This window comes from Aotus nancymaae, unplaced genomic scaffold, assembly GCF_030222135.1.
Source record: "Aotus nancymaae isolate 86718 unplaced genomic scaffold, 86718_ANA_hifiasm-v0.15.2.pri h1tg000036l, whole genome shotgun sequence".
Taxonomy (NCBI): domain Eukaryota; kingdom Metazoa; phylum Chordata; class Mammalia; order Primates; family Aotidae; genus Aotus; species Aotus nancymaae.
Genome location: NW_026988450.1, coordinates 58,042,290 through 58,114,378, shown reverse-complemented (window position 1 = coordinate 58,114,378; position 72,089 = coordinate 58,042,290). Strand labels below are relative to the sequence as shown.

General features: G+C 37.6%; 1 protein-coding gene across 1 annotated transcript; it reads right to left on the bottom strand.

Annotated features, from left to right (window-relative positions):
- Positions 1-32,484: 32,484 nt before the first annotated feature.
- Positions 32,485-67,565, bottom strand: TRHR (thyrotropin releasing hormone receptor). Its single transcript, XM_012443322.2, has 3 exons — positions 67,268-67,565; positions 65,843-66,719; positions 32,485-34,978 (listed from the first exon to the last, which is right to left on the bottom strand). The coding sequence occupies exons 2-3, from the start codon at positions 66,629-66,631 to the stop codon at positions 34,571-34,573; spliced, it is 1,197 nt and encodes a 398-aa protein (XP_012298745.2). The 5' UTR covers positions 66,632-66,719; positions 67,268-67,565; the 3' UTR covers positions 32,485-34,570.
- Between the last annotated feature and the right edge of the window lie 4,524 nt (positions 67,566-72,089).

The following is a 72,089-nucleotide window of genomic DNA, read 5'->3' as shown; positions in this document are numbered from 1 at the left end:
AGTCCTGGATATCCTTACTGATTTTCTGTCTTGTTGATCTGTCTAATATTGACAATGGTGTGTTGAAGTCTCCCACTATTAATGTGTGGGAGTCTAAGTCTCTTTGCAAGTCTTTAAAAACTTGCCTTATGTATCTGGGTGCTCCTGTATTAGGTGCATATATATTTAGGATCGTTAGCTCTTCTTGTTGCATTGATCCTTTTACCATTATGTAATTTCCTTCTTTGTCTCTTTTGATCTTTGTTGCTTTAAAGTCTATTTTATCAGAGATGAGAATTGCAACTCCTGCTTTTTTTTGTTCTCCATTTGCTTGGTAAATCTTCCTCCATCCCTTTATTTTGAGCCTTTGTGTATCCTTGCATGTGAGGTGGGTTTCCTGGATACAGCACACTGATGGGTTTTGGCTTTTTATCCAATTTACCAGTCTGTGTCTTTTGATTGGGGCATTTAGTCCATTTACATTTAGGGTTAATATTGTTATGTGTGAGTTTGATCCTGTCATTTTGATGCTAGCTGGCTGTTTTGCCCATTGGTTGATGCAGATTCTTCATTGTGTTGCTGCTCTTTACCATTTCGTGCATTTTTGGAGTGGCTGGTGCTGGTTGTTTTTTTCTGTGTGTAGTGTCTCCTTCAGGAGCTCTTGTAAAGCTGGTCTGGTGGTGATGAAATCTGTGAGTACTTGCTTGTTCACAAAGGATTTTATTTTTCCTTCACTTATGAAGCTTAGTTTGGCTGGATATGAAATTCTGGGTTGAAAGTTCTTTTCTTTAAGGATGTTGAATATCGGCCCCCACTCTCTTCTGGCCTGTAGGGTTTCTGCTGAGAGATCTGCTGTGAGTCTGATGGGTTTCCCTTTGTGGGTAACCCGACCTTTCTCTCTGGCTGCCCTTAGTATTTTCTCCTTCATTTCAACCCTGGTGAATCTGATGATTATGTGCCTTGGGGTTGCTCTTCTAGAGGAATATCTTTGTGGTGTTCTCTGTATTTCCTGGACTTGAATATTGGCCTGCCTTGCTAGGTTGGGGAAGTTTTCCTGGATAATATCCTGAAGAGTATTTTCCAGCTTGGATGCATTCTCTTCGTCACATTCAGGTACACCTATCAAACATAGTTAGGTCTTTTCACAGAGTCCCATATTTCTTGTTGACTCTGTTCATTCCTTTTTACCTTGTTTTCTCTAATCTTCCCTTCTCGTTTTATTTCATTGAGTTGATCTTCAACTTCTGATATCCTTTCTTCTGCATGGTCAATTCTGCTGTTGAAACTTGTGCATGCTTCATGAAGTTCTCGTGTTGTGTTTTTCAGCTCCATCAATTCACTCATATTCCTCTCTAAGTTGTCCATTCTCGTTAGCATTTCATCAAGTCTTTTTTCAAGGTTCTTAGTTTCTTTGCATTGGGTTAGAACATGTTCTTTTAGCTCACAGAAGTTTCTTATTGTCCCTTTTCTGAAAGCTGATTCTGTCATTTCATCACACTCATTCTCCGTCCAGTCTTGTTCCCGTGCTGGTGAGGAGTTATGCTGCCTTGTAGGGGGAGAGGTGTTCTGGTTTTGGGTGTTTTCATCCTTTTTGCACTGGTTTCTTCCCATCTTTGTGGATTTATCTGCCTATTGACTTTGTAGTTGCTGTCTTTCTGATTTTGGTAATTTTAAGTCTGCAGCAGCTGAACTCATAAACCCCCTTTTCTTCCCCCCAGGTGTTCTGGCCCAGGGGGTTAGGGCTTTATGCTTTTCAGCTGTGTTGCTACCGTTTTCCCTGCCCACAAGGTGGCAGTCTAGTCACATTCAGCCTGCAGAGGCTTCGCTGAGCTGCTGTGGGCTCTGCCCAGCTTCCGTGTGAGCTTCCCTGCCTTCCTGTTTATATGGGTGTAGTTAGAACTGCTTCTGCTATGCTGGCCCGCCCCTGTAGTGATGGAGTCTCTGTAGTGGCGGGTTGTCTTGGTTACAGAAAATTGCCCCAGGAACTGCAGGGTGTTTCCCGATGGAGGACGCCCCTCCCCCACAGAGCTGGACTGTCCTGGGTTCAGTCATGTTTCCAGTGGGGCCCTCTTTGCCCGGGAATCTCTTGGCTTGCCTCCTTGCCTCAGCTCCCCTTGCTGGCCCAGAGGGGACACAGTCTCGTTCACTTTGCTCAAGGAGCCGCTGCTCCCTACCCCTGGTGCAGGCCGAGCGGCTGCTCTGGTCCAATCAGCAGCACTGGGAACCCATGGAGCTTCTCCGCCTGTGAATCTCCTGGTCTGTGGGCAGTTAAAATCCGCTGCCCTGTGTGCCGCTGCGTCAGCCGAAGCAGCGGCTCTGAGATTCGTGGTGCGTCCTTGCCCGGGGGTCTCCTGGCTTGACTCCCTGCTTCAGCTCCCCTTGCTGGCTCAGAGGGAACTCTGTCTCTCTGGCTCTGCATAAGAAGCCACTGCCCCCCGCCCCAGGGCATAGGCTGAGCGGCCACACCGCTCAAACCAGCGGCGCTGGTGACCCGTGGGGCTTCTCCTCCTGTGAATCTCCTGGTCTGTGGGCAGTAAAAATCCGTCTGGAAATGCGGCGTCCACTCACCCTCTGTGCCTTCTCTTGGAGCTGCAATCCCGTCTTCCTCCTAAGTGGCCATCTTGGATCTTCCGACCCTTATGATATTCTTAATAACATTTTCTTTTCTCTAGCTTACTTCATTGTAAGAATATAGTATATAATACCTATAACACACAAAACATGTGTTAATTGACTCTATGTTACCAGTAAGGCTTCTAGTCAACAGGAAACTGAGCGATAACGTTTTTGGGGAGTCAAAATTTCTCTGCACATTTTCAACTGCATGTAGGGGGTGTGGGATGGGGTCAGCACCCTTAACCCCTGCATTGTTCAAGGGTCTGCTGTATAGGACTTGGGCTTATGTCAGTTGATTTCAGGAAGGTATAAAGATCAGAATTTTGCTTTGGATTGAATGCTGTCTAGAATCAGGGGTAATTCTATGATTGAGTATTTTTACAAATCTTATTTAGAGGAGGAAAAACAAAGGTTAAAGCCATGATTGGTAAAGAAGTTGAAGTTATTTATATTAACTGGGGGAAAGGATGTTTGGTATTTGTGGCTTCAATGGTGTTCATATTTTGTGTGCTCAGATATAATTATGAAATTATCCTATTTTAGTCTTGACCCTTCTTAGTCACAGAGTGGCTTTGTCCAATGCTGATGTGTGAAACTACTTATGTTCATCAGCAGAACAACAAGACCTAGCTGGGAGTACCAGGTCAGCTTCTGCATGTCAAGGACCATTTTTCTGTTTCTCACCTCTGTAGCTGACATGGAACTGATATAGAGGGCAATTGATACACATTGAGGTATGGTATGAAGAAGTTGTGTTCCTACAGAAAATTAAAGTAATGTTTTTAAAGAGGCATGTAAATTTAGAGCTTAGGAGGAATACATATACTAAAAGAGAGAATTTATAGACAAAGACATCAACAGTTGGATGAGAAAATGCAATAAAATCACACTAACATTTCCTCCTTTATTTCTATGAATGTTATTTTCTTCAATCCCAGAATCAGAATTCAATTTTGTGTCATTAATAGTTTGCAAAGTGCTTTCACACTCTGTGATTAATTTGATTCTTATTGTAACCTTGAGGCAAATATTAACCTAATTTTTTTTACAGATTAATAAACTGAGGCTCGGAGAGGTTTAACAGATTTGTTCCAGAACACAGAATCAACTTCCACCAACAAATGAGAGAGAACTTGATACCTGATACCAAATCTCATGTTCTTTCAAAAATAGCACCCAGCTTTCATTGGGAGAGACTTCTTTTATCTTGCAAATAATTTAACAAGTGGAATAACACTTTTCTTGGGTCACAATAATACCACTTACATAGCACTTCCAATGGTTCAGAGACTGTCCTAACCACTTATATATTACCTCATTTAATTCTTACTATGATTCAGACACTGTTCTAACCAATTCAAATATATTATTTCATTTAATTCTTACTGTGATTCAGAGACTGTTGTTCTAACCCTTTCACATATATTGGCTCATTTAGCTCTTACCTCCTCTGGGAGAGAGATGTTAGTATCACAGAAGATGAACTGGAAGCACAAAGGATGAGACTGAAGAACGAGGAGAAAATTTGCACAAGGTCACACAGATAATGAGGGGTGTGAAATAAAAATGAAACACTAAGTCCCTAGCTGACTGAATCAACCCCTCATGGCCAAGGAGACCCCAGAAAAACCTCAAAAACTAAGTTTTCTGCCCATGACAAGATGGGAGGTGGGTCATGCCTCATTATATCCCCTCTCTTGCTAACTGCCATTAGACTTTTTTCCTAAGGGTTAAACAGAAACCATAGAATGGAAGAATGGAACAAAAAACAAACAGTGGAAGGCTTACTCTACTGACTTCAACTGATCTCCTGGTGCTGTGACCAAATTCCCCTCCTCTTGTGAAGTTTCCACATGACAACTATGAGCATTTCTTCCTGATAAGTGATCACCAACCACTGTGGATCTGTCTGGTCCACAAAGCCTGGGCACAAGACACCTCTGTGTAGTCTGTTTCACTTTTTGTTGTATAAAAGTGAATTTTACTGCATTTTAATGTTAAGTATCCACCCCACAGTGAACATGGGATGCATGTAACATCCATGTTTGCGTACCACACAAGCACATGACTTCTCCTAATGAACGAGTCGGGCCAATCCAGCAAGCATAAAACTTCCATAACACCCTCCTTCTCTCAAAGTTCGTGCTTTTGATCTCTGCTGGAGGCTACACTTCCCAGCCTGCAGGTTGCAACTCTCCATAAGAAATAAAGTTCTCCTTTTCAATAGATTTCATGATTTTAAGTCAATGGAGAAATGCCAGAATTTAACCCCAAGTATATGGTCTTCAATGCCGTAATCTGAACTGCTGTGATTTACAGTCACTTGTCTCCTCCAGATGTTTGGCCGGTGAGTGATTAAGCTGCTCCTGGCCTGATGAAATCATGGCTCTCTGTAAAGTCTCTGATTATCCTTTGGCTATCCCCCATCTTCTAGGGTTCACTTGCATTAAAAATAGCCCCAGCTTTTATTTAGTTTCTCATACACTATTTCTGATGAGAAATATTTTCAAATTGTTCACCTCAATCCTGTCAGAAGAGGAGTAGGAGAGAGAGGGAGGGAGACAGAAAGAGAGAGATAGATATAGAGAGACCCTCAGGCCTGTTTTTGTAAACTTGAACACTTTGGCCTTTGTACAATTTTTCTGCCCAACTTCACATTCCTTGGCTGTGTCACTGCTCCAGCTCCATGCTTATCCTTGACTGTCATGACTGAACTAGCTTAGTTTAAACTAAAGCCTTCCTAGTTAAACCCCTTGTTCGCTAAGTTCTGGGCCTGGACTCACTCCTGGTTCTTGGTTTTTAAGGTTTTTCTGGGATTTCCTTTGCTATGAGGGGTTATGTACTTCTGGCTCTGCCTTTCCAGCTCCAGACTACAGGAGGCATATCCTATAAATATGATTCAGACTCTGATCCCAATGACCTGTTCATCCCATGGGGCCTCCAGTGCCCTTTGCCTCCAGCAGACTTGTCAGCTCTTACTCCCTTCTCTGCTGCTACTACCACCACAGGAAAAACCACCTTCATCTCTCACAGAAATCACAGCTGCAGAAGTTTCCTCTCTTCTTTCTCTTTTGCATCTCTGTAATGATTCTCCACACAGAAGCCAGAGTGATCACTGTTTGGCATAACTCTGCTCAAAACTCTCCAATGATGTCCTCTGAAACTAAACATAAAATCCAAAGCACATACAAGGCCTAGCAGGCCCCATGTGATCTTCACCCTGGCCTCTAGAGCCCACGGTGCTTCTGGGCTTCAGATACACTGGTCTGCTTGTTATTTGTTCACCACAGGCCAAGCATGTTCTTGCCAAAGGACCTGTACATTTCCCATTCCTCAGCTTGTAGTGCTCTTCTTCCAGATGTTTCCATGGCTCAGTGTCTCATTTCCTTTAACCCTTTGCTCAAAAGTCACCATATTTGTGAGGTCTTCCTTGGTGCCTCTAAAATAAATTTCCTGTTATAATCCCATAATCCCTTTGTCCTGCTACAAAGTTACTTTATCACTGTTACCACTACCCAGTATTACATTGTATATTTATTAATTTTTTATTGATTATCCCTCACCTCTAGTAAAATTCAGTTGCTAAATTGTCAGGAACCATTTCTCTTTCATTCCCCACTGTCTCCCCGTAGCTGTAAAAGTGTTGGCATATAGTAAGTGATAAAAATTATTTGTGGAATATATTAATGAAAAACTTAGTAAGGTTGGATTTTTTTTCTTTGTTTTCCCATTATTATAATACTCTGACACAGCACCTAGTGATCCTTTACTTCATTCAAACTACATTACCTGCAGGACTGATGTTAGAAATTCCCCTCTTCACAATTGAGAGGTCAGAAATTATTCCCCAGCATGGCAGCAGTCACCAAATCAGGCTTGGCTGTCACATGCATCTGACATGAACCCCAGTTTAGTTAACTCACTGACTGTGTGATCTGTAAACCTTGGTTTCCTCATGTTTACATGGAAATATTCACAATACCTTTTTCATTCTATTCTAAAGAAGAGTGAATGAAACTATGCATACAGGAGATTGAATGAAAAAATATATGTGCAGCCCATAGTAAAAGCTCAGTAAAGACAACTTTGTTATTAGTATCATTGACTCTTCAGGGTAACTTGGAGAGAAAGCTCTATTTTAAACTGTTTTGTAGAAATGAGTTTATGTTTCAAAGAAAAGGAGTGCTGCCTTCGTGTCAGCAGCGAATAACTTTTCTACAGTCACTTGGAAAATTAACATCAAAAGTTATTATATTGTGATGTGTATAATATGTGTGTGGGGAGGAGGGGTGGGCATGGGGGTAACTGTTGTTGGTCCCATCTTTGGTATTCTAAGCACTGGAGTGGGGTTGATCAGGCATATAAAGAGCTGCCCTGATCTTTGAACAATAGGCACAGTGAAGCTATTTCCACTGTCTGCCTAGTATAAGTTTACTGAGTCAGATTAGACAGGGCGATCTATCTTGCTCCAAAGTACATTAAGAAAGCAACAAGACTGGGCCGGGTGCAGTGGCTCATGCCTGTAATCCCAGCACTTTGGGAGGCCTAGGCGGGTGGACCACCTGAGGTCAAGAAGTTTGAGACCAGCCTGACCAACAATGGAGAAACCCTGTCTCTACTAAAAATACAAAATTAGCTGGGTGTGGTGATGCATGCCTGTAATCCCAGCTACTAGGGAGGCTGAGGCAGAAAAATCACTTGAACCCGGGAGGCAGGGGTTGCAATGAGCCGAGATCTCACCAATGCACTCCAGCCTGGGTAGCAAGAGTGAAACTCTGTCTCAAATAAAAAGAAAAAAAAAAAAAAGAGAGAAAGCAACAAGACTTAAAATCTTTCTAAGGTAATGTTTATTCTTTATTGCAGGGTTCCCCAACCCCCGGGCCATGGATCGATTATCAGTCCATGGCCTGTTAGGAATCAGGCTGCACAGCAGGAAGTGAGTGGAAGGTGAGCAAACATTACCACCAAGCTCTGCCTCTTGTCAGATCAGCGGCAGCATTAGATCCTCATAGGAGTGCAAACCCTATTGTGAATTGCACATGCAAAGTATCTAGTTTGCATGCTCCTTACAAGAATCTAACTAATGCCTTAATGATCTGAGGTGGAACAGTTTCTCCTGAAACCATCCTCTCACCATCTGTATAAAAATTGTCTTCTATGAAACTGTTACCTGGTGCCAGAAAGGTTGGGTACTGCTTCTCGTCTTCTAGGTACCGTAGTAGGAACTTGTGATAAAAAAAAATATGGGTAGGATTCAGCTTCTGCCCTCAAGGAACTTGCACTTCAGTGATTAAGACAAGCATGTGAACAAACAGACTACTATGCTAAATGAAAAAAAATAGGAATTTCATGCAATTGTAGAAACAGGATACAGTAAGAAGTTATTCTCTATATAGAAAGCATCCAATATGAGGTGATTTATTTATTTATTTATTTATTTATTGGAGACAGAGTCTCACTCTGTTGCCCAGGCTGGAGTGTAGTGGTGCGATCTCAGCTCACTGCAAACTCCACCTCCCAGGTTCAAGTGATTCTCTTGCCTCAGTTGTTTATGACATGCATGGAATTATATATCTATCCTTGTGGATTGTATATCATTTATATCTATGAAATCTGTCTCTCTCTAACCCTAAGGCCATCACTCTAGGTTAGGCTTTGAACCTCTCTCACTTGAATTATCACAAAATATCTCCTACTGATCTTCCTACCCTTAGTTTAGCTCCCCTCTAATTCATTCTTTAGTCTGTAGCTAGAACATAAGATTTTTTTTTAAGTAGATCTGATTGTGTCATTTTATTTTTGGCTTAAAACCTGTTAAAGACTTCCTATTGTTCTCAAGATAAAGTCCAAACTCTCTAATATGGCTAATATGAGTTGAATGATTGGATGGAATAATATAAATTGAATGCTTTTCCTTTCTTGCATCAAATTCTGTACTGCAGACATACTGGCACTGAGCTCTGTCTTAGCTCAGAAACTTTGCAGAGTGAAGTTTTTCCTGCTTCGTGAAGAGGTTTATTCCCTTCTCCACATTCATATGGCTGACTACTACTTCTTGCTCTCATCCCCTCTTCAAGACTGGGCTATATGCCTTGTTGAAGCACCTCCCCCAAACACACACATTACTCTGTAACCCCGTGAAGGTAAGGGTAGCATCTAGCTTGTTCTCCATTGTATCACTAGTACCGAATACAGTCCCCGGTACGTAGCAGGGATTTAGCAAATGTTTCCTGATCAACTGACTGTTGTTCACATGTAATTATTAGAGTATGTGATGCCTACGAGGGCATGCTGTGTTGTTTAAGTTTAAATACTGATGTAGTTTGGCTCTAGGTCCTAGCCCAAATCTCATCTAGAATTGCAATCCCCTCCTGTCAAGGGAGGAAAGTGATTGGATTATGGAAGTGGTTTCCCCTGTGCTGTTGTCATGATAGTGAATGAGTCTCACGAGATCTGATGGTTTTTAAAGTGGCAGTTTTTTCTATGCTTAGTCTCACTTCTCTCCTGCTGTCTTGTAAAGAAGGTGCCTTGCTCCCCTTTGCCTTCTGCCCTGATTGTAAGTTTCCTGATGCCTCCCCAGCCATGTGGAACTGTGAGTCAATTAAACCTCTTTTCTTTATAAATTACCCAGTCTCAGGCCTTTCTTGATAGCAGTGTGAGGATGGACTAATACAAAAACCTAGAGCTTAGAACAAGCCCTAAATATACATAACAGTTTGTTTCCTTATGTGGACTCTGTAGGCTGCATGCGTGTAACCCCAGGGCCTAACACTGAACCGAGCACAGTGTAAATACTTAGAAAATGTTTGTGAAATGAATGTTGTATATATTATGGCAGCACTATTTGTAAACACATTTAGCTCAGTTCTGACAGAAAGACAAAATAGTGGCAAGAATGACAGCTTATATAAAGGAAAAATTGAAATTATTTTGCTTTCTTTCATGTGGACAGCTCCTGATTATAGTAGAAATGGTTTTAGTACCTCATTTACCAAATAATCTCCGGTTTCACCAAATGTTTCTTTTCAAGATATCCTGACTGTTTTTTAAGGGACACACAATGTAAATGTGATATTCACAGGGTGACACACACACATATACACACACACACAATTATAAAGTTTTAGAAAGGTAGTATGGTATAGTGGTTAAGAGCCTGAGCCTAAGGGTCAGACAGACTTAGAATTACATGTTGCTTTTATCACTTATTAGATGTGGAAACTTAGTTAAGTTATTGAATTTCCCAAGTCTCATTTTATTAAATTGTAAGATGGCAATAATAATAACACCAAAATTTTAAAAGGATCAAAGTGCAATAAATGCTATACATAGCTCTTAGTATATTAAACACATAGTATTTCAGAAATTGCACCTCATATTATTATTTTCATTATTACTTAGAGATAGTACAGTTACCCTTCATGTAATTGAATTCCTGTTAAGCAAAGCTCATCCTTTGTTTTAATACCTCCCTGAAGCCATCTAGGCATCCATTCATTCACTTTGAAGTGCCTCAATATCAACTTGCAACATGTCTAAGATTTTAAGGAAGAAAATGTGAAGAACTGGCCTACAATATTTCTAGTTAACAGAACTTCTGTTGCCAAAACACGATTATGCATTCTGGAAACAACTAGGGAAACCCTGTGGATATATCTGTAATGGAAACTTTAAAGTTATCAATATTGGCAACTTTATGGTGTGGGTTGTAGCTGTTTTAACATAAACCATAGACTAAGGCTTGTTTGAGATGGGGTAATCATGTAGATATTTTACGAACACTACCTCCGAAGATGAACGCTTAGAAATGACCAGTGGATGTATTGTTCATGAATGATGACAGAATGCAACACAACATTCTGACCTTTCATTCTATTGAGAAAAGTGGGAAAAAAGCCAAAACTCTCCAGATAAAATGTATTTGATATATGCATATATTCACACTAATGAAACAGTATACATGATATACGTGCAATTTTTATATATCAATTATACATCAATATGATGGCTATTAAAAAATGAATTTCCACCAAATTAAATTTTTAAAAAGTATGTTGGATTTTCTGATGATCAGCAAGAGAGAGTAAAGAAATTGACTTCCCAAAAGGCATTCTTTAAGTTCTGAGTAATTAATCATTTAGAAGGAACATCTGTTGCATCTTGAAATGAACTACTGGGAGAAAAACATTCTCTGGAAAACAGAGAATTTGAACCTATGTCACAGAGAGTTTTACAAACAGTTTCCAAGACTGCAATAAAAAAGAGAATTAGATTCAGCACTTATGGCTACCAAACCAACATTCTATGGCATCATGCCAATGTTATTATTTTTGTTCTATTATGAATTCTGATCTTTAAAATTCTCCTGAAATAATCAATCAGAAATAAACTTTTAATGTTATCTTATTTGATTTCATGGTGCCTAAAAGTCTGTTCTTTAAACTTGGCATGCACATGTATTTCTTTTTCTGAACTATTGTTGCACTGAAAACTAGAAGACCACCTGCTTACGATTGACTCTCATTGGTATTATTATGTGACAGAAAGGTAGTAGGCTTGCAGTCAGCCTTATCTGAACCCTCTTTCTACCACTGACAAGCTGAGAGAATTTAGGCAATTTAGTTACTTCCATTCAATAGAATGGAGTTGCCTCATACATACACAGGGACTAATATCTACCTCTTAGAATTGTTGTACAGAATAAATGAGCATTTGATGTACTCAATTACAGAGTAGTTCTAAATGTTTTCCCTTTTATCTTCACAAAACTCCAGCCAACTCTAATGAAATCTCCTGACAAATGCCCGCAAGTCAGAACAGAGACAGAAAGTGTTATGGGTAGAAATACATCTTGCAGTGGTCCACGTGGGTGGCTAGTGTCAAATTCTTTTTTCTGATGAATGGTATTTCAGAAGGGATCTAGTGTACTTGAATGATCAGGTTAGGGAAAAAAAGTTTATTAACCTTTCATTTGACATTTAATTTGTCTGTAAATAACCAAATATTTAAAAATAATCAAGCCTGTTATTTATTGACACTTCCATGATCCAGGCACTCTTTATACACACTATTTCATTTAAAACTCAACATAACCAGACTTAGTATTTTTATCATCCCTAATTTATAGATGGAAGCCCTCAGATGAAGAGTCGGACTTTAAAATTAGTGGCAGAGTCAGGGCTTATATCCAGTCTGTTTAATTTGAAAACCAGGCACCTTTTACTTCATCACTTTGCTTCCTCAAGTCACTCCTTTTTCACATATATGAATGTTCAAGGCCACAGTATTATTTAGCAATTGCAAATCAGTATTATAATTCCACAGATTTTCTTTCCTTTGCTTTGTCCTATGTTCATTTTTGTGTAACATCTGCATATTGTCTTGTGTGGCTTTGAAAGTATACATTAAACATCTACAGCTGTATATGTCAACCACATGTCAATAAAATGGTTTACAAATTAAGTAAATAATTAGAAAATTTGACTGCAACTTTATGTCTAAGTAACCCAAACTCATGTTTCTAAATTATATTCCTCCCTCTTCCCTTCCTTCTCTCTTTCCTCCTTCCTTTTCTTTTCTCTCTGTTCCTCCTTTCTTCTCTCCTTCTTTTGGCCATTCCAATTCATTAAATGTTATATGTCTATATATACAAACATGTATGTATAGAAATGTAGCAAAACACTCCAGCTGTGCATACTTACAAAGTGTACTGTGCCATGGAAGGACACGTTCCAAAAAATGGCAGGTTTGTAGAACATGAATAAATGATATATGGTTGGCTGGGTGCAGTGGCTCATGCCTGTAATCCCAATATTTTGGGAGGCCAGGGCAGGAGGACTGCTTGAGCCCAGGAGGTGAGACCAGCCTGGGCAAAATAGTGAGACTCTGTCTCTGAAAAAACAAACAAACAAAAAAACCTGAGTGTTGTGGTACCTGGCTATAGTCTCAGCTACTCAGGAGACTGAGGTGGGAGGATTGCTTCAGCCTGGTAGTTCAAGGCTACAGTGAACCTTGATTGTACCACTATACTCCAGCCTGGGCAACAGAGTGAAATGCTCTCAAAAATAAATAAATAAATAAATAAATAAATAAATAAATAAATAAATAAATAAAAGATGGTTGAGTTCAGAGCTTGGCTGGGAAGTAAAAGTAGATAATTGCCTATATTATGGTGTAGGACATTGGAGAGCCCCTCTAATTGCCTTCACGTTTGAAATGTCTATAATAAAGTTGTTCTTTTTTGTACTAAGATGTTGTTGAATTCTAAAGCACTTTTGTGAAATAAATCATTCCAAAAATAGACTAAGTGCAAGGAATAAAGCCTTATTCATTTAAAAAGCCCTGAAATCTGGGACATTAATTTTTCAATATTTGTAGAGCCCCTGATATGCAGTAAACGCTGCGTATTCAATGACAGAGCCGACCCCTGTCTTTATGGAGCTTACAATCCAATTGAAACAAGTATTTTTTTATTTAGTCAGAGGGAGGAATAAGGGTGAAACTAGAGAGCTGTCGCATTAGTTTGTTTTCATACTGCTGATAAAGATATACCCAGGACTGTGCAATTTACAAAAGAAAGAGGTTTAATTGGACTTACCATTCCATGTGGCTGGGGAAGCCTCACAATCATGGTAGAAGGCAAGGAGGAGCAAGTCCCATCTTACATGGATGGTAGCAGGCAAAGAGAGAATGAGGAAGTTGCAAAAGTGGAAACCCCTATAAAATCATCAGATCTTGTGAGACTTACTCACTACCATGAGAACAATATGGGGAAAACTGCTTCCATAATTCAATTATCTCCTATCAGTTCCCTCCAACAACATGTGGGAATTATGGGAGTACAATTCAAGATGAGATTGGCGGGGGGACACAGAGTGAAACCATATCAGCTATCCTGATCCTGGGGATGCAAGGCTGGTTCAACATATGCAAATCTATGAATGTAATCCATCACAAAATAGAACCAAAGACAAAAACAACATGATCATCTCAATAGAGGCAGAGAAGGCCTTCAACAAAATTCAACAGCTCTTTATGCTAAAAACTCTCAATAAACTAGGTATTGACGGAACATATCTCAAAATAATAAAACGTATTTAGGACAAACTCACAGTGAATATCATCCCGAATGGGCAAAAACTGGAAGCATTCCCTTTGAAAACTGGCACTAGACAAGGCTGCCCTCTCTCACCACTCCTATTCAATACAGTATTGGAAGTTCTAGCCAGAACAATCAGGCAAGAAAAAGAAATAATGGGTATTCAATTAGGAAAAGAGGAAGTCAAATTGTCTCTATTTGCAGATGACATGATTGTTTATTTAGAAGACCCCATCATCTGAGCCCAAACTCTCCTGAAACAGCTAAGCAACTTCAGCAACGTCTCAGGATAAAAAATCAATGTGCAGATATCACAAGCATTCCTATACACCAATAACAGACAAACAGAGCCAAATCATGAGCGAACTCACATTCACAATAGCTACAAAGAATTAGGTGGTTCACGCCTGTAATCCCAGCACTTTGGTAGGTCGAGGCGGGTGGATCACGAGGTCAAGAGATCGAGACCATCCTGGTCAACATGGTGAAACCCCGTCTCTACTAAAAATACAAAAAATTAGCTGGGCATAGTGGCGCGTGCCTGTAATCCCAGCTACTCAGGAGACTGAGGCAGGAGAATTGCCTGAACCCAGGAGGCAGAGGTTGCGGTGAGCCGAGATTGCGCCATTGCACTCCAGCCTGGGTAACAAGAGCGAAACTCCGTCTCAAAAAAAAAAAAAAAATGGACAAAGGTCATGAAAAAAATACAGAAAAAAATACAAGTAGAGGAGAGGGAGAAATAAAGAAGCTGCAATTTAAAATAATGTTACTTTTGACTGGGCGCAGTGGCTCACACCTGTAACCCTTGCATTTTGGGAGGCCAGGCAGGTGGCTCACTTGAGGTCAGGAGTTTGAAACCAGCCTGGCCAACATGGTGAAACCTTGTCTCTATTAAAAATATTTGAAAAATTAGTCTGGTGTGATGGCAGGCACCTGTAATCCCATCTACTTAGGAGGCCAAGGCAGGAGAATCACTTGAACTCAGGAGGTGGAGGTTGCAGTGAGCTGAGACAGCACCACTGCACTCTAGCCTGGGCAACAGAGTGAGACTGCATAAATAAATAAATAAATAAATAAATAAATAAATAAATAAATGTGACTTTGACTTTCCATTTAGGAAATTTTGTTTTTCTTTTTTTTTGAGACAGAGTCTCACTCTGTTGCCAGGCGCCAGGCTGGAGTGCAATGGCGTGATCTCTGCTCACTGCAACCTCCGCCTCCCAGGTTCAAGCAATTCTCCTGCCTCAGCCTCCCAAGTAGTTGGGACTATAGGCATGCACCACCACACCCAGCTAAGGAAAATTTTAAAAGACTGATAATATCTAGCATGGGTGAAAGTACAGAGGAATGATTAGTCTCATGTATTCTTGGTTAGGGGTGTGAATAGATGTCATGTTTTTGGAAGTCAATATAGCAATAAAATTAAAAATGCACACATCATTGGACTCAGCAGTTTCTTTTTTATGTCTCATATCCCGTAAGATTGCTAGAAGAAATGCAAGAAAAAAAAAACACAACAAACTTCATGATGATGCTTATTGAAGCATTGTTTATAATAGTAAAATGCTGGGATAAGCCATCTGTCATTGACAGATGGATGTAAGTAAATCCTGGCACATCCATACAATGCAATAATATGCAGTTGACCAATGTTTTTCAACCTGAGTGATGTATGGATCTTCTCTAAGACATTTTTAGAAAATTATTTCCAAAGTTAGCAGGAGTGTAACTTTTGGCTCAACACTACTGACACTGATTCAGTCATCTGTGAACTCAATACAACCATTTTTTTTGGTCATACTACTTGCATACTGATGACAGAAATGTTTTTATACTTTTAGAAAGTTTCTCTTCCAAGTTGCACCAAATATAACCATAACTCTGCATTTTTCTACATATGTAAGCTACTCCTAGATGGTTCTTAGGCCATTACTGTTACTGATGTAGGAATGGGCTTCTGACTTTAATTGGCTCAATCAGACTAGTGTGAAAGTCATATTCCATCCTTGAACAGTGATTCCTTTCTTTCTCCTCCTCTGGATATTAACAAGAAACCATGTAATTCTAGCGGCTTCTGGTTGCCATCTTATGAGCTAGCCACTTCAGACAGCAGACAAGAATGCAATCAGACAAGAGAAAGAAATAAAGAGCATCCAAATCAGTAAAGAGGAAGTAAAACCGTCACTGTTAGCCAATGATATGATCATATACCAAAAACACCCTAAAGGCTCATCCAAAAACTCCTAGATCTGACAAATGAATTCAGTAAAGTTTCAGGATTAAAAAATCAATATACACAAATCAGTAACACTGCTATACACCAACAGTGACCAAGCTGAGAATAAAATCAAGGACTCAACCCCTTTTATATTAGCTGCAAAAATAAACTATTTATAAATATACCTAGCCAAGGAGGTGAAAGACCTCTATGAGGAAAGCTATAAAACACTGCTGAAAGAAATAATAGATGATAGAAACAAATGGAAACACATCCTATGCTCATGGATGGGTAGAATCAATATTGTAAAAATGATCATACTGCCAAAAGCAATCTACAAATTCAATGCAATTCCCATCAAAATACCATCAGCATTCTTCACAGAACTAGAAAAACAGTTCTAAAATTCACTTGAAACCAAAGAAGAGCCCCCAGAGCCAAGGCAAGACTAAGCAAAAATAAATCTGGAGGCATCACCTTACCCAACTTCAAACCATACAATAAGGCTATAGGCACCAAAACAGCATGGTACTGGTATAAAAAACAGGCACATAGACCAATGGAACAGGTAGAGGACCCAGAAATAAATCCAAATAGTTACAGCCAACTGATCTTTGAAAAAGCAAACAAAATCATGAAGTGAGGAAAGGTCACCCTATTCAGCAAATGGTGCCAGGTTAATTGGCTAGCCAAGTGTGGAAGAATGAAACTGTATTCCCTTCTCTCATCATATACAAAAATCAACTCAGGATCGTCAAAGACTTAAATCTAAGACCTGAAACCATGAATATTCTAGAAGATAACATTGGAAAAACCCTTCTAGACATTGGCTTAGGCAAAAACTTCATATGAAGAACCCCAAAGCAAATGCAACAAAAACGAAGATAAGTATATGGGACTTAATTAAACTAAAAAAATTCTGCAAAGCAAAAGAAATAATTACCAGATTAAATAGACAAGCCACAGAGTGGGAGAATATCTTCACAAACTATGCATTTGACAAAGGACTAATATCCAGAATCTACAAGAAACTCAAAGAAATCAGCAAGAAAAAAACAATCACAACAAAGGAGACTAAGGACATGAGTAGACAATTCTGAAAAGAAGATATACAAATGACCAACAAACATATGAAAAAACGCTCAACATCACTAAATGATCAGGGAAATGCAAATCAAAATCACAATGTGATACCACCTTGCTCCTGCCAGAATGGCCATAATTAAAAAATGAAAAAATAACAGAAGTTAGCATGGATGTGGTGAAAAAAGAACACTTTTACACTGCTGTTGGGAACGTAAGCTAGTACAACCACTATGGAAGACAGTGTGGAAATTCCTTAAAGATCTAAATAAAAGTAGATCTACCATTTGATCTAGCAATACCACTACTGGGTATCTACCCCAAGGAAAAGAAGTCATTATATAAAAAAGACACTTGCACACTCATGTTTATGGCACCACAATTAGCAATTGCAAAAAGACGGAACGGACCCAAATGCCCATCAATCAACAAGTGGATAAAGAAAATGTGTGTGTGTGTGTGTATGTGTGTGTGTGTGTGTATTTATATACACCATGGAATATATAAAGCCATAATATATATTATGCCAAAAATATATATATTCAGCCATAAAAATGAATGAGATAATGGCTTTCACTGGAACCTGGATAGGGTTGGAGACCATTAAGTAACTCAGGAATGGAAAACCAAACACTTTGTTCTCACCTTTAAGTGGGAGCTAAACTCTGAGGACACAAAGGCATAAGCATGATACAATGGACTTTGGGGACGCAGCGGGGAGGGCAGCAGTGGGATGAGGAATAAAAGACCACACATTAGGTACAGTATACAGTGTACAGTGTACACTGCTCGAGCGATGCATGCACCAAAATCTCAGAAATCACTACTAAAGAACTTATCCATGTAACCAAACACCACCTGTTCCCCAAAACGATTGAATTTTTTTTTTAAAGCAGTAGCTATGGAGTCATTCAGAACTGTTCAAATAGTGCATGTGCTGGAGCTGTCCAGTCCTAAATTGAAAGAGCAGATGGGATGCATGTCTTCTATATTCTGCTCCATCTAAATTCTATACTTGGATTCCCAAGAATTATTGTCTTAGCTAAATCAATGTTCCCTAGTGCACAACCACTGTATCCCAAAGGGGATGGTTCCAGAGAAATTTCCAAATTCAGCTGCATGCAGTGTTAGAACCAGCCTTTCCACATACACTGTTAAGCTATGTTCTTAAGACTGGGTCAAAAGCCTACACAGCTACCCTTTTTGTCAAGGTAAATTTATTTCAGGTGCCCTGTTTCTATTTCTTGCCAATGAAACCTGATCTGAGCAATTTCAGAAAGCCCCATCAGGCCTTCTTCCTAAGTTTTTTCAGGCAACAGTGTTGAGACTGTGTTCCTTTGACTTTCAGAAGTTCTCTGGGTTCCCAAGTAATTCTTCTGAGATCATGAGCTGCTCAAGTTGCAGAAGGTTTTGGTTTCCTACACTGCAACAACCAAGATGGCTACTCAAGTGAGTTTTGGCTTGATGAAAATAAAGGCTTTAAAAATTTCCATACAAATAATACAAGTTCAAATTACACACATATGCATGTATATAAAATCAGATTATTACACAAATGCTGCTTTATATCTTAAGTACTACTACTACACAATTTTTAATAATCCCATAATATTCCATCTATAGAATTATAATTTACTTAATTATAATTTACTTGAATTTTTAGATTATTTCATTTCTAATTGCTATCTATTGTAAATATTTCCTCACAATGAACACCAGAGGCATAAGTTTAAATGCTCCTAATGGTATCTTGAAAGACCTTTTTAATCTGAAAGACTGAATTCACAGAAATCCAGAACATTGTAAAATAAATTTGGAGATTGGTTGGAATGTGTCACCAAGACTAACAGGGAGATTGTGAGCTAGAACCATACAGCTATTCCTTTTCGTTGCAAACAAAACTCAAGTGATGGACCCTAAATCCTCTTACTTGGCTGTTCATTTGCCCCTTGTATGTTGGATTCCATTTGCCTCTGAAATCCCCTTTCTGAGTCTTTAGTTCCTCCTCCATGCTTTCCCAAAGGTGACTCTGGACCAAGACCTTCCCCATTTCTGCCAGGTAGGCATAGGGCACTTCTGAGAGCCCAGTTCAATGCCTCTCTGCTTCTTTCTCAGCCTTTTAGAACTTCCAGTTTACACTAGCCCTGATTTCTGGAGAAGCACAAAGAGGTGAACACAGAGAAATTTTTAACTGTTCCTAGTAGCGTAGGAGTTCAGAGCCGGATCAAGAGCAGTGTTGAGGTCAGGGAGTTGACAATTCACTTTCACAGTGTAGAACCCAAGCCTTTCCTAGGTATCTTCCAGCAGTGACAGTTTATTTCCTCTCTCTGACTCAGGCTATGTTTCAGCACCTGCACCTGTGCTGCGCACTTCATTTATCTTTATCTTCTGTTTGCAAGCGTACAGGCTCCTGTGTTTTACTGAGCTCAATTGGCTTCTGACCCTATTCCTCCTTCTAACCCTTGTCAGATCTCCTGAAGACCCAGGAGCCTCTTCTGCTTCTGGCTGTCTTAGTAATGAAGAGGCTGTGGGGTTGCTCAGTAATTTATTCAGTCATTCATATTCATAGAAAAGCATAAAGACAATTTTCTTAATTACAGTACTTGATGCTGCGATGTGTCTCCCAATTTTCTGTGTGCAGTTTCCTCTGTGTAACAGCCACTCTGCATGAATTTGACACCTTTAATTGCTGGAGAAATTTCTCCAGGAGAGGTAATACAGAAAGAGGGAAATAAGCTTCCAGGATTCCATTTAAATAATGTTTACTTGACTCTGGTCTTACTGGGTTTGGGAAGCCTGGCTGAGCTGCTGCTTTGTGATTTGCATGTACAAACCAAGATTAAGCCTCTGGTTTGCATTCTTCATTTGCTTATGAAACTTCTGTTTATTTACCTGCAGGTGGAAATTTAGACCTTACTCTCTCCTGAGATCTGTGAAAGGAGGGATAAATAATTTGATGGTTTTCAATACAATTGTAATTTTCACTGAACTGATACTGCAATTCAGTTTGCTGTTCTGGTGAGCCAGTGCCTGTCATTATTTACCTTCATGAGTTGACTTATATTGGTGGGGAAGATGTGCTAGAGATGGAAGTTTTGTGATTAAGTGTCTGATAGCAGCGGTCGAGGAGGCAGACCAGGCTAGATTCAGTCTTCTAGCAAAAGAGCATTTGCAGGTGGAAACTGAGAGCTTATTTTCATAAGAATCATTCTTATACACAGTTCAAAAGCGGTGGCATTAGACCAAGGTTATGACAAAAGATGAAATGACATAGGAAATAGAGGCTATTTTACATGGAACAGGGAAATAAATACAGTTCTTTAAGACAACAGATAGTTTTGCAACTTTTAAGGTCAGAAGAGATGAATCCTCTGGCAAAGCTGCATTATCACGAGGGGAACCGGAAGCCATGGCAGCAAGAAGTGCTATTCTTCTGTGGGCTTTGAGTCAAAGAGGAGGCTGAGGTTGAAGAATAAGATAAGCCCTGAGCAATGTGATATCCACCCTGCAGGAAATAACTGAAGGGGAGGCTGAGGTTTTCTGTTTTAGATAGGGCAGTTGACCACCCAATGAAATTGCATGTTAACCCTAATATGATTTAGTTTGTATCCCTAGGCTGGTGAAGACCAGAGGAATATAAACTACATTTGCTTCTATTTCACACAGCACAGATGCGTATTTGGGACTTCTGACTTCAATTCACTTGAAAACAGAGGCATTACATTTTGCCTTAGGGCACTTTGCGTTAATGCCAAATTATTGGCAGAGATTCACTCTTTTTGCTGCGTTTCCATTATTCCAGCACATTTGCATCTGATGACTTTTTCTAAAATCTGATGAGATAAACTTTTCTATTTGTTTTGTGTTGTTTCAGAAATGGAAGCTTACAGAATGTGAAATCCTCCTGGGATAATAAAAACAAATGCAGAAATTGCTTCATGGCAGATAATAGTGTGTGGAATGAATTTGTTGTCTTTTATTTTTATTTTTATTTTTTTAGGCAGCAAACAGATTTTATTTGTTAATCATAACATATTATCCCAATCACACAGCCAAACACACTCCCATTTTCCACCCTTAGTGCAACCATATTCACATGCCATACCCAAGTAACAGAGAGATTACATATGAGACCACCCCTAATAAGACAACTCTCAAGACACAATCTTGGTTGTAGTTCTTACTGGCTTTCTTCTGAGAAACTGACTCACAAGTGAATATAGACTGCTGCAACAGCATTTTTCTAACTTGAGACTTCTACAGAGCTCAACGTAGAGTGACACACCACTGTGCCAGCCCCCAGGAACAGCTTTGGACCCTGAAATATCAGATGTTTCCAAAAGCAGAGTGGTTAAGACAGAAACTTTGACATTAGACTCCCCTGGGTTCCAGTCATGACTGTACCTCCTATTGTCCGTGAAACTTGAATTAATCCCTCTAAGCCTCAGTCTCTCCATCTATAAAAATAAATGACAGTAGCTACCTCATAGGTTTGAAGCGATGATCAGATGAGACAATGCATGTGAAGTACTCAGCACTGTGTCATTGCAGGCACTTAATTTTAACTGTAATTATTATTTTGAGTTCTGGCAGCAGCTTTCTACTCTCACTCTCACAAATATGACTTTCTCTTTCTTCATTGATCTATTAACAGAAAATATTTCTTGGTTGTCTTTTTTTTTTAACAAGAGGGGTGAGAGTAGAAGATGAGGGATGTCTGAAAGACAACTTGTGAACTTGTGGGAGTTTTGATGAGACTTCTAGAAAGTGAACTTGTAGTGAGAACAGTAGGAAGAAAAAGTGTGCCAAGAGTAACCCTAAAAGCATTTTTAAAAAGCACTTAAGTCATCGTTTAGCAATTTAAATATTCAAATAACATCTGCTTATCTGTCTGGTTGAGTTGATCTCTCTCTCTCTCTCTCTCTCTCTCTCTCTATCTGTTCATCTATCTATCCATTAATTCTCCTTAAATACATAAAGTCAATCTTTAATTGAATAAAGATCTTTACTTCAATCTGTAGTAACATATAGAGAAAGTATAGCTTTATGTTTATGTGGTTTTTAATGTTAAAAATTATGAATTTAACATCTGACATAGATTGATTTGTTTTTGGTCAAAGCAGTGATAAATTGAATAAGCCCTTAGAATCTTCTGGAAAATGTTTTCTAATTAGGAGAATATTGCTTAATTAAAGTAAGAAGAATCTCTATTAATAAGCCCACTTGGTCCCTCCTGATGTTTTAGTGCCATGTTTTAAATAATGCTCTGTGAAGAATCAGGAAGAGAATGAATAGAAAGAAAATAATGCAAGAGAAGAAGGTAAAGAATAAGAAAGAGAAAGATGCTGAGAAAGATTAGAAGACATTTTGAAGCTGCCTTGAGGCGGTCATGGTAAATAAGCTTGTAGCTCCTGTGACATTTTGATGCAGCAGCTTGTCCCAGTGGTTTTGGAGGAGGCACTTTTGACTCAGTCTAAGAAAAGAAAATTATCAAATGATTGGTATATTTTATTACCCAGAAATGTTTGAAACAAATATTCCCACCCCCATCTTTAGGTTTTACCTCTTTGAGTTGTGTATTGAACATGAGGTGGGGGATGAGATGGTTTGGAAGAGGAGAATAAAACTCAAGGCCAAGGAGAGGAGGAGAGGGCCATTAGACATCACTTTTATACAAAGCACATAAAACCAAGAGAGAAATGGTTACTAATTTTCCATTCTCAGAAGGCATAGTCAGTTCTTTTAAGCATGGACACTGTTTAGTGTTGGAGAATTCCCTGGAATTATAAATGGTCTCCATCTCACTACTCATTTGTTGCCTTCAGTTGATTATGTGTTGGATGTTTTCCCTACTGGACTGAATTCTTTCTCTGGTTCCGTAGATAGATGACCATCACCTCACTTTCTTCTTAGTGCCTGCTTCATGCAGGCGGCAGTTTTGATGCCAGGTCCCAAACCCTCTAGCTCTTCTATTTGACTATATCATGTCAGTTATAATCCATGGCAATATTAATTTTGATAAAAATCCCAAATATATGCAACTGACATAAGAAATTAAAGAATTTTATACTAATCATCTTCATCGCCACTTCTGATAGGCAAGCAGAAGGGCATTATGAGATATAGCCTAGATGATCAATAAGTGATGGCAAACTCAGCAACTACCCAATTTGCCCAAGTTGTAGTTTGCCATCTGGCCATGGCAGTCAGTGTTTTCACGTCCTTCATATCTTGGCATTTAAAAAAATGTGTTCAATATTCCAAGCAAAGGAACAGATTCTTTCAATTGTCTCAGATCCTTCTGGTGGCCAATTGCATTCCTTTCCAAGAAAATGACTGATTGTGAATGAAATAATGGTACTCATATGAAATATTTAATTTAACTTTCCCCCAGTAAAGCTAACCCAGAATATGCTATTTGGAAGATTTATCATTGACCTTTTCTAAATTCTGTTTTTCTTCTCTTTATCTGTGTGTTGGGATAATGGTCTCAAAAATATTTTTGTACATATCTATCAAACCATAACAAATAGGACTTAGAAGCTAAACAAGCAACTATTCTAATTGTTGGCATTATTGCCTATTTTTCAGGGTTTTTTTTTTCATCTCAAGAGATAGTTTTCCTTAAAAGTTAGAAGTTGTCACAACCATGTCACCTGTCATTATAGCCAAGAGCATGAGATATTTAAATTCAAGGTATGGAGCGTGGGGTAAAAATTGAAGCCCATTTAATTATCAATGATGGAGTTTCTCTGAGGATAACTTGGCAAAGCCAGAGTCATTAGGAACTGCTAATGAAATGAAATTAGAAACTGCTAATGAAATGGAGTCAACTGGTGTCCATTTCACATTAAAGAAGAATGACCAAAGTCATGAGTGGTAGGTGGATGATATATTTTAGTTGATAAGTAAATGTGTGTATGAAGTGAAGAAAGAAAGATGTTGACTCTGTGCTTCCTATGATTTATACTTCTGAAAATTTTGTGATTTGGTTGTGTGTGTGTGTGTGTGTGTGTGTGTGTATGTGTGTATTTGGAGTTGAGAGGACTTTGGCTTATATTGCTACATAAGAAAATATGAAACTAACTGACTCAAGTGATAGTTATTCAAAAAGATCCTTGCAATAAAAGCCCTGCTATACTTGAATTATGGTTTAAGAATTATGAACATTGTTAGTCATTTTGAAAAGAAAATTTAAATAATATTGCCATTTGGTTAATTAAAAAAAAAACTTTAGTGCCAAAATAATTTGGGGCCTTATAGGAGAAACATTTAGATCAAACTACTTTTCTTTTGGATTTCTATTGCCAACATTTATTTATTTAGTAAACATAGTCTTTTGGATAATTTTAGGTTTACAGAAAAGTTGCAGATACTACTACCATTATTCTAAACCAGAAAAAAGTTAAGCAAAGTAGTGTTATAATTATTATCATGCTTTATATTTTCAAGAAAAATGTCTTTATATTTTCAAGAAAAATTTTTTCAAAAAAAATCGTAAGATGTAGCCCAGCTAAATTTCCTTTAACCTTCCTTCCTTCCCTCCTTTCCTCCCTCCCTCTCTCTTTCATCTTTCCTTTCTCTCTTCCCTCCCTCCTTCCTTCCTTTCCTTTCTTTCCTTCCTTCCTTCCTTCTTTCTTTCTTCCTTTCTTTCTTTTCTTTCTTTCTTTTTCTTTCTTCTCATTCAGTTGCCCACACGAGAGTGCAGTGGTGTAATCATGGCTCACTACAGCCTCAACCTCCTAGGATCGAGCTATTCTCTCATCTCAGCCTCTCCAGTAACTGGATCTACAGGCCTGTGCTACCATGCCTGGTAATTTTTTTTTTTTTTTTTTTTTTTTTTTTTGTAGAGGTGGGGGTCTCACTGTGTTGCTTAGGTTGGTCTCAAACTTCTGAGCTAAAGTGATCCTCCAGCCTTTGCTTCCCAAAGTGCTGGGTTTGTAGGAGTGATCCACTGCACTTGACCCTAAATTCTCCTTTTGAATGAGCACTAGCTGACTTTAGAGCTATTCCACTCTTGATATTCTATTGTAAACAAGGTAATTTTTCAGTTTTTAGCTAACTTCTCTGTATCCACACCATCTTATCCTGTCTCATTTCTTTCACTCAGGCATTTTTTGAATGTCTCCTTTTCTGTCTACTCCACCCCATACCTTCTCTGCCCTTTCATATTTTACTACAATTTAACATTCAGATCATATCCCACTGCCTTCTGAAAGTCTTTTCTTGCTAGCTGCTATGATCTGAAGATTTTTGGCCCCTCATTACCACCAAATTGTGTTAAAATCAAATTATCAGTGTGCCAGTATTAGGAGGTGGGGCCTTTGGGAGGTGATTAAATCTTGAGGATGGAGCCCTCATGAACAGAATTAACATCCTTATAAAATAGGTCCAAGGGAGCTCCTTTGGCTCTTCTGCCATGTGAGGACACAGCAGAAAAGCATCATCTATGAACCTAGGAAACAGCCCTCACCAGACTCCAAATATACCAGTGCTTTGGTCTTGAACTTTCCAACCTCTAGAACTGTGAGACATACATTGCTGTTGTTTATAAACTACCCTGCTCTGCAGGTAACAAAATAAGATACTAGCTTAGACTGAAGTAATTTATCTCTCTCTTCTGAAATGTCATGACCATTATTGTTTATGTTAATAATTGGGGAATTAGGCTGAGGCAGGAGAATTGCCTGAACCCAGGAGGCGGAGGTTGCAGTGAGCTGAGATTGCGCCATTGCACTCCAGCCTGGGTAACAAGAGCGAAACTCCGTCTCAAAAATAAATAAATAAATAAAATAATTGGGGAATTAATCAGGTACTTCCTTTTTTATTCTCTTGGCATCTTAGTCTGCTAGTTAAACCTTATACTGTTACCTAAATTTAAAATGTTTGTATTTAGTCTCTTTAGCCAGATTGTAAGATTCTTGAGGACAATTCTTATTTCCTCTTTTGTCTTACTGTAGCACCAGGGAAGGTGCCTTGTGCCCAGTATTTCTCAGTGAATATTTATGGCTTCATATGGTTGAAATTCCTTTTATTGAGTCTGATTAGTAATTGTTAGGAAATGTTGAGTGTAAACTATGGGCCCATCTTATAACTACTTTTAAATGTAATTTAATTTAATTATCTTAATTCATTCATGAATTAGATGTGTTACTATCTCTATTTTACAGACCCAATTGTTATGTTGTAAGAGTAAAATACTTATAAATTACATGGGAGAATTTGAACAAAGTTGAGTTGAAATGACAGGATACTTTATGGTTCAGGAGTATAGAGAAACAACTATTTTTTCTGTGATTCATAAACTTTGTGCTATATTAAAAGTATTTTAACTGACATACATATGCAATGGTAGCTCTTCAGTATTTTAGAAGGCAATGTCTGATTGGAAATGAAAATACTTTCTACTTTTGATAGTTTGACTCATGATACTTAGAATTTTTGACTTTACTGTGGTATGAAAGCAATACAGATTCAGTAGAAACTATAATTTGGGATAAATTACATGAGATATTCAGCACTCTTTCATAAATAGGTTTTGTGTTAGATGATTTGGCTTAAGTATAGGCTACTGTAAGTGTTCTGAGCATGTTTAATGCAGGCTAGGCTAAGCTACAATGTTCAGTAGTTTAGGTGTATTAAACATATTTTCAACCTACAATATTTTATAATGGGTTTATTGGGACATAACCCCATTATAAGTTGAGAAGCGCCTGTACAGAGAGAACTATTCTGTGTCACTTTCTGATTTTTCATTTTCAAAATGATATTTCTGATCCACCACTCATAGACATCTACTTAAAAACATTATCACATCGATGATACTCCAAAGCAGAGCCTGAAACAAGGATTTGGATGCAAATAGTACGTTTTGGAGGTTACTTCAGGAAACAGAAGTGAGAAAGTGGGACAAGGAAGGAGGAAAAGTCGATGAAGTGTATGTGTTTGAGTTGATTTCCAGTAGGAAGAATAGGGGCTCGGTAATGCTGAGGACCTTTTGAAGAATTGTTTTGAAGACGGCTCAGAAATATTCCATGAGAGGATAAGAACCTGGAACGTTTGTCTATTGGTTTTTACTCCTCACTTTTTGATGGGTGTCCCTAGGGGCATTAACTCCCTTGAAATCTTTGACTACCTGTGCTTACACTCAGTGTTATAATACAGCTTGGAGAAACTCTGCCACTTTAGTTTGCTGAAGATGGGAGAACAGCAGTGTATATGAAATGGTCTACCACAGCTGTGCCGAAATCATGGGACCAAAGAGGAGATGTGGCATGAGGCACCACAAGTGGCTACTATCACTGGTTTATTTTTATAGATTCATCTACATTATCTCCCCTTTTAGATATAAGTATAATAGGCAGTTATGCAGAGTGTATGGGATGGACACATTCAATTTATTATTAAAAGTAAATGTCTATTTGTCTATTACTTATAATTATTTTGAAAAACCACCAGTGGTACATGTGGGTGGCACTGAATTAAAATGAAGTCTTTTGGGCAAGTGGTTTAAGGTCTAGTCACACCAAAAATGAAATAATTTTGAAGGAAAAGAAATTTAAAGAGCCAGGTCTTTCAGTTTGATGCTTTATTGCTCACCATACAATATTGGAACAGACACACAGTTTCTCACAATAAAGCACATAATACTGCACTTTATTAAAAAAGAGTATTTGCCCCACAAGGACACAATGATTAATTCCCAAAATAATGAAATAAGTCAGCATACAACTTTCTAAAGCTGATAGAAGGAAGCCAAAACATTCCAAGGCATGTCATAAGCAACATGCAAGTCAACAATATTGTCATAGCAGTCTTAAGCAAATTACTACATGTTTCTCAGTTTCATGTTTAATGTCGAAGTTTAAGGTTCACGAAGGGCCTAGGTCCCTGAGCTAGCTCTAATCTCTATGTGTAGCATAATTGGATAAATCCAGAGTCATTTAGTACCCCTGAATTATATACACATATGTAAATATTTTTAAGTATATGATGATAATATAATATAGAAAAAAGATAAATATATACACATATATTTTTCACGTGGACAATTAGGACTATAAGAATACTTTTAGAATTATAACATAAGACATACTGTATTTTCTAGATAATAATGAAATTCACAAAGTTTAGAAAACAGACATAGCAGATTTATATATATTTCTACTTTATATTCTTGTGTATGAGTGAACATTTTCTCACCAAATATAAGCACAGGTTGGTCCCTTACTTCCTTTATCTTTTTTTTTTCCTTTTTTGGAACTAGCTACCTTCCTTAATCAATCTCTGATGAATTGTATTTGCTCTGGATATACATTCTTAATATCAAGAGCCTTGCTTTAAGATTTATTTATGTCTCCTTTCCTTTACTCATCTTATTTTTTCTCACATGGATCATCTTTTCTTTAACTATCTAAATCAAATCTATCCTTGAAGGAAGTCCTACCTTCTTTACAAAGCCCTCCTTAATGACTCCAAGCCCCATGGATGCCCCCTTTCCTCTGAAGAACTCAGCTGTGTGTAGTCTGAAATCACGCAATTTGGCTTCCAATTATGTGTTCTTTTCTCTTCTGGCATGTTTCTGTGTTAATACATTGTCACTAAATTGTAATCTCCTTGAAAGCAGAGAAAATGTTTTAGTCTTCCTTTTTCTCATTATTAAAGTGGATGGTGGACATGACAGTACCACTGAAATTGTCATGCATGTTACATACATAGGGATTGTTCTGACCATCACCTGGCACACTTCATGCAGTGCCTTTCAATGAGCCAGGAGAACTATTTAAAACATAAAACAAGCACAATGAGTTATCTGATTGTGAAGATATATCTATAGGCAAATTGGGTATTATCAATACCCAATTTAGAATATATTTCTGAGCTTGGGATTGATTTACTCTTTCATTTTACAGATATTTAGGGACATCATCCAATAGATAATAAATAATTAACTAAAAAGTAGTTTAGATAATTTGTGAAATACAAAGATGAAATAGACTTACCCTCAAGGATTTTTCCGTTTAGTTGCTTATTAAGAATTATGTGCTCTTGAAGGCTCTGAGGGCCCTGAACTCAGTGGTTTTCAAGGTATGCTCAGAAGACTAAAGGCATCAAAATCATCTAATACATGAGAATTTCTTAGGGCAAGACCAAAAGAAAGTGCATTTTAAGATAAGCTCCCAGGTAACTCTTATGTATATGAAAGCAGAAATGTTTTATTATTCTTGGCTAGGGATTAAATATTTGGCCTCCTTACTAGGGCATCTTGTGTCATTTCAGGAATATTATGTTCCTATTGACTTCTGAATTCAGATCTCTGGTTAGGCGGAGCCTTATTCTGCTACCTTGTATTTACTTCTTTTTTTCTGAAAAGCCTCCATCTTTGTCAATATCAGTCACACCATTTTTGAGGAAGTTCATACTCTCTCTTGTTTGGAAGTCAGAGAACAACCTAATGCACAAGAATTAAGTTCATTATTCTGTGAGGAATGAACTAACCACTTACAGGTGCTGCTTCAGAGCTCAGATACACTGAAGGAGCTACAGCTGACTCCACTGTTTATCCTGCCTTTTTAACTTTTATAATTTATGAAGTACTTTTATTTCCATTATTCCAGTTGAGAGTCTGTAGCATGGACTTAACCCAGATGCTTCTCCATTGAGGCCAGGCAGGAAAGAAGTGTGAATTCACTGTTTATTGGCCATTAAAACTATCCTTTCTTACCTGCTGGATCCAGATTTGAACATTTGGGACAATGTACTGTCCTAACTGTACTACTTCATTTAGCTCTTTTATTTTTCCAGATGTCATTTCTAAAATATGAATTAATAACCTTATATTGGCTTTATCATGAATGTGCTTGCTGTAGAAGAATGTAAATAGGCCCAACAACGTTGAACACAAACATTCATGACCCCTTTTGTCAAAAGAGGTTACAATAGTTACCTCTTATACACAGTTTGGCTTGGTTTTCTGCAGTTTCAGTTACCTGCAGTCAACCTCTACACAAAAATATTACATCTAAAGTTCCAGAAATAAACAATAGTATAAGTTTTAAATTGAGAGACATTCTGAGTGGCGTGATAAAATCTTGCGCCATGCAGCACCATCCCATCCAAAATGTGAATCCTCTCTTTGTCCAGTGTATTCATGCTGTGCACACTGCCTGCCTGCTGCTAGTCATTTAGTAGCCATCTTGGTTATCAGATAAAAAAAATAGTATATACAGAGTTTGGTACTATCCACAGTTTCAAGCATCCACTAGGGGTCTTGGAATGGATCCCCAGAGGATATGGAGGACTACTGTATTTGAATATTAGAAAAGATCTTATAGATTTAGTTTATGTCAGCATTGTCATCATTTGGTGCTAACCATGTCAGTAACAAAATCATTCTCCAATGTGCAACCTCTGTCAATGAGGTTTGCTGCTGAGCAATGAGATTATACTAATAGGCTGAACATATCAGAAAAATATTACAGGGTCTTAGCTGACCTTAGTTTCCTGCGTAATCAGTGAAGAATCAAGTTAACAGATACTTCTAATTAGAGTCCATAAAGCAGAATGAGAATATGTAAAATTGATCATTATATTAAAAGTCATCTTATGAGATTTCAAATGGACCATTAACAAATGCTTCTTTAAAATCATATTTCTGACATCTCAGATTTGTATTCTAAATATTGCCAAACAGTTATATCTTGAGGTGATGTCATGTTGGTCTTGTTTTTCTTGTAGGATTATGAACTTCAAAACAATGAGAAGAGCCTTTTGTCTGCTGAAACAAATTTCTGCAGCAATTTTGCACATATTGAGTGTTCTTTGATTAGTTTCTGACAGAAACCTCTAAAATGACAAACTTGTACTTTGTTCTGTGAGGGAAAGAGCCATATTAAACTTCTCAACTCTATACATGATCCCTCGCATGTAAATGAGGACATAAATAGAACTCTATTTTAAGACATCAGTTTTTCAATGTTTAAAAGTGATTTCATGAAAATGAAAGTTTGCAAAACAACCACATATTTTTATACATAAATATGTTTGAAAGAACACTTGTGCTTAAGATATTTCATGTCCAAGTTTAGTCTTGAATGAACTTAGATGAATCTTTCTGCTACGAGGAAAATGATGATTGTGGAGTGATGAGAGTTTGATGGGGAAGAGAGAAGAGAGAGAAAAATACTTATGACCACCGAGCTCTGTAAGATTTCTTCGTGTGTGTTATTCTGAAAGCTTATGTTCACTCAATCAGATCTTGGTTTTGATGGCTGTTTATTGTAGACAGCTATGGATGCATAGGAAATCAATTGCTGGGGATATTCATGTTTGCTGAGTGACTTAAAACATTTGAAAACATTTTTTCTTGACTCTGAAACTGACTAGTGTACAAAAATTCACATTGAGTTTCCCTATTTCATACACAAATATTCCAACCCGTTTTAATTGCAATTGAGAAGTAAAAATATTAAATATAATATTTATAGAATTCAAAGATTGATGGGTTAACCACATAAAATATTTTCCTTCAGAAAGTTGTTTTCTCTTTTTATCATGTTTAGAGATTTAACATAGTTTAAAAGGATATAAACTCTTTTATTCTTTAAAAACCAGCCAAAACTATGTTGACCCAGCTTTTACTAAGACATATTGTTCTTATTATTCCAACATAGTCTTCTGAAAATAAAACATTTCAAATATCCATTAAGACTTAGTTGCACTACACTAAGTTTTATGGCTGTGGCTTTTCCTTTGACATTGCGAGTTGTTTAGCCAAATCAGTCATATATTTCTGTGTATTATCAAGGTTTATTGTTCTGTATATTGAATTTGTTTAAGAATGACTATAGAGTCTGGACTTGTCTCATTTTTCTTCAGCATTTAGAATATCTGCCTTGTTTGTTAAGGTCTAGAAATATACTCATAGCCCTTAAGTCCTGAGAGGGAATTTATGTTTGTTCATTTTATTCATGATCGGTGCCCTTTACCCAATTACCTCAAGTGTAAGATCTAACCAGTGACACTCAGCAATTAATGAAATTGGAAGTAATAAAATAAAACAGGGCATTTTTATTAAGGAAGGCTCTTAATAACGTTACTTCATTTCACCAGCAAATTTTAATCTAGCTCTTTGTTTCTCATCTGGTGGTATATTGTTTTGATTATTTATGGAAATATTTCATAATTGAGTATAGTGTGATAAAGAATATTTTAAAAAGTTATGTCTCTTCTGGATAAATTCAAATATCTATTGGACATTACATAGGAACATTTAATTTTATAATGGCATTTGCTTTAGAGTTAAAACACTATGAACTGAGTTCTTATGAATTTCCCATGTGCTCTAAAACTAACAGATTATTGACAAATAACTTTTTAAAAATTAAAGTAGAAGAACTCAGTCTATACATTAAATATCCAAAGATGAGAAGAGCATCTTTGTATTCTATGCATATCATGTTAAATTAATTGTATTTTTTAACACCTAATATAATAATTCTGCAAAATCCATAAATGTTTATCAATTAGAAATTAGGTTACAGGAAAACTGGTCTTATCATCAGAGAAATCACAGCTGTAGTGAAATTGTGATGAAGATAATGTTGATTGACTCTACCAGCATACCTGAGACATAGTAGATGCTCAATCATACTAGTTTCTTTCTGTAATGAAAAAAATCTCATATATTCCAATCCCTTTTCCTCCAGTTTATGAACATATGGGTATGTGTTTATAAACACGCATATGTTTGTGTGATTTGGGGTGCTCTATTTATACAATGCCAAGATTATTATTTATACCAGAATGAAAAGTCAGTTGACATACATTGCTTACTGTCATGCGGGTAGAATTTTAGGGTATTTCCTGCAAATATTGGCTTGCATTTGTTTACTACTATAGCAACAGGATAAAAATGTCTTGGTGGAGTAGATGAAGACAATTTTCAAAAAAGCATATTCTAGAATGAGGTTCTGGATAGTAGAGTCTTCATGAAACAGCATTTAAAAACAAGTTTTGAAAGTAGAATGGCATATTCTTCATTAAGAAGGTGGGTAGGCCTAATTATCATTAGCAACTAGGTTCTAGAAAAGTCCATAAAATAGGGATATAGACTGGAGAGGGAAAATGCCAGGCTATGGGGCATGTAAAGGTATGGGTACTTTTTGATCATCTAGTCATTAAAAATCAGTGACTACCAAACCATTACCAAGGGCAATTTACACCATTGAAGATTCTGGTTGGCCAAATCTCAGTAGGTAAGAGATTCAGGTAGGAAATGACAAATGTCCTGGACAGATTCATTCACAAGTCTCTAATAATCACTGCATTAGCAGATCTCGATCATAAATATAAAAGTGAGAAACTGATAATATGATGAAATCAGTTTTAACTCTACTGAAAATAAAGCCAATAGAATTTTGCATTGCTTTGATTGAGAATCTGTAAACAAAATATCACTAACGTTTGAGAAAAAACAAAAAAAGAACCTACAAACAACAAGCAGTTAGGAAGAAAAGACAATTGCAACCAAGGTAAAAATCCATACACTACAGTTCTCAGTGGGAAGTCTTCATCTGGAATGGGGATACCAGGATTTTGGCTGATTTAGAGTAACAATGAAACTTTTACAAATGTTTCGGACTTTTAAGCTAGATTTTGCTTGAAGGATGGCTCAGTAGTTCATAAACAAGAATGTTCAAAAAGATTTTCTTGCTTAAAAGCTTCAAAGAAGAAGCAAAACTTTATTATAAATACTTGCTTTTGTCTTGGCTATACTTTTCAAAATTAATCATATGTTAGTTTGTATCTTCCCAGTTACTTAATCTGGGTTTTTACCTTGTTCCATCTATCATGCAGGAGGCTGGAAGAGTTGATAAGAGTTGGATTTATCTTAAAATCTACATTTCTCCTTAATTAATAATTTTGGATACTTTGAGGTTTATTTAACATTAAAGTTGAGTGATGGTTATCTGCCTTCTAAGATATAAAAATCATCTCAGAATTTTATAAACCTTATGACAATTTTTAAAATACAGTGAACATGTATGTCTAAAATCTTATTTTTACTTAATAAATAAAATGTTTTCTATAATATTTTCCCTTTAATTTCAGATATTCATGAGCTAGCACTGTACTATATTAAAAGGAAATACTAAATGCAAACGTAAAAATCTGCATGTTGTCAAATTATTGAATGTATAAATAACTTAGGGGGTTGAAAAGGGACATTTGGTAAGGTTATTATGAATAATGTAAATTGCTGTCTGGATTTTACTGAAACTCTATAAGCCCAGAAAATATAGTAAATTTCTTAAGTTCAACAAAAAGGGCTAAACTTTCAGTTTTTAATCATTTAGCTATTTCACAGATCGGCTTCATTTTTTGTGATACTAGTTTGAAAGAAGGAAAGTCTGAATCATCCTCCTTAAAGTATCTAGGGCCAGGACTTGTTAGAGCATTGACAAAAGACTGATCTGCTCTGTCTTCACATACAACTATTGGCCATATTCTCCCTTTTGTTGATTATTGCACAGATTCTCATTTTCTTTGTGGTCCATTTTCCTCTAATTCATGAATCAACTTTGGCTAAAGGATACCTCAGAAGCCAAGCAGGTGTCATCAAAAGACACTTTTGTGGCAGACAGGTAAGTGTCAGTGACAGTGATGTCATCAAGCTCTGTGCTGAAATGGTCTGACTCCTTGATGACACTGTAATTTAGGGCCACAGTGCAGTTAGCAGGTTTCTCTGTTGGTTTCTGCTTGCAGTTGCAGAGCTTTCTGAAGGCTGCACGGAATTTCTGGGACATGAGATTGTAAATCACTGGGTTGATGGCACTGTTGAGATAAATGCAAATTCTGCAAAAGAGCAAGAACCAATTTTCTTGGAAAGGAGTGGAGAGAAATGAGTTGACAACCACAAGAGTCCTGTAGGGCATCCATAGAAGGGCAAACAGAATTACAACCACTGCCAGCATCTTGGTAACCTAAGGAGAAATAGAGAGAAATGCTGCACAAACACAAATGAAAACAAAACAAAACATGCTTTCTTCTCTCACCCAAACCTTTAGTTCCCAAAATGTGATCTGAGACAAAGACTTAGGTGCAGGTCATTTACTGGAGAAATAATCCTAGGAAGCAGGATTAAGGGTCATTAATTAGAACAGAATGCAATAGACAAGGAAAAGCCAAAGTAGGGTGTGCTATTGAGATAGCTCCCCCTATGGCCAACTCTGACTCAAATAATGCAATTGAGAATTATCTGTCAGAAGGAAGAGAATGGATGCTGGTGTCCATTCATTAAAGGGTGTTGTTAAGGACTTTAACTCCTGTGTACTTCCAGAATTCTCTTGCCTGAAAACTCCTAAGGCCTTTAGAGAGGAACTTGAGGCCAAGAAGAGGAGAGACAAATGGTACAGTGGAGGCCTGAAGTGGGATGTTTCCAGCTGCAGGAACCATCTACTGCAGCTATGGCTGAAATCAGAGTCTTGTAAGAGGATGTTAGCACAGGGTGCCGAAAGTGTCTGTGACAAGCATTAGGAGATTTAGGGTCAAATCCCTTCTTTACTTACCTTATGTGTGGCCTAAGAAATTATCTTAACCTATCTTACAACTCATCTGTAAAATGGAGCCAACAACGCCCTCCTAAATCAAATGAGGTAACAGTGGATGAAAAGAATGATGCAAAAAAGTCGGTGTTTATTGAATGCCTGCTATATGCCAGACCCTATCCAAGGTGTTTGATGTTTGTTATCATGTTTAAAAAGTTTAAAACCTCCTAAAATAGGTATTGTACCCACTACTTTTTCAAATTAGAAAACAAGTACAGAGGCTGTTAAGTACTTTGCTGGAAGCTGTAGAGTCTCAGGCCAGGATTAGTGAGTGAGCTTGAATTCCAAGCTTTTGCACTCTTACAGGTTAAAGGGAAGTGAAAGAGAGAGAAAGCAAATGCTGGAATTCTACCTAATGCTGAAGCCACTCCTAAGTATAAGCAATGCACAGGAAGTTAGACAATAGATAGGATGAGGTTAATATCCCACATTGCTCACTGATCACTGAGCTTCATTCTGACTCAATGTATGTTAGGATACTAACACTCCCTATTTTACCACTGGGAGTAGGAAAGTTGTTCAGTGAGATTTCACATTGGTTCATATAATACCAAGTAAGACATTCCAGAGATTCTGACTTGTTTTAGAGTCAAGGAGGGTCTACTTAGCAAAGGAGTTAACTGAAACATGATTTTTCCTAAGTGCACTTTTCTGTTTTAAAAATATATAAGTAAGTATTTTAATTGGTCACAGGAAATCACTTATATATTTTAAAAATATGTAAGTAAGTATTTTAATTGGTCATAGGAAATCAAAGTGATAAATGGTCTAAGCTTTTGGAGGAGATGCTGTGATTATCATCTTCATTGTTATCATCAACCACATCCCTGCCTTTATTCTCTGCTTGGTACTCCAGACTCTCTGAAATCAGATCACTGCTTCACACTTGTCAGCATTCTCCCACTCCCTGTCAGGGGTAAAGCATCCTGCATTGAAATACCTAGTTTAGTTTACAATTAGATCTCTACCATCACATTTTAGTCCTTTAAGATGGCACAGGTAATCTGAAAAGTGCTATATAAATGTTATCTTATTTAATGCTTATAGTAACTCCACGAGTAAGCTAGTATTCATTTCATTTTGCATATGAAGAAATTAAGGTTTAGGTAATTTATATGATTTGTCTACAGACACATGAGTAGTAATTGACAGAGCTATGATTCAAACCTATGCACTTAAGACAAAAGTCATGCTCCTTCCTTTATACTTTGCCCTTTCTATGAAAGTTTCTTGCATTTTTGTTAACATTTCTACTGTATTATTTTCATTATGGTCACCAAAACACTTAACTTCTTCAATGTACAAACCAAACCACAATTACTGCTGCTAAATTTCAGAAGAAAGGTTGAATTTCATCTACTTTTATCTTTCCCTACAACTGTCAGGTGAAACATTGAATCCACATTGAATCCACATGTAACATCTACCTGCCTCTTTTCACTGAATGTCAGTGAAGGGAGCAACTTAGATTGTATGGAGAAGAGCAACCTGTTGCAAGGTTAGTATCTCTCCTGTGTATTTCCGCAGCACCTTCAGGCATACTTTGACATCATTCCCAAAGATTTCATTGCAGTGACCTATACTTGTTTATCTCTCCAATAAATAGTAAACTTCTTCACAGTGTGGGTAAATTTACTCATTTCTCTACTCTCAGGGATTTAGGGCACTATGTGACATAAAGTGGCCCTAAGAAAAACTTTAATAAATTCAGGCATGGAAGGAATTATTTAAAAATATGTAATTATGATAATTTACTGTGCTTTAATACTCTGCTGTATTATTATAGGGTTTTGCAAGAATATATTATTTAATATTTTTAAAACTCTCTTAAATGGATATTAGGTCAATTAGTAAAACGAGTCCTTAATACATTTCAATTTTTTGTTTATAGTGTATTTGTAAAATGTTAAGGAGATGTGAAAAGAAAAAAATATAATAATATTTCTAGGATTTACCCAGAAAAACTATACCTCCAGTGAGATGAAAGAGAGTACGTTTAATCCTGCCCATACTTATTTTTAGTTAATTTCAAATTTTTGATTTAGTTTAATCACTTTTTTAAATGTTCACAAGTTTTTACTTTAGATATAGTTTGGATTTTAACAGCTCATACTCAATGTAAGAACAAATGCCTAGAAAAGAAATGCCATGAAGATTGTCTTTTATACTCAGGTAATTTCACTGTGGTTTTAAAAATTTTATTTCTGCTATTATTCCTTATCCTGAAAACGTGACATAAATGTAGATTTGAAACACATCTTAAAAACCTCATTGTTTTTAAACATCGACATTTTTGCCAGAGTAGCAGATAGGGTGTATGGTGATATGAAAGACGGCTTCTTTACACCAGCCTCTGCCCTAAGATTTAAACGTTCTTGAGAAATAGCATGACACAATCTTTGAGTGAAAATGATCTTACAATATACTTTTGATTGGGAATGATTCTATCCATTCATTCTAAGTTACGTATTTGCATCCCTACTGTGTATCAATCAATGTTCTGGCTCTCAATGATTTGACAGTGATCCAGAGAGACATGGCAATGCCTTCATGTACCTTAAATCTGATGAACAATTATAATACAATATGACAACTGCTCAGACAGAGGAATGTTTTGGTTCTAAGGGAACCCTTGATATAAACTTGGGGTTGAGAGGTTGTTAGCAAGGGCTTCCTTGTCCAAGTGACATCTAAGTCAAAATCCTAAGATAAAGAGAGATGAGAAGACTGTTCTTGCAGAGATTAAGTGTGTGTGACAATCTGGAAGCATAACAGTGGGCATATCATGGGACTAGAAGTAATTTAGTACGCAGATTTCAATTGCAGACCATGAATGTAGTGGCACTATCTCTTTCTCTAGCAATCTTGTGGAAACCACTACAAAGCCATTACTTTTATATGATGAGGTGATGTCACACTCTGTGGAGCGCCTGGCTTCCATTCCTTCTGCTTTCCCTACAGAAAGAGATACAGCTGCCAAAAGGGGCACAGGTATATCGAGTTCTGAAAATGTCAGCTCTGTGGAGTCATTTTAGTCAGCATAGAAGCAGGCAGCCATTTTTGCAGAGTGTATTGAAGGCAAGCAAAGGAGATTGCAAAAATAAATGGATTAAAATTTAGTATTTAGAGAGTGAGCTTGCTGGCAGAGATGGTTAAGGAGAAGGGCAGATGAGAACAGGAGGGTCTAGGCTTGATGGCTTCTGTTCTTGGCCACTCTGGCTAAGCGTTACCTTCTTTGTGATGATCAGCTGGAAATTTTGGTATCAAACTCTGCTATATATCTTTTAGTCTTCACTGTATTTAATATGTAAAATAAGCAGCATAATTCTCTTACAAAAGTTTGAGTTCAGTCCTTCTCAAAACACCCTTTTGTCATCTTTATAATGCCTCTAGATAAAGATCCTATTCAGGTAGTTATTTTTATAAGTGTGAATTGGACAGATTTCTATCTTATTGCTAAAATTAAGATTATAGTTCCTCAAGTGGGCTGTATATGCAGTTCAACCCTGTGTATATATGCTGCATGGAAGAAACAGGCTAATTGGGTTCTCTTCTAACATGCTTACGAATCTTCTATTACTAACTACTATCACTACTGTGATACCACCAGTAGTTACTACTGTAACTACTGCTATGACTCTGACTACAAGTTCTGAAACTATTAACTAACATTAGTATATTGCCTTTTTGTTTTAGAAAAGTATTAGATTTATAGAAGAGTTGTAAACACAATGCAGAGAGTTGCTATATACCCCACACCAAAGTCCTTCTATTATTCACCTTTTGCATCAGTATGGCAGATTAGTCACAATTAATGAATCTACGCCAGTAATTTTTATATGGAGTTAGTTAGCTCCATGCTTGATTCAGATTTCCTTACCTTTTACCCAAAGTTTCTTTCCTGTTCTAGGATCCCATCCAGAACACCATATGATCTTTAGTTGTCACAGCACCTTAGGTTCCTCTGGGCTGGAACAGTTTGTAAAATGTTCCTCTGGGCTGGAACAGCTGATGGTCTTGATAATTTTGAGGAATACATGAGGTATTGTATAGAATGCACTTTAATTTGAGGTTGGCTGATGTTTTTCTCATGGTGAGACTGGGGTTATGAATTTTTGAGAGGAAGGCCACAGGAGTGACATGCCATTCTCAACATAACATATCAACCATTCTCTCTTGAACCTGCTCCAAACAGTCTTGCCAGAATGGGAGAAGATGTGAAGATAGTGATAGTAAACATATCTTTTGAGAATTTTACTGGAAGAGGACAATTAGGGAAACTGTTCTAGAATAGTGAATAGTCCAGTGCACAGTGTGGGGTTGTCCTCATCTCAAACATATCCACAAAATTATTTTTTGAATATCTGCTTCGTCTTTATTTCTTAGTCACACATTTAAGAGATCAACATAATGCATGAAAAAATGTGACCTTTCTCATCAATGCTCCAAATCCTGAGTGGAGTTCTGATAGCAGTTAATTGTTGAATTCTTTAAAATTAACAAAGTTCTTTTATTGTAATTGAACTATTTTGTGCTTATATTTTTCTGAGATTTGTAGGACAAGTGTTATCATTACCATTTTATTGATGAGGAATTAAAAATTGAGCTCAGAGAAGCAGAGAAATAAAGCCATACAGCTTATACATGTAAGAAACAAAGCTAGCTACTGAACCAAAGTTTTCTGAGTCTAGCTCTTGTTTTCTTTCCAGATAATCACAAAAAATCAATATATATAGTGAGTTGAATAATTTTAATCACTGTAAATATTGCTTATGAACTATTTGGAAGGCATAATAGTGTTGCCAGAAATCACTGGTAACTATGGAATTGTGGGGTTTCTGCCCCAGATTGGAGTGCTACATTCAGAAAGCACTGATTAGGAAGAAGAAAGTTTTCATAATAAGGCAGATAGAACTCCTTCATACTAATCTATTTCCTGGGGAGAGAAAAAAAGAAAATTGAAAATGCAAAAATAATCACATTTTAAAAATGAAAACTTTCATTTCTTGGGCCACAGTCCAGTTAACAGCATGCCATTTATTAGGTTCTAGTTACATAGTATCTGGGGACATTTTGATTAATTATCAGATATTAGCTTATAGGTTTATGTAGGAAGTCATAAGGATTTGATTCATACCTCAATTCCCTAGGAGTTTTAGTCAAAATTTTTGTACTGATTCAGACAAAATTCTGAATTTTGATTCTATATATGATTCAGAAAAAATTCTGTGCATGCTCATGTATCTTGCTAGTATCTGGATACTCTTGCTTTGGAGATAAAGAGTATGGCTTTGTTCTTCTGTGTGTTATTGAATGACAATATGTAGTAGGTATAGAAGAAAGAGTTGAAATTTTCATTCAGCATGGTGGTTTCACAGTCCTTTTCTACCTCTGAAGACACTGGGCAGGTAATATGACTTTTGTCTGAACCTAATCTAAATTCCAGGGCAATCTTAAGTTGTGAAAAAAGCTCTGTTAGTACTAAAAACCAAAGCCATATACCAGACGGTGACAACCTTATCTTTAAACTTGTATTCGAAGACTATTTATCTCTTTTATAATGAGTGATCTTCAAGGGTATTACAAACAGATAACTTTAATTTGTGAATAGACTCTTTATCAATTTTGGATTTCACCTTGCATAATGCCAAAACCCCTGTTTGGCTTCATTCACAAAGTAAATTAACAACAGACCTTCACTTCATCTCTACTCTACAAAACACTGGGAGAAGTCTTTTGTACATATGCCTGGCACATAAGTACTCAATGCACAGCTAAATTATTATTGAGTAAATACTTATTTTTCACAAATGTTAAAATATTATTATGGAGTTATGCATCGGTTTAGAATTTGTTAAATTAGCAAAAATACTCTAGTTCTTGTATTTCTTCTGGCTGGAATACTCTCATTTTCAGAAATATACTTCTTTCTGGAAATATTTTCTTGTTAATGAATACAAAACATTTAGTCTTTATTATTCTAATGCCATTCTTCAGAGGGTAACAATACATTCTGTGCTTGGACTCTGTCCATGTTCTCCAGTATTTCTGCATATTAACAAAGTGTCCTATAACTGGGAATATTTTACTCTCAGATGGCCCTCAGCAAAGTGATCAATGACTCTTTAAATTTTGTTAAAATAATTGTGCTAGCTGAATGATGAACTTGACACGATAATTAAACAAATCTGAATTTAGCCAAGCTTCCACACTAATTGGAAGCTCTGGGAATTTCTTCTTGCAGATTATTCTGCTGTTTTGATTTATCTCTGGACATTCAGTTTTGTTTTTTTGAGATGGAGTTTTATTGTTTTGCCTAGGCTGGAGTGCAGTGGCATGATCTTGGCTCACTGCAACTCCACCTCCAGGGCGATTTTCCTGCCTCAGCTTCCTGAGTAGCTGGGATTATATCTGTGCACCACCACGCCCGGCTAATTTTTGTATTTTAGTAGAGGTGGGTTTTCACCATGTTGGCCAGGCTGGTTTTGAACTCCTGACCTCAAGTGACCCACGCTCCCTTGGCCTCCAAAAAGTGCTGGGATTACAGGCATGAACCACTGAGCCTGGCTGATATTGATCTTTCAAAAGACAGTTATAATCAATGTGGGGTGCTTCATATCATGGAGTGAGATCATTGATGGGGCTTAAAAGTTGAATGAGGGGGCCAAAACGAGGGCTTGACATCAACTCGTCAGTTAATTATAATGAAAGTGAATGACAACTGAGTGGTGATTCATGGTGGAGAGACTGTGGACTGATATATTCTGTGTTTTGCTTATGGATTTCTTGCCAAGAAGCCACCCAGGGATGCTAATGCATAGGTTCTTGACTTCACTTGCCAAGTACTGTACCTAAATGTTTCATTCAGAATAGCCTTTCTGGCAAGCATTATGGAGTGTTTTCTGGGCTCTCTTCTGATTAAAAATGCTCAAGAAAATATTAGCAGGGATTCACAATAGAGAAACTTTGGTTGTATCTGATAAGGAAAGAGAAGAAGGACTGAAGGAAAAGAAAACACTGACACAGGATTTTTATTTTATTTTTGTTTTCGTTTTTTCACAGACAAGTTATCACTGTCACCCAGGCTGCAGTACAGTGGTGTAATCATAGCTCACTGTAAACTTGAACTCCTTGGCTCAAGCAATCCTCCCATCTTGGTCTCCCAAAGTGCTGGGATTACAGGTGAGAGTCACTGTACCCAGCCAGGATTTTTAAAGTATAAATTTATAAGTGTGGCACATCAGTGAAATGGGGAAACAAAGTATTTTCTTCACAATTCTAGAGTGCGCTGAGAAATATAGGAAGACTTCTTTTTTGAGCAAGACATTTGAGGGGACAGTAAACTACACTTTATATCTCAGGAGGGCTGCATGCACCAGCAGGGCCGTGAGTTGACACTGTTATCAGGAGGATATCAGAGCACAGATGACAATAGGATGGCTTAAAGCTATGTAGAATATGACATGACCCTTCCTCTGTGACACCTTCGGCTCTCTAGGAAAATAACTTAGCATCATCAAATGCAAATGTGAAGGTACTTCTTATGGAAAATGAACAGAGCTCTGCTTTTCACTCTGATGTGAGATGAACCCTCAAAGCCTTGTACTTTCTTTCGAGAAGAAAGTTAGAGGCACACATACATGAAGAGTGGGAAAGTGATGGGATTTTGAGCTGTCCTGGTTAGTGGAAATAGGGTTCAATGCTAAGTTGTACCAACATTTCTCAGTATAAGAGAGGCTCCAAGTGATGGTGAGCCTTGCTTTCTGAGAATCAACAACAGTCTATGTGCGATGGGAACTATGCAGTATTTTTGGAACATATTTTAATCTAGAATGGAAAAAATAGATGAAAATTGAAGGTATTCTAATCTAAGTAATAGGAATTAGCAGATCAAAGGAAGAAAGATAATTAGAATATATGAAATACATAGCATGCATCAGGCAAGGCACTTGATATATTTTTCATAACAGCCCTACTTTTTATCTACATTTTACAGATGTCAGAAAATGTATATGCTGGTGATCAAAAGCCACACATTTGCTGTATTGGTGTATCAAAATGATACATTGGACTCCAACATCATCTTTTTCTCTTTACTATAATGCCTTGAATTTTGGGAAAGAATATTTTTCCTGAAATTTGAAAAACCTAAAAGCAAAACTTGGGCTTAAGTTTGGAATTGATGGAGGTTGTATGTGGGAGTGGAGCAGGGAGAATGAAAAACTAACTCTTATTTCTACACAAGGGTTTATTATGCCTATCACACCTAACAAAGATATTCCTGTTCACACTGTGATACTAAGTTCTTATGGAACATATTTTTAAATGTTTCTTATCTCAGGGTTCTTCTAAGAATGGAAAACAGCTGTGTGCTAGGTAAGATTTGAATCTAGACTTGAGGATTAGATGTAACACTTTCTACAATGCTAGCAACTGTTGTAGTGCTGAGGTTTCAGTATTGATTATGGAGTCTGGTAATCAGGAATGATGAGAGGTTGGTTTTTCTCCTGTTGCTTGGATGTTTTCTTGTTCACAGGAGGTGAGTATTTAGAAACATGCTGGGAAAGAAAAACTCAACTGGCAGAATTTGGATTCAAATTACAATAACATCTAAATTTAGAAAACAAAATATCATTTTGAATTCTTTTGTGAGCCATGCTAGAAAAATGCTACAGTTGATCTGCCATGGGCAGATATTTATCCTTTTCTAAATATTCTCTCTTCTAAGTAAATTACTGGTAAATAGCTAAGCCTGTGGAAAAGTCTGCCCTAATATAGCTCGCTTTAATTTTCTTAACTTTGCTCTCTAGGGTATGTTTACTTTTCCTGGTTATTTTTTCATTTGGAACTAGTTTTTAGGAATTCTAATTGGGCACCTTGGCTGGCTCCGAGCTGCTAGCTGTAACACTTCTCTGAAGACACTGATCTTTCCCAAGGGAGATATTTCACAGCCTCTTCTCTCCCTCATGCTTCTCTGGGCTATACAGCCTGGTAAAGGTGACATTGTAAACAGAGACACAGATAAGTGATTCCTCAGCTGCTTACCCAGTAGGGGATGGGAAATCAAAGAGGATATTTTAAAATGTAGAATGCAAATGATGGAGAAGCAGAGAGATGATGGTGATCCTTAAATAGAAGTAAAATTCTCAGAGCTGCCAGATTTTTAAGAGGACATTTAGTTGTCTTGCTTCTAAAAATCTTGGACAAAGTCCCTCATCATACAGCTGGGAGCACCTGGGAGGCATCAGACTCCTACTCCACCTGTGTCTCTCCCAAGGGAGACAGCCTGTACTATGCTCAGGCCTGGAGTTACAGAGCTAATTTTCTAGCTATCCTAAAAGACTCACAGAGTTAGCCAAAAGATAGGCACATTATCTTCCCTTCAGCAAACCATTCATTCAACCTTTTCCACTAATTTTAGCTTTTTGATGAACTAAATATGATACTCAAAATCGGAAGCCTTGGTTTTAAATCTCAGTTTTACAAACCATTGCCACTAAAATATTTTTTAGCCTTGATATCTGCATTTAATGTGAGAAAATATATGCATGAGGATTCATTACAAGGAGAACATGAAAACACATTATAACATGCACTATACTTTTCTAATCTAAGGGGCTGTTATACTCTTTATCTTGTCTTAAAATCTGCATCCTTGGTAAGAAGTGCCAGCTTTATCACTCTGTGTTAACCTAACAGACTGAATGGAGTTTCTTTGTACTTACCTGCTTCTTCACTGCTTGACTAGAAACATAATTTGAGCCTACAAACCATGCTGGCCTTGGCTATGAGTTCTAAGCATTCAACACAGATTAGTATTGCATCACAGTCTCTTTTGGATGATACAGTCAGGATTGATTTTGTAGTGTTAGCATAGTGATGAAGGGAACACGCTACGGAAGTAGACCTAGCTGGACTTTAAATCTAGTTCTGCCACTTGCTATCTGTGTGGCATTGGACAAGACATTTCACCCTTGTAAGCCTCAGAATATATGTCTGTGAAGTACAAAGAGGTATGGATAAATGAGGTAGTTTAGGTAATGCACCAGCATAGGGTATGGTTCTCAATAAAAGACAGCTAATTTTCCATAATTTAAGGGGGTACGATTTACCATCACTGGGGAAATGTGTAGGATTTAACCAAATGACAGATGAAAACTTTGACAATAATATAATAATAATAATATCTTACTGAACACTTTATATTTTAAACACAGAACCAGGGACTTTATTGAATTGTTTAATTTTTATAGTATTTATGAGACAGGCATTCTATTCTTTATATTATATAAATGAAGAGAAACCGATTCCTAGGTGTTAATAATTCTGGAGAGAGGTAAATACTAATCCTTCTTCAAGTTACTTTCCTTCATGTCTCCCTGTTTATTTGTTTGTGCTAGTAGTCACCATCTGAAAGGATCCTGTTCCTTCATTGGCTTACTTATGCATTGTCTCTCATTCTTCCCTAGAATGATGCCTCCTTGAGGGTTGCTACTCCTCTACCTGCAAGGGGCAACATGAGGCTCTGGCACTTAGTAGGTGCAATAAACATTCAGAAAATGAATGAATAAATGAATGAAAAAAACCAGTTCATTAATGCTAGTCTGAGTCCTTCTGCCTCTGTGGAGTTCTATGTTGCCATTTTACATTTCCATTCCTAATCACGAATATCAGTATGATATCGTGTCAGGTTTCTTTCCTGGTTAAGAGACAGGATATGTATTGCATATTTTTGTCTCTAACTTCTAAAACAAGTTTGGCATCAAAAACACTTGCATTTAAAAATTAGAATCAATATGTAAAGATTCCTTCTCAGAAAAGGACATGATTGACAGATCAGAATGCAATTACAGTGAAGAAAATGTTTTCAGGAAACAGTCAGTTATTCTGTAGAAATAAAGAATTATTGGCTATAGTGTTAGGAAGAACTTAGGAAAAATAAAGAGCTAAGGGAATGCTAACTCAATTTGATTTATGCTAAGTTCACTTCCTATTACTGAGTATTGATTGACACTATGTTAATATGTACCAACCTAAAATGGGATTTGCCTCCAAAGGATACGAAGCTAACTTTAACAGGTTTTCTTGCTCTGTCCTATCTGTCAGCTGTCACATTCAATCTTTTGTGGCTCCTTCTTTACTCATGAAGTTGTTGAAGGCTATTTCTCATGATGCTACTCTGCATCTATAGATTTTAAATTGGTATCTTTAGGGTCTATTGAAATAAGCAGGTTCCAACACACACAGAAAGCATTTTCTTTAGGAGATACAGAGTTAAAATGAAAGCAGGAGATGCACTAGCTGCTAGTTCAGGCTGCCTGCGATAAACTTGACCTTTCCTGCATTTGGCAATTTTGTGGAATGCAAACATATTTATTTAATGGTATTTATAATATACTTATTGAGCAATTACCATATAGCAGTACATGTACTAAGTGTATAATTATTTTCACAAATAAATTCTTAAGTAGGAATGGTTCAGGAGTCAGCAAGATTTTACTGTAAAGGGCTAGATAGTAAATATTTTAGCCTTGTGGGCCATACAATCTCTGTCACACTATTCAACTCTGCCAATGTAGTGAGAAAGCAGCCATGGTCAATAAATAAGGGAACAGGCATGGCTTTTTAAGATCTACTAAAAATTTAATTAGGAAAACAAGAAGTAGAACTGCTTTTGCCCTATGATCTCAGTTTGCCAGTGAGTGGAGTAGTTGAACACTTTTAATATAACAGACAAATGCATACAATCTGTTTCAAACTACTGTTCATATTTATGGTTAATTATTTTTCAAATTCTTCATCTATTATCAACATAGCCCATGAGTAATATACACCATATTAAGCTAGCTCTTAGCTTGTGAACCAAAGTTTTGATTTAGAATTTTCTTTCTTTTATGACAGAATCATAATTTGCATTCTCTCTCTACCAACACCTAAAACAATCATGGTAACATTATACTTTTAATAATCTTGAGAGCTCTTTTCCAGAAGATATGTACTGTTGTGCATGGTTAAATCAAAAAGTAGTGTAGAAACCCATGCAGGAACCTCTTGGAGAAGATGCATGTACAAATTGATGGTAGTTGGCCCTCCAGGCCCAAAGCAAGCCAGTCCCTTGGATTTTGTATCGGACTTAATTTACCAATATAAAAGACTCTGCTTTTTTATGGCAGTCCCTGTGGCTATCCTGGCTCCAGCACTCACCAGTTGGTAGGCATTGGGCCCATAGTGTTTGTGAGTTTCAGTTTTTTCTTCAGTAAAATGGTGACAGAAATTTTCATGTGTCTCAAAGAGTTGCTGTGTGGATAAATGTGATAAGTGCTTATGGCAGTGCTGAGAACATAGCAAATTTGAGAAAAGTGAAAGCTATTTTTGAAACTAATAATAGAAAACACCCATTATTTACTACGCACCAGGTTCTGTTCTAAGTATTTCACGCATATTAGCTCATTTAATCTCCACAATAACACTGCAAAGAAGATACTATCATCTTTATTTTACAAATGAAGAAACTCATACACCACTTACAAATGGTAAAGTGAGATTTGTACCAGGCAGAAGAGTCTCTTGTCCAATCTGTCCCTATAAAGGTAACTATTTCTTATTCCCCAGGTGAAAAAGACTACGTAGACATTGCCATACTTTCTCTTACAAAAATGGAGAGAGCTAAGACCTATTTGGATAAAGGAACAGCTATCACAAACTTCTCTTAATCACTGACCTACCGAAAGGTCCTTATTCAACCACTGGAATGTTGTAGTTTTGAATTAGAATGTTGTTGCAGTTTTGAATTAGAATGTAGAATGCATTTTCTTTTAGAATAATATAATTAAATAGTATCGCTAATGCTGTATTTCCTGTACATAGAAACCAAATGACTTATATTGGCCAGTTTGGTATCTTAACATAGCAGCAATGGGAAAAACTCAGGCTTTGGTGTATAAGTTTCAGGTATTGATGTATAAATGACATTCACTAGTGCCTGAATATAGAGTCAATACAACAACATACTCTGAAAATGGGCTATTTATTTAATATCACTGACTGTCCTATTTAAAATTAGACACCTCTCATTTCAGCATTTTATTATTTCCCTCGTTCACTTGATTTTTCTCCACAGTCTGACAGGTCACAATGTGATATAATATGGGCATTTGTTTTTTATTACCTGTTTCCCCTTAAAAAGAAAGCTCCATGCAAGAGGGATGTTCGTCATATTTGTTCATTGCTGTGTTCTAAGGCCTAAAAGAGTGCCTGGGATTCAGAAATGTGTAAGTATTCAATGTATTTTTGTGGAATGAATGAATGAATTTAATTGTCACACATATATGATGATGCTCACTTTTTGCTGGGTGGATACAGCCTTTATCTCTGCACCTCATTTCTGAGATGCTCATACCGTGGGCAAGTGCATGCAGAATCAGAGAAAAGTGTTGCCATCAGAGACTTTGGATTAGATTCTGGGATTAGACTTTTTGCTCTTCTTTTTTTGAATATGTGACCATGAGCTTAATATCACTAAATCTTATACCCCTTATCTTTAAAAATCACAGGATAAATTATACTTATGTCATAGGTACAAATGAGATGATGTGTGAAAATCCCTTAGCACCACCATGCCTGGCACATACTAATAGCTCAATAATATTACCTATTACAAAGGTTAATTAACGATGGACACATATGCAAATGGACAGATTATTTTCTGGATTATGTTGTTAGAAGGATAATCAGGCAAATGTATTTAACCTGTTGCATTAAATATATTTATCCAAGAGATGGGGTATCTCTATGTTGCTCAGGCTTCTCTTGAACTCCTGGGCTCAAGTGATCCTCCCATCTCAGCTTTCCAAGTAGCTGGGATGACAGGCATGAGCCCTGGTACCCAGTTACCAAATGAGATATTAACTGAAGAATTTAAGCTAGAATATTTAAACAGTGATTCTTGAACTGGAATGGGGAGGTTTTGAGGAGGATTTCAAAAATCACTTAGGTGAATTTTCAAAATTCTCCATGCTCTCTGGAGAGTCTGCAATGTTGCCTCATCTTTAAAATTTGTCTTGGGATATACCTCTACTACTGATGGGAAAATGTCCTGTTCTTCAGGGGTTTTGGGTGAAATAAATGTTGACAACAATAAATTTGCAATATATAAATTTGCAATGTATTATATTAAGATATAATACATTCAAATCTTCATAATGACTGTAAACATGGCAATAAATACAAAATATTGGCTAGTTAGTATACGAGGAAATCACTACTCATTCCAAAGGCTTTCGTGCATAGCATTTCCCCTCGCAGTACTACATAACAGTTTACCAAGATGTTTTACTTCTGAACGCAGACATTTCTATTTTTCTTTGGGGAAAATGGTTTTCTGAATTTTGTCCTTGCTAATCATCATTTTTCAAGTTGTCTTTATGGTAAATTTTTGGTGCTTTTGAAAGAATAGTTTACATTCCTCAGTGTTACTAAGCAGTTTGACTCTCTAGCATTGATTTTTGGAATTGTGTTAGGTCACTTTAGCTGAAGAAGAATAATAACTATCCATTTTTTTTTTTTTTTTTTTTTTGAGACGGAGTCTCGCTCTTGTTACCCAGGCTGGAGTGCAATGGCGCGATCTCGGCTCACCGCAACCTCCGCCTCCTGGGTTCAGGCAATTCTCCTGCCTCAGCCTCCTGAGTAGCTGGGATTACAGGCACGCGCCACCGTGCCCAGCTAATTTTTTTGTATTAATAGAGACGGGGTTTCACAATGTTGACCAGGATGGTCTCGATCTCTCGACCTCGTGATCCACCCGCCTCGGCCTCCCAAAGTGCTGGGATTACAGGCTTGAGCCACCGCGCCCGGCCTGTAACTCTTTAAAGATAGTGGACAACCTGGCAGTGGGCTTACATTTAGGAATAAATTTGCAAAAAATTATTCTACCTTTCTTAAAGGCTACCAAGACCTTTCTAATGAGCACTGAAAATTATTTGAGATGATAATTCACTTCATCACAGCCCCGAAGTTTCTGCTTTTTGACTAACAAGGCATATAAGAACATGAATTTTCTTTCTTCTGCTGCCTCAGTGTTCATGGTTTTTTTAAAAAAGTCGAGATTGCTTTCTCTGCTTGTGGTATATGCATGGGCATTGTTCTGATTTAAAACATGTTAATGATAGGAACAATGAGCCTGGTGTGATTTAATAACCTTTCCCGATTGATTATCCTGAGGAAATGGATGGAGTCGAGGAGAAGCCAGCACCAGAAACTGTTATTCATTAGCTTAAGAGCCATGGTCAGTAACAGCAGTTTTCCTCCTGTCTGGGTTTGGGGTCTACATTGGATTTTGAGTGGTTAATACAGACTTCTTGAGTTGGGAGAGCTCCCCTAAGGAACAACCAAACATTCTGCATGATGCTGAAGTGTGAGGAGTGGGGATTTATTGATAGAGAAAGCGTTTCTAGCTTTTGCCTTTAGTACTCTTGATGGTGCTGGTGAGGCACAAAAAAACCCAGTATGCTTTCACATGAACAGGAAGAGTCAAGCACCCTTGATCGATCCTGTTTATTAAGAGCATTGTACCTCACACTATCACATTCCTTTGACGTTAAGGCAGTACCAAAATAAAGTCAAGAACTGTGGGCAAAATGGAGTGTGTTGCTTGTGTCACAGGCTAATTGAATTGCTTCTAAGTGTGTTTCTAGAATTCTTTCAAGATAAAGTGGAAACAGCCACGATATTTGAGGGAAAGAAAAAAAAAATGGACTGTGAACATCAGACATATCATCAGGGAATTCTGATAAGGGAAAGACCTGGTTCAAGATTGTGAGGAGAGAGTTATTACTCATAAATTGGTCTTGTTCACATGTTTTTGAGTAAGTGATGTATTGAGGCACTTGGCTTCTATTGATTTAAAATTAGGACTTCAGACAGAACTTTTTGGCAAATGATGAAATCCCTGACCTGTGTTATCATCCAATATGATCCAGTCTGGCCTTTAATTATAAGATCCTTGCCTCAGTGAAGCAGAATAGAGTGCTAAATGTGAAATCATACCTGTTGTGGGTGTGTCACTGGCTGCAGCAGCAAAGGAAACAACCTTGAGGACCATGCCAGCTAGCTACTGGCTAAGAAAATGGCTTGTCTAAATATGGTTTATTGGGAATGAGTCCCAGAACAGACCCACTGGAAAGTGTTTAGATGTCACAGAGAAATTCAAATCAGCTATAATTTACTACCACACCAGTTTCATTTTTTAAAGAAACATGAATGGAACTTAATCTGTTATCAGTCTACTCATCTCTACTTCTCCCATTTTCCACAATGAATAGCCATGCCTTTTCTCCTTGCCATTACCCTCATTCTCAATCAATGACTTTCCATTCTACCTCACTGAAAAAACAGAAACCAACTTGCTAAACTCACAACTTTCTTCCTCATTACTTAAAATTAATCTGCAACCATGATCATCCTTATCTCTTTTCTTTGCATCTCATTCATTTCTTCTTTAATTCATTCATCTGTTTATTTGACAATTATTTATTGGATACATCCATGTACCAGATACTGTGCTAGATGCGGCAGATGGATCAATGAATTAGACACAAAGCTTTCTGACAAGAAAAAGAAAGATGAGCCCTATCCTATTCCTTCTACCTCCTGAGGAATCATGCTCCATCAATATCAAGTCTTGCTTGTGCATCTACAAATAATTCCTTCCACTCACTCTACTAGCTCTTTTTCATTAAAATTTAAACAGACGTATATTTCTTGTATCTTTTTTTTTTTTTTTTTTTTTTTGAGACGGAGTTTCGCTCTTGATACCCAGGCTGGAGCGCAATGGCGCGATCTCGGCTCACCGCAATCTCCGCCTCCTGGGTTCAGGCAATTCTCCTGCCTCAGCCTCCTTCTTGTATCTTAAGTAAAGCAAAATAAAGCAAACAAATATACCTGCCTTGTTTCTCCATGTTATCACTGTTCTGTCTCATAATCAAGCTTGTTAAACCAGTCACCAATGCCATGCAATTTAATTTATTTTTCCAACATCTTATGGAAACTGCATTCACAAACTGCGTGCTTTTCAGTCCTTATCTTTACATTTATCATTGACCACTATCGAAATAGTCTTCTTTTTTGATTTCTGTAACTCTTTCTCCTCGTTTCCCTCCTCCCCCTCAGAATATTCCTTCTCTGGTTATTTCAAAGCTCTTCATCTCATTCTCCTTAGAATTCTAGCTACTCAGTGGTTCTTCTCTATCTTACAAAATTTCCTCTAGTAATTACATCAACTCTAGTGTCTTCAACAAACCATCTGTATACTAATTACTCCCAAAGCTATATCTCCAATCTATATGTTTCTTCTGAGCCTAAAATCTGTATTTCTATTTGTACCCTGGTACTCTATAGCCACTTCAAGAGCAACATGGACAAAACTAAACCTTACTTGCTTACCCTACTGAAACATGTTTCTTCTCCACTATTGTCCACATTTACACTATTCAATTAATAATAACAGTAGCTAACATTTGTTATTTCCATGTCCAGGCACGTGAGAAATACTTTATATGAACTTTTGCACTCAATCCTAATAAATCCCTTGTGAGACTGGTACTGTTATTATCATTCTTTTTATAGATATGCAAACTGAGGCTCAAGGTTGTAAGTTAACTTGTTTGCATCACATGGTCTGCAGCTGACCCTGGCTCTGACTCCAAGGGGTAAAATTGGAATTCAGGCTCTTAACAGTCACGCCACTTTCTCTCTCAATGGTTCAAGTAAAGTCACTTTGACTCCTTTCTTTTCACTTTCTACACATGCACTCACACCAAATCTATTGATTCTATTCCAAATGTATCATGTTTTCCCTAGCCTCAATGCTATTTACCTTATCATGTTAGGCCTTTGCAGATTGATTCATATCTTACCCACATTGTTGCAGTCCTCTCCTAACTAATGGCCTTGACTTTGGTCCAATTATTTGGCCACATAGAAGACAGATGGTCTTCCTCAAGCTTAGCTCTGATCATAACACTCTTTGCCTTGTAATCTCCCAGTGTCTTTCCATAGCCTTTAGAAGCTCATCCAAATCCTCCATATATGAAGTAAAGGTCTTATTTCCTGATCTCTGTGTACCTCACTAGTGTCATCTTCTGTTGCCTAGACTTAAGGAGCTATTTGCCATTTTCTAGACTGATTGTGTTATTTCTAGATTTCTGGTCCTCACCTGTGTAGTTCCTAGTATATAAACCATCTTACTTCCCTTCACCTACAAAATGTCTATGAACCCACAAGGCTCAGCTTAAAAGTCCTCATTTCCAAAAAACCTTTCTTGTGCCCACCTCTTCCCAAGCCATGTAGATCAGGTGCCATTAATCTGTGTTTTCACTATGATAACATTTATTTCTTTATAACTTTATCAGTTTACTATTCTATCTCCTCTATTAGACTGTGAACTTTTTTGTGAGCATAAGCTTTGTTTTAATCATTTTTGTATCCTGGTGACTAATAAAGTTCGTGACATTTAGTATGTTTTCAATTAAATCATAGGTGAGGAGATGCAAATATGTCTGAATCTATCTTCTCCTTACTTTCACCATTTTCCTGTCCCATACAATATAACATGCTGGAAGGGACTGTAAACATAGAATTATTATTTTGGAATTCAAAACCAGACCATGCTTAATTCCAGGATAGCACCTCTCCTGTGCACTGCAGTTGCTTTATACCAACATATTGATTCTATTGCTTTTACTTATTTAGACAGATTTCCAACTGATTCCTAAAGAAATCCCTGGAGGTCCATCCTAGCCCCTTATAATCTCTAGTTAAATATTTCTCCTGTAAATGTACTCTGAATCTGAGCCTATTCCTATTTTTCCTGGTAAAACAGAAAATCTACCAGTGAATTATTTTCTCCTACCCTTCCCTACTGAATTTTATGTGTGCATAATCTTTCAAATGTTTGTCAGGTAAAATTAGTCACAAAGCCAAGCTCCTATCAGAGGAAACGTGGCAGGGTGTCAGTTCTGCACATTGCTAGGGGCTTGAATCAGTTAACTATACAAAAATGATCTTTAAAAATTCATGGAGTGCTCTGCATTCACCCTGCCTCTGTTCTTTCTTCTTCTCACAATGGTGCTACCTCTCTCACTGAGCCACTTCCTTATTTTCTAAGCTAAGAGCTGCTGCCCACAGAAAATATGCTGAGTTTTCCCACAGTCATAAATCCTCATAAAACTCAAACAACAAAGGCCCAAAATGGAGAGGCATAGGATGCTTTACTTTCTTGCAGCTACTATATAATTATGTTCAGAGCAATCTATCCAAGGGTTATAGCCAAAAGTCACCAGTGTTGTTTATGAAAGGTTGCAGTGTTTTCTTTTTTGAAATGTTATCTATTTTTATTTCAACTGAATATGGCTGTCAAGTGTTTCACATTATGCATCCTAATTCACGTGCATATGTATTTGGCCTTGTTTAATTCTCAGAGCTAATTTAGCTTTAAATTTATTCAAGTTCTTCTCATGTATTTCCATGCAGCTCTCAAGTGTTATGTTTGACTCCAGTGGCAAGACTATGACTTCTAGTAGATAAATCCACTTATTCTTTTAACTGCATCTTCTCTTGCTCCATGACTCATTTTTCTTTCTTTAATTTTCCTCCCAAGTGGGAGAATCCACTAAAACATGTCTTTGGCCCTCTAGCCATGTCCAAGAGGAGAAAACAGGTTCTTTTATTTCTAGCTAAGTTCTCCTATCCCATATTAGCCTAATTGTAAACATTCTTCTGTACCTCAGTTTTTGTCAGTCTGTTCTTCAGTTAAATTCAACCCCCATCACACCTTCTTTCCATAATTATAATGATTTACAAATCCACTTTACCTGATCCTGACCACTCACTTCCAATCCCCTATTTCCACCTCCTACATAAAACTCCTCCTCTTAATCTCTCTCCATTTAATATTTCTCCCTTACCATTTCTTTCAATAATTCTACCATTTTCTGTTTCCTGAAAAACATCTTTAGAGTCATATTTGATTATTCCATTTTCTTATCCTGTATACCCAGGCTTTACTAGTTTAATCATTTATCAATATGTCCCTAGTCACCATGGAGGCTCCATGAACACAAAAATAAATGTGATCACGTTTCTGCCATTGTGGGATGCGCAATCAGCTGAAAGAAAGACATGGGGAGAAATGCCAGTTGTAGGTGACAGGGGGATGGAGGCAGCAAACTACCTTGTCATATATGTACCTATACAACAATCCTACATGATCTGCACATGTACCACAGAACCTAAAGTACAATTAAAAAAAAAAGAGGCATTTGAACAAATGATTAACAGCAAAATAGTGAGCTGTACAGATGAAAGCACAAAGTATTGCTAAGGGAAGGGAGAAACACTAAACCCTGCCAGTGGTGGTCAGGAAAGCCTGCTCCAAGAGGTGACCTACCACAGAAAGGATAGAAAGAAACAGGTCAAATAAGTGGCTACCGAACGTTCAAGACTGGAGGAATCTGTTTGCTCGCTGGCAGGCATGAGAGAGTGTAACAGTGAAGGAAACTGCCTATATGAGGGTATGTTGGGAGACAGAGGGCCCAATGAGTTTGGGAAAGTAAAGCAGGGAGCAAATCATAAATGTCCTAGTATGCCAAGATAGTGACTTGGGATTTTAACATATAGGAAATGGGAAGATTGAAGGATTTCAGGCAGTACAGTGATGGTATCAAGTTTGCATTTTAGATGATTCTAGCAGTACCCTGGGAGAAGAACTGGAAGTGGGCAATCAAGAGACAGGGTGGGGGTGGGGGGATGCGATGGCCAATGGCTGTAATCCTAGCACGTCGGGAAGGCAAGGTAGAAGGATCCCTTGAGCCCAGGAGTTTGAGCCAGCCTGGGCAACATAGTGAGACATCATGTTTATACAAAAATGAACGAAATTAGCCGGGCATGGTGGCGTACGCCTGTAGTCTCAGCTATTCACAAGGCTGACGTGGGAAGATTGCTTGAGCCTGGGAAGTTGAGGCTGAAGTGAGCTGAGATCAAGCCACTGTACCCTAGTCTGAGTGACAGAACAAGAGTGTCTCAAAGGAAAAAAAAGGCAAGGGATTGGTAGGAGGCTTCTGCACATGTGGCAAGGCAGGAGACGGAGATCGGCCTCCTTGCCTACAGTGCAGAGAGGACACAATGGGACTGGAACTGTGGTCCTAACAATAGAAGGGAGATATTGGATGTGGGAAAAATTTCAAAGAAAAGAACTCCATGTATAATGACATGAGGATAGTAAGGAATTTTGAAATAGCCATTTAAGAAATAAAAAGAAGAAATTGATTATGGTTCTGCATATGGATAGACAGAAATCCCTGAGGGCCCATTTGGAATGGAAACTCCAAGGGTGAGGATGCTGCTGTCTGTAGAATGTGATATTCTCTGGCATTGCTCAATTGCATGAAGGGAAAACTGAGAAGGCAGGTGTTGATGGTTATCTTGGGCTTGGTTTTTCTGGCCTCATTGACTACTTCTGCTGGTTGGAAGGTCTTCTTGTATTTCACGTTGGCCTGGTGAATGCCTATTCATCATTCAAGTGTTGAGAGTGACTCGTATTCCACTGGGGGCTTGCTCTTCAACCTTACACACAATAAGCACCACTTTCTTGTCACTTCTATATGCTGCACAGCTTAACCTTGTGTTTTAATGTCAACCTTTCATATTTTACTGAATGTTCCAGAAAAGAGTAACTACTATTGGTTCTTTAGACAGCTCCTGGCTTAACATTGGTGCTCAATAAATGTTTATTGAATTGAAGAGAAAATGGATGAACAAAGACAGAAAAGTGATGAAAGGGTCATATTTTGAAGGGTGTTGAAAGCCCTCAGAGAAGATTGGATATATTTTCTTTTTACAGAAGATGATGTGTGCAAACTGTTTAAGGAAAATTAGTCACATAGGGGTACTTACATGGATTCCTTCTCATCTTTATACCTCTGTTTATTTTGTTTTCCTTCCCTGGGCTGCCATTTCTCTGCCTCTTTATGCCTTCTATCCAAGGTAGCTCTCTTATTGTGGAGGGAATTTGAAGGTTCATGGGAAAGCCAACAGGTTGTTGTACAATGAAGTGAATTATTGTCTGAGTGTGCCGTGTTTCCAAATCAACCTGTCCTGTTTGGAGGGGGAAATCTGCCTAAAACATCTTCTTCACTAATATAATCACCATCATACTGTCTAGTTGCACTTTTGTTATTTGAGGAATTCAAAAAGGATTTAATAAAATACAAGGATATTTTAATTAAAATCAGAGAAGGATATGTCACATGGAAAATATAACTTTTCAGGGAGCAAAATAGAGTGTTGGACTTGACTGAGACCCTAAGTCTGTATGAATGTATTGTTTTACACTTTCATTTACTACATTTGTAAAATTGCATATCATATATACATATATATATATCTCTCTCTCAGAAAAACACAGAAGTGTGCTGATAAATATTTAGCAATCATCTCTCCCCAAAAAAGAGGGGATAATGGCTTGTCATATTTGCTGATTTTGTAGAGTAAGTAATTCAAGCATGACCAATTTTAATGAACCAGTGTGATGGCACTGAATGTGGAGTTAGGGAGCGAGACTAATCACCTGCTCTTGCAAAGCCTGTACTCCTTGGCAGCTACACACCACTGAGTGTATACATTTTTGAGAACTTATTTTATGCCAGATGCAGTGCTAAGGGTACCAGAAATACAAAGCACTATTCTTAGGGATGTTAGTGAAGGTAAAAAGACATGCCAACAATTATAAGGACCAAGAATTACTAAACCACATGTGTATGCAAAGTACTGTGGAAACACAGCAAGAACACCTAACATAGTAGTTAAGAATGTAGCTATATAAATCTACCTGGGAAATTCTATGAAAGCTTGATGGGATGGCTGGGCATCATTTGATTTATGATTTGAAAGATAATTGGGAGTTTGCCCGATGAAGGGTGTTCCAGCTGAGAGAATGCAGCAAGTTCAGAGAACTACAAATAATTCAGAATTGCTGGAGCATAATGTGCAAGTTGGGAGAACCACATGAGAGGAAGTCAGAAACATGGGAAAGGGACAAGCTCTTATTTGTTGTGCTGCGGAGTTAAAATTCCAGGCCTCTTGGGACTGTAAAAATTATGCTGATAGTGTCTCTCTGTGTTAGAGAGATCCCTTAGTGAGCAATGTGCAGAATGATTTCAGAGAGAGTGCCATGGGAGCCAGAGAGGCTGGTAAGGTGTGCACTGAAATAGGGCAGTGAGAGGCGGTGAACCAGGGCAGCAGCAATGTGAATGGAGAAGTAGGTCAGCAGGAGAATAATGAGCTGGAACCACTAGAACTTGGCTATTGCTTAGCTATGGGGAGCGGGGGGATAACAGGAGAAAAAGGCACTTAGAAGGACTCCCAGGTTTCTGGTTTAGGAATCTAACATAGGAAAGAAACAAAGAGGTAGATGTTGATAAGGCAAAATAATGTGTTTTGGTTTAGACCTATTGGATTTGATGTAATTATGTGATGTCCAAAAGGCAATTGTATGTATGGGTCAGGAAATGTCTTTTATAAAGCTATACACTGAAGACTCAAGTGGTAGTTGTTGTAAGCATGGGCATAGAAGAAAGAATGTAGAATGACAAGGGACAGGATGGGGAGGAGAGGCGAGAGTTAGGCATAGTGGAACCACAATCTGGCTCAGACTTCCTTCTCTAGACACTCCCCTTCCATAGCCTGCTTCAACAATACCAGATTATTCTCTCCCTGAACATGCCCAGTCCTCTCCCATATGCTTCTCCGTTTCTGCTGAAGTTTCTTTCTTTTCTTTCTGACTTTAGTGCTGCTTGTAGAGATTCATCCCATCTTTATAGGTCCAGTTTAAATACTATGTACTCCAAAAGCCTTCCTCCATTTCCTTATCCTCTCACTGATGCCATGTTCTCCATCATAGAATGCAGTGGTATGCTCAGAATTATTTGTGTATATGGCCAATATTAAGCTCCTTGAAGATAAAGAGTTTGTCTTTATATATCCCTGTAGCCTCTACATCTAGGGTAGTGCTAGGGGCTTTTTGGATGTGAATGAATGCTTAATTAAATTAGGGAACATATTCAATAAGAATGACCTACTGCAAAATTTTGCTTAACACTGACCCAGCTTGAGCATTATAACTTTTGCTTTTTCTGCAAATCATTTTAAAAAACTTAAATGAGGCTAAGAACAGTTACTGATCAGCCTTCACCTGTCTGAAACTTGGGGTATCTGTGTACATTTTGAAGAATTCATGAGAGGCTATATAAAGAAGTATAAAGTAGTTTGTCATCTTCAAGGTTAGCTGATATTATAATGTTTCTTGTATATGATGTTTCTGTGACCAGATTGAATTCTATAGGAGCATAGGTCTTTCTCTTTTGTAGGCATATAGAAAAATTTATTTTTTCTACCAGTGAAATTATGGCTCAATTATTCATAAATACACGTTGTTTATTTCTAGTTTTATATTTGCATAAAAGCTGCAAATATCAAATTAGGAATAAACGATGTGTATTTAAACCAAAGCACACAAAACACACAACTTTTGGGGGTAATTAGCTAATTTATAGGATATGTACAAAATTTTTTCTTGTACAAGATGTGAATCAGAAAATAGAAGGCTATTCTTTAATAAAAATAAAATGTCACACTTAGCTGTGAGCTGTCACAAAATTATACACTTTCTTCCTGAACTTAGAGATATACACTACTAAGTATATAGTTGATCTCAGACACTTGGAATAAATAAAACGATTAAAAATGAAAGATGAGCTGGGTGCAGTGCTGTGCACCTGTAGTCCCAGCTACTTGGGAGACTGAAGCAGGAGGATTGCTTGAACCAAGGAGGAAGAGGTTGCAGTGAGCTATGATTGGCACCACTGCACTGCAGCCTGCATGGCAGAGTAAGGCCTCCATCTCTAAAAATTTTGAAAAATGAAAAAAGAAAAAAATAAAATGAAAGATGAGCCTGTAGCCTCAGTACTCTTGGGAAACCTCTAATCTAGGCCTAATGCTGAAGAGTTTAATATCATTAATTTGCCCTGTGAGGCTAATCACTGATTAAGCTACCTGGGGAGAAGAATGAGTCTGTTGAGTAAAGGTTCTCTTAGATGTAGGTAGAGCTGGAAGTTGCTTACGTTTACAATTTATGAGATTTTATGCTCCCAAATGCCAGCCCTACTGCCTGACATTCCAACATTGTGCCTCCTTTCCTTTGTGTATTAAAGGTTTTACATACCCTCTCATGAATTTTTCAAAATGCAAACTAATACCCCAAGTTCCAGAGAGGTGAAAGCTGGTCAGTAACTATGTTCTTAGTCTCCTTTACTTTTTTTGAGATGGAATTTTGCTCTTGTTGACCAGGCTGGAGTGCAATGGTACAATCTCGGCTCACTGCAACCTCCTTCTCATGGGTTCAAGTGATTCTCCTGCCTCAGCCTCCTGAGTAGCTGGGATTACAGGTGCCCGCCACCACATCCAGCTAATTTTTTGTATTTTTAGTAGACACAGGCTTTCACCATGTTGCCCAGGCTGGCCTTGAACTCCTGATCTCAGATGATCCACTCGCCTCCTCCCAGTGCTGGAATTACAGGCATGAGCCAGCCACCACACCCAGCCTGCTTTTTTTTTTTTTTTAAATGAGTTTCGGAGAAAGCAAAAGTTCTAAAGCTAGAGCTGAGTCAACATTAAGTAAAATTTTGCAGTAGGGCTGTTCAATATCCTCTCTAATTTAATTAAACATTCATTCACACCCTAAAACTTGTATTCTTTAAAAAGTAAATAGGTTGGGCTTGATGGCTCATGCCCGTAATCCCAGGACTTTGGGAGACTGAGGCGGGCAGATCATAAAGTCAGGAAATTGAGACCATCCTGGCCAACATGGTGAAACCCTGTCTCTACCAAAAATACAAAAATTAGCTGGGTGTGGTGTCACGTGCCTGTAATCCCAGCTACTCAGCAGGCTGAGGCAAGGGAAACCCTTGAACCTGGGAGGCAGAGGTTGCAGTGAGCCGAGATTGCATCACTGCACTCTAGCCTGGTGACAGAGGGAGACTCCATCTAAAATAAATATATATGTCTATATAAAATAACAAATAAAAATGAAAGTTGTTTTTGTTTCTTGGGCTACCAATATTTCTTCTAGGTGTTCAATAGTTTGACAGAAACCAAGACTGTTTGATATTTTTAAGGTTTGATGAGTCAAGTGAATTCCATAGTAAAAATTCTACCATTACTCTTAGAGCTTCTATTAAGACTATGTTGCATGGTTTCTCTATTAGTTATTCTGTAAGAATTAAGAAAAATTATTAGAGTGACTCCATTGAAAATAAAACATAGGCTGTTTTGTAACTCTATAAAATATTCTTCGTATCTCTGCATCCTCTAGAAAGCACATATTTGAATTGAATGTACTTATTGATATTACATTTTACTAAGATGTTCAGGTGTTTCTGTGATTTCAAAATGCCAGAAATCCAGTCAATTACATAGAAATATACAGTCAAGATAGAGATATTGTATCTACATAATGTTAAACACCTGAATTGACTGAACTGAGGAACTCTTTAGACATTGTGTAGATAGAGCTGAAATGTCACAAATATGATAATTTAAACCATGCCTCTTTTGTACTAAAACAACCAACTATAAAAGCAATATATTTAGTCAATCAGATAATCCTTTGGGTTTACACAATTTCAAGCCATAAGTCTGAGTAATTTATCTTACTGAATTTACCCAACATTTAGATGGTTTCCTAAAATATAATTGAATCTCTGAATAAAAGAAGAAAAGATTCTGGGCTGGATTTTCTGCATAGAGACTATAAGTTAAAAACAAATAAGCCAAGAAAAAAATTCCCATTTGCCCCTTGTATATAAATGTGCTTTGACTTCCTTTTAAAATGTAGCTCTTTTAGGCTATGCACATTTGAATTTAAGAACTTGGTTAGAAAGACCTGACCCAGATAAGTATTTATTAAAATGTAAATTAAACTTGCCTAAAAGAAAAAAATGAAGAGAAAATATTAAAATTAAAGTCCTTTGGCTATAGAAGGTGGAGGTTTGAACCTTTCAAAGATTTAAGAAAGTAACTATTTTGGAATTAAAAAAAAAGCAGGTCACTAATTTTGTACAAAACTGGCTCCCCTTCCTCATTCTCATTTCCCGTGATCAGGGGCACCACATTCTTCCAGACTCAGAATCCTGGTGCCATATTGAGTTGTCCTTTCTTCATCTTTTCTAATATGTTCATATCACGCCCTTTCTTTCTTTGAAATGTTTTTTGGTTTACTCTTTACTTTAAACTATCCTGATAGAGAATCTTACTGCCTCATACCTGTATCACTACTAACAACTTCCAAAGTGGTCTTTCTGCCACCAATCTCTTTCTCTTCAAATCTGCCTCCCCCAACGCTGTCAGATTTCTCATCCCTAAACACCATTTCATCATCACTGCTCCCTGCTCATCACTCACATTCTTTATTACCTCTGCATTAAGTTCAAATTCCTTTCCTTTCCTGACTGTCTGGATCCTCTACAGCCTTCTCTGTCTCTCTTTCTTCCTTCACTCTCACAGACTTCTATCAATCCAGTCTTGCTTTTTAATATTCCCCCAAATACATCATTCATTTCAGACAACTAAGTCACTCCATTCTGTAAGTCCCACTCTATGTGCCCCTTCTTGGCCCCTCTCCAAACCCATACCATTCTCATTCCAGCCACTGTGTCTTGTCCTTTATGCATGGAACACCATCCTTCTTGACTTTTACTTTTCAAATTATCTTCATCCTTCCAGAACTATCTCAAATGCCACCTCCTCCATGAAGACTTCTCTGATCCCTGTAGCCCAGTAATTTTCCTTCTTTGCTGTGAACTCCCATCCCATCTACAACCAGGATTGAATTACAAGACACATTACTTAAATACACTCCTGCTGGCTTATGTGTCACCCCATGTTTCTCAATTAGGGTGTTATGGGTATTTGTAACAAGGAACTTCATTCCTTATTCTTGGATGTTAACTGACAGTGGCGTTGATGTGACAACCCCAAATGCTCAGAATGTATTTCCAAATACTCTAATTATTAAAAAAAAACAAAAACAAAAAAACTCCTTCAAGAAGTTACTATGTCATATACACTTTTGTTCAACAAGTAATCTTTGTTAAAGCAGTGAATGTATATTTTTAAGGAAATACCTGTAGTTCCCTTACGGTTACCAATATATTTTTAAAAATTAGGAAGGAGCCTAGCTAACACTCAGGTGTTAATTATCACTGCACTTCATCTTTCATGAGGTATTTCACAGGACCTTACAGTGATCCTAGATATTGCTATTTATCTCATTTCATAGATGACAAAACTAAGGCTCACAGAGTTCTGCTTATCCAAGGTTATAGAGTTTGAATGGAATCCTGGCATTTAAGCCCAAGGTTGTTTGGAGCCAAATCTTTGGCTTTTTCTCCTATCATACAGCCTCTGTAAAGACAGCTTATCAGTAATAGCTTTGAAATAAGAGTGTGAACATGTAACATAATTAGCAAATTAAAACATGTTATTGATGCTGATAGGTACTAATGACTGTAATGGAAAGAAAGGACATTAGACAAGACAAGTTTTAAAAATTTATAACAGGAATGCAAATTGGCATCTAATAAATGGATTTACTCCTTGACCTTCCTTGCTGCAGACATTAACCTATGTTTGGTGTCTGATTGAGATGTATATATTCTTCACTTTCTTTTTATATTTATCACCGTTTGTCTTGGAAGATAGTCAGTAGATCTCTCTAAATTTCCATTAATCAAGTTTTGGGTGTTAAATGGCCAAATAAGCCTTGTATTAAGTAGCATTTCGAGATCCAAGGCTAAAGAAACCTGAGCTGACAATAGTTGCTTAGGTCTTCTCTTCTGTTATCTAGTTAACTTTAATAAGAAATATTGCACAAACCAAATATCACAGCACCATTTAAAATGCAGTATATATTTCCTTTAAGTTATGGCTCATTATTCATTTCATGTATATCTAAAACACTTAAATTTTTTAGTAGTTTATTTCACTGTGTCCAGTTACAATGCATATATCAGCTAGAGTTTATGAAGTAATAGTGTGAATGATTCATATGTATACTTTTTAGAAAGTACACTCAGTTTCTAGCTATGTACACAGAAAGAACTATATTCTTTGTGAAAAATATGAGAAAATTCAACCCATTTAAAAGAATCAGCATGTTGATTTCAAGTTTAGTTTTCTTTTTCAGCTGTAAGAATAAATATTTATCATCTGTTTATTATGTTTAACAAATAAAGAAATTTAAAGCTAAGTTTATAAGTAACTTAGAACAATTGTACAAATATAGATAAATGTGTAAATGATATAAAACATTTTATTCCTATATCATTTTATAAATCATATATACTGCAATAAAGTTTTGCACTTGGTTCACTGGTAAAACCATTATTCAACTAATTATATGGGCATTCAGGTGATCTGAAAGCATAAAGGAATTTTTAGGTATGCTTATCAGGAAAAACAGATTCAAAAAATTCATTCTTTATGAAAAATTGAGCTTGATGTTGGCCCTTTTATTAGAACATTTCCTGAGCAAAGTGCATTTTCAGTTTCTGCATGCTAGGACACTGTGTAGGGAACTGGAGGAGAGGGTGATAGAATCTTTCCCTACTAAGACTACGAAAAATAAGTCCAGGAACCTTCTCAGGTATATGTCTCCATTGTGAGTAACTGTAGAATAGCAAAGAAAGTTTCTTTTTTTTTTTTTTTAACCTGTTTTCAAACTATTTTATCAAATCTTTGTTGTGCAATAGAATTTTTAAAGATAATTCTTTACCATGCAATAGAATTCTTCCTTACAGAAGCTAGAAATTGTCCAAATATTTTAATAACATTTCCAGAGAGGCACAAACATACTAAAGGTGAATTTCAAGAGTTTCTGTTTATATTTATTTGTATCTTAATAGCACCTGAACTGATACCTGCTGATGTGCTATCAAATTTTCCCTATCTATTTTTAGATCTTCAGTTGCTTTAGAGATGGATTTAATATGTTAGGCAGAAGCTTACACTGTGAAACATTTGCATGATTGTATTTTGGTTTCACCGTCAGCTAAACAAGGCAAAGTTGATCCCATCTCCAAGGAACTCTATCCCACATTTTCTCTATTGACTTGGAGTTTCAGTTTTGCTTACCTGCTTCCTTGAAGATACTGTGCTGTTGAAACATCTATTAGAGGTATTTAAATTCAAATTTGTGTTCTGGTGGGTTGAGTCATTTTTCCATGTCTTAGAGTTTTCTTTAGGATCTGAAGGAATGGGATTTAAGAAAAGGATTCTAGCTATGAATCCATAGAGGACGGTAGCCAGGATCATTGGCACAACATAAAAGACACCAAAGTCCATTAGGTAAATAGGTGAGTAGTAGTTCCTGGAGATCTTGTAGCCACAGGATATCACAATAGCATCTTTGTAGGTGCTAATATTGAGATCCAGCAAGAAGAACCAGAGCATACAGTAAATAGATGTGAATGCCCAAACAAAGATGATAATCTTTTTGGCTCTGGAAAACGTGCAGAGAAACTGGGCTTTGATGGGGTGACAGATTGCTATGTACCTCTCAATGGTAAAGGCTGTTATCGAACAAGAGGATGCATTAATTCCCAAATACTGGAGGTAAGTAATGCAGAGGCATCCAACATAGCCATAGACCCAGGAACCATAGATACTGTCTGTTATATTGGGAAGGCCTGCGGCCACCAAGACCATGAGATCGGCTACTGCCAGGCTCACCAGGTAGCAGTTTGTGGGGGTTCTCATGTGCTTGGTTCTCATGACAACGAGGACTACCATGATGTTGCCCACAATCCCCAGGCCACAAATAATGAGCACCAGTAAGATGGTGACCACCTGGTATTCTAAGGCCACCACTGCTCGTGGCTGAAGCTGTGTTTGGTTCAGTTCACTGACTGTCTCGTTTTCCATCTTTCTTGGGTTAAAGTTTCTCGGAAACACTGACTTCTCAAAACATCTTCTTTCCAGTGCCCACCTTCATTGCAGCAGTTCCATCCCCCTGTGAAGGGTCATAGTACATATTTATTAACAGTGTTATCATTTCTGATCAAGTCCCAATCACAAGTAACTCTCACTTCCACTCCTTTCACTTCCCATTTTTCTATGAGAAGAAGGCTCACATGTACTTCTTAAAACTTCTTTTATTGCATCTCTAGTGTAGAATGGAATAACTGTTGTGATCAGCTTATATTAAGAGGGAGAAGTTCGCTCTTAAAGGAGAAAAATATTTAAGGAAAGAGAAACAGAAAAAACTTCCTGTTTTGAAACAGTGCCCAATTGAAAAAAAAAACTAAACAGTATCTGCTAAATGAAAAATAAATACTAACAAATCTCCCAGATGCTTGGCAAAAGTATAATAAAGAAGAAAAAGATACCAGAGGAAAAAGCCAAGAGGCTCAATAATTAAGCTTGTTAAAATTTAGCTGTTGCCTCTTTTGCTCTTCGAGGGTAAGATCTGCCTTTGGTATAAAATAGCAAGGCTTTGAGATGACATTTCCCCATGCCCCCTGCCCCATATATTCAAGAGAGAACAGTTTCTTTTCTTACCTTATCCTGTGTAGCGCTGCCTGCTTTTCTGGGTAGATGAAGTAGTAATAGGTCCAAGTTTCTAATCTCGCAGAAAATCTCGTCTACTCTATTTGACAGGGAGATCACTTAGCAGTGCTCAGTTTTTAAAACTGCAGTTTCTCCAAACCCTCACAGCCCTTTTCAACTAATGACAGACCATACAGCCGCAGCAGAAGCAGAAGCAGCAGCAGGAGCAGCAGCAGTGAGCTGTCAAATCATAGATCGTCCCCTAATGAGAACATACACGCTCACTCGCTCTCTCACACACAGAGACACACACGCGCATACATTCACACACACTCACAAATGCCAGTCAGTCCTCACTGATTCAGAGTCTTCTGCTCTTGGAGGATTTACTGTTAAATGTGTTGATGATACAGTGTTTACTTTGGAAAGCTGAAATCATAAGCAAGGGGTCCAGAAGCAGCTGATCTTGTGGTTGCTGATCGTCTAAGTTCTGCAGAAACTCCAGTACCTGAGCTGCTCTGAAATACATTTACACTCCTTGCTTGATAGGACTTTGGGGGTAGCAAATCCTTGTCAGTCTAGACATGGCCCTTGAAGCTTGAAATATCTGTCTAAGCTGAAATCAACCTCTTTCTCTGCTATGAAAACCCTTACACTGTTTCTCAACTGAATCAGTACAATTGGCTTCCTCCTCTCATATTTTGTGAATGGAAAATGAGTTAAAATTGATTTCAAACCATTTCAGCTGCAATCTTCTGATGCTTATAACAATTATTTTTCAAAAGCCTCTTTGAGCTAAAAACATCAATTAAACCTGCATAGAGTCTGTTAAGTTTGTTTTTGAACTCTTGTTTCTGGCGACTTTATATAATCTATCGGCCCTGGGTGCTTTTCCCCTTCACCCATTCTCTGGATTTCCAATCACATGAACCACTTGGCAATATTGTGTCTCAGTTTATTTCTAGAGGGAAAAATCATCAAGTAAAAATCTAGACTAGTGCCACTCTGGTACCACAACTCTGAAATGAAAATGTATAGATATACCTTTTTAAGAAAAGTATTCAGCTTTATTATTTCTCTGAAGTAGCCAGTGGGTAAATCTATACTTTTTTATGTTTTTTTTTTTTTTTTTAAAGATAGGATCTCACTCTGTCACCCAGACTGGAGTACAGTGGCATGATCACAGCTCACTGCAACCTCGAATTCCCGGGTTCAAGTGATCCTACCACCTCAACCTCCCATGTAGCGGAGACTACAGGCACACACCACCACGGTCAGCTAATTTTTGTATTTTTTGTAGAGATGTGGTTTTTGGGTTTTGCCATTTTACCCAGGTTGGTCTTGAACTTCTGGGCTCAAGTGACCCACCCACCTCAGCCTTCCGAAGTGCTGGGATTACAGGTTTGAGGCACTATGCCTGGTCTTAAATCTATATATTTTTTTAATGGAAGCTCAGAAAACATGTATTTTTTCTCAAGACACCAACTGAATACATCAAATGCTAATGCTTCTCCACTTTCATCTTATTAACTGATAATGAAAAATATCCTTAGATAAATTTCCTGTAAGGTAACTGGTGGATTAGGAATAGACCTCTCTGCCAGGTGTGATGGCTCATTCCTGTGATCTCCCGGCACTTTGGCAGGCTGAGGCAGGTGGATCACCTGAGGTTAGGAGTTTGAGACCAGCCTGGCCAACATTGCGAAACCCTGTCTCTACTGGGTGACGTGCACCTGTAATCCTAGCTATTTGGGAGGCTAAGGCAAGAGAATCACTTGAACCTGGGAGGTGGAGGTTGCAGTGAGCTGAGATCATGCCATTGCACTCCAGCTTGGGCAACAAGAGAGAAACTCTGTCTCAAAAAAAAAAACAAAAACAAAAACAAACCTCTAGAAGAAGTCGATGGAAGAGTCTATTTTGAGTAGACAGGACCGTAGGGATATCAAAAACATGCCCAAGGCTGGGTAACAATGAGATGAAGGTGAAGTTCTGGATTATATTGAATGACTCTTACCTGTTGAACCACTGAGGAATCACTGAATGTCTACTTCCCAATTATTTGTAGTAACATATTAATGACCTGTGAGCCCATGGTCAGCCTTCAGTCATGTATAGTTTGGCCTGTCGGTAGGCCCAAGGGATTTAAAACAGTTTATTATTTTTTACCTTTCAAAATTGAGAAATTGAATATCAAATTGGGATTGTTATCACAAATATTTGAAGGATCTGGCAACCAAGGGCTTGCATTTCTTCACAGAAATAACCATTTGTAGCTGAGTGGCTGTTGCAGCCAGGAGTTTGTAGCGGTCCCTGGTGCAGGACGTGCATCCTGTTCCTCGTGCCATACTACCTCCAGCTTCTCTCAGTCACGCATACCTGCCCTCTGCCGCCATTTGAGTTCTGATTCCTGCATCACACCCAAGTTCTGAGAGAGACAGTGGAGGGCACCAGCCAAATGCATATTCTTTTACTCCAAGCAGGATTTTTGTCTGAATTTTAGTTTTCTCCTCCACCTGGTTTAGCAGGCTGGACGACGGCTGTCCCCTATGCCTTTCTCCCTGGCCTAGAGGACAGAGATTATGCTGAAAACCTTGTTTTCTGTCTAGTCTTCTGCTTTTCAGGATGAAAAATGCTTTCTGAAGTGAAGGTGTTTTTTCCTACTGCACCCTACCCCCACCACTTCCAACTCAGAATTCCTCTTGAAAGTTCTTACTTCATAAAGCCCATCTTCCCATCGTTTCCCTAAGGAGTTTAGTTAGCCTTCAGGCCTCCTGGAAACAGCTCACTTCAAGTCTTGTAGCTGAGTTGTCAAGATGAGAGGAGAGGACACGTATATTGCTACCTGCTGTCTCAATTCCACCTCCACTCCAATTCTTTTTTTATTGCCATTCTTCAGCACTTAACAGGCAAGGCTCTTTTCTGTGTCTCTGTTTGTTCTTTTAACACCTATTTATTAAGCTCCTACTATGTGTCAGGCAGCTAGAACATAAAATTTCGTTTTACCTCCAAGTAGGTTGTAGTCTATTGGGAGCAACAGGTTTATAAACAGTTACAGTGAGATATGCACTAAAAATGTGTGCTGACAGGGTTTGGATTATGAAGGGAAGGCATTTGTGGGTGGTTAGGGCAGTCAGCTGAGGCAGAGAGGGCTTCTGAGGCAACGTAACATCTGAGAACAGCCTTGAAGAAAAGCACAGCTTTCCTTTGGAAGGTGGGGAGTGTGAAGACATTCCAACTAGAAGTAATAGAATATTACGAGGGTCAGCTGTGTAAACTGGCCAGGGATGTAGGGAGACAGGAGAGTGATTTTATGACTCAGCTTTGGCCATGAGGAGTTTGAGCTGGTGATGAGACACCCATCTGATGACCACCAGATAGGTTTTCTAATAAGGCACTCTACCTGTGCACTGACTCAGACTGTCCTTGGTCCCGCTTCCTCCTACCCTTTAACTTGTTCTTTCAACTCTGGAGAGGCTACACTTCTGAGTTTACCATGCTAGACTTGCCTATTCAGTACGGTACTATCAATCAACTTTCATGCTCCCAATCATCTTTCAATCAACTTTATGCTCTTTTCGAGATTATATTTTCAAAGTGTGATTTCATAAGGTAGGTTTTCTATTTGTAAACTCAAATAATATCTAATAAATGCTCCCTATGTGCAAACAACTGCACAAAAATGGGAGAACATTTTTTTAAGGCAAGATCAGTATTATGAATTTTCCCTTTTGCCTCAGGTTCCAAGTACTAATCTCCTACTTACATTTTCGATCTTTTGTTTATTATGGATTATTTTCTAATGATTTTGATTTTTAAAGACATTTTAATAGTAAATGTTATCTTGATGACTGAGTTTTTTGGAGCTCCCTACACTTTGTGCAATCACTTAACTTATTCTATTCTCAGGTGTCTCATCCCCGGCTAAATTTCAGAATCAACTGGAGTGTTTAAAAAATTATAGCAATGTGGGTCCCGCTCTCAGACATTCTTATCTAATCAGTCATAAAGTGAAGCCCAAGCTTCGGTGTGAACAATGAGATTTGAGAATCACTGAACCGTGCCAGCAAAATTTGGTGTCTGGAGATGGGAAATTGGTGGTGTGGGCTAATCCAGGCTGCAGGAGAGCCAGGCAGCTGAAATAAACTGGGTGTTAAGTAACCACCAACGTTCAGAAAGGTGACAGCTGTAGAAAATTTGGCAACAGAGAGCACTGGCCTGAGACTCTGGTTCCTGTGAGAAATAAACTATGCAGTTTCCTGGGTTTAGAAGTGCTGAATGCGGTACAGTGTATTGAGTTAGGATCCAGTCAGAGAAACCATGGCAAAGATTTGGTCACTGGAATCAGCATGTAAAGTCTGGGTTCTGGAGCTAGAAAATAAAGTCACTACAGGATTTGATGCTGAATCACCTGGGTACTGAATGAAGCAGCTTTGAATTTCTTTTCTGTTCAGTTATAGACTTCATCACAGACTCTGGAGTAGGAGAAAGCATTTCACAAACTTAATAGAAAAAAAAATCAAAATCCATTTTGACTTAAATTTAAATATTAGCCAGAGAAAATTATCAGCTTTTGACCAACAAATGGATGTGAAGTTGTATTTGTGCTTATTGGAAGAGGCATGAAGACTTGTTGTTTACCCAAAAGTAAAACATACTGTCTGGTAATATTGTCTATTTTGTGTATAAGCTGCCCTCCTTATTTCTCTACCATATATACGTTTTTTTTTTTTTTTTTTTGAGACGGAGTGTGGCTCTTGTTACCCAGGCTGGAGTGCAATGGCGCGATCTCAGCTCACCACAACCTCCGCCTCCTGGGTTCAAGCGATTCTCCTGC

Coding starts and splice junctions, on each gene's coding strand:
- TRHR (XM_012443322.2), bottom strand. CDS start 66,631: ATGGAAAACGAGACAGTCAGTGAACTGAACCAAACACAGCTTCAGCCA. Junction 34,979..65,842: donor CAGTATCTTCAAGGAAGCAG/GTAAGCAAAACT, acceptor ATTTCTCCTTAG/GTTACCAAGATGCTGGCAGT.